Below are 72,089 nucleotides of genomic sequence, written 5' to 3' on the forward strand. Positions count from 1 at the left end.
AATTACTTACCAAAAAGCCCCCAGTCTTAAAACTAAAATCGCCCCAAGTAAACTCCAAATTAATCAGACCATCCCTAATTCCACCACTCTCATACCCCTGGTGGGTATGTACCAATGCAAAAAAGCTTGCTGTAAAACCTGTTCATTCGTCCAACACAGTAAAAAAATCCTTTTACTCTAAGGGCAGAACATACCCTATAGATCACTTTTACAATTGCTCATCTGATTTTGTTGTGTATGGCCTTACGTGCCCTTGTGGGTTGATTTATGTTGGGTGAACAATCTGCCCTTTAAGGCAACGCTTCGGCTAGCATCAACGACTTATCAAGGGTGGCAAGGACATGCATAGTGTCCCTCGGCACTTTGCTGAGCATCATAAAAAATCCACTAGTCTGGGTCATTGAGCAAATTCCCAAAATCGATGACAGAGGCTGAACACTTTAAGAAATTGTGCATCCGAGAGACATTCTGGATCTACCGTCTTGATGTTCTCTCGCCCTGTGGCCTTAACGAAGGGATAGATATAGCTACAGTATTATAGTGTTTTATGTTTAATAGTATATCTTACATTACTGCAAATATTTTATGATATCATTCATCTATTTATTTACATTTACATATATTTTTATGATTTTTTATTGCAGGACTCTTTTATATTTATCTGTCTCTTTTATATATGGGGGTGGTGGGTTCGTTTGTTTCCTCAGTAAGTATTTTTTAATTCTAGAGGTAGCATGATGTTATGCCTAATCCCTAGTATGATCCCACTGCTCCCCCCCCACACTAAAATACCCCCCTCCTGCTCTCCCCCTACCCCCCTTACCCCTCTCCACCATAATAGATAAAACCCCTCATTTCCCCGACCCCCCTCCCCTATAGATTTACTGAATCAATATTGATATTTACATATTTAGTATTAGTTGGATTTAACATGGTTCTGAATATTAATTCAACCTATTTTATAATGGTATTGAACCACATCCTATGATTTTCTTTTATATGTTTAGTGGTCTCCATCTATTAATGTATATTTATATTTATTATTATACATTTGATTGATTGATTTTTTACAGTTATATATATTTTAATGAATTTCTTTTATTTTTTTATGTATTTTTTTAATGTATTTGTTATGTTTTATGTATTATTTATTTGCGATTTATTATTATGTTTTGGATATTAATCTGACCTATCTTAATGAGATTGATATTTCATTATTTTCCTCTAATTGCATAGTGGCTTGTATTTTCCTAAATTTATTCCTAGTTTTATTATCTAGTTCTATTGCACTAAACCGATTGACTAATTATAGCATTTTGTATGAATTTCCTCTGTTTAACATTATTATTTATTAAACCAGAACAAAGCAGCGCTAAACCCACCAAGATTGAAATTGTACAGTAAAGACCAATATGGAAATAAAAATAGTGAAAAAAGTGATCTATAATTTGAATTTAAATTAAATTAAAACTAAAAAGTCCATCTTCTTAATTCCACAGTGCTAGTAGTAGAACCAAACTTGTGATGTAATTGAAAGCTCAATATTATCCTCCACCGCACCACCAGTGCTAAACACCCAGAATGCTCGCTTACCAGGCAGGCAAGCAATAGAAGCTTGCGACCTATACACGGCCAGGGCCTTTACCCGGTCAAGAGCCAAACAGATGGATACCAGGAAGAACCCTCAGGCTGATCTATATACCAGGCAGGGATCGCCAAACTCGTGGTTCACAGATACCAAATGTGGGTAGATGTGGATAACGTTCAGATGTATCCCAAAATGAAAGAAGGGTACCATAGCGTAATACTGACAGACATATTTATTAGAAAATGAGAAAGCCACTTACAAGATTGTAGCATTTAAAAGCAGATTAGCCGGCCGGCTCGTACAAACACCCGTCCCTCGAACGGCACACGCGAGACGTCAGCACGTCAGCTCCTCCCGATGCGCGTTTCGTCATATAATGACGTCGTCTGGGGCACGGGCGACGCACTGATGTGTCGCGTATAAATAGGTAAACAAGAAGAACCAAGCCTCGATGTGAGACCAGATCCGGAAATCATCCGCGTTCCACCTCAAGATCTGGCGGAAGTCCTTGTCGGCCATTTTGACTGCTGGAAAGATAATCCCATACAGCGGACCGGACAAAATGAATAAAACCAAAGAAAAAAACTGAATTTTAAATTAGCACTAAACCCACAGCCTACAGGTATCAGTCATGTGTATGTAAAATAGGAAGAACCGCGCTAACACAAAAACATATAAGCAGCAGCATATAGTGCGATCACACCAAAATCTAGAGTCCTGTAAAAAGCTGCGCTAAAATTATTAAAAGTTCATATAAATGACATCAAGGGGATTTCTCCAAGTCCTTATTTCAAAGTGAAAACACCACCACCGTGCACTTCTAAGCAGTAGTGACAATCCACCCTAGTAGTAGAGCCTGCTTACCAGATGGCAAGCATAAAAGGGCAAGTGGCTTTAGCCTAGCCAAGGCCTTTTAGCTTGCTGACGCTCCCGGTGTTCCTATGGGGGGTAAATCTCCAGGCTCCCTTAGGTTATCCTCATGTCGCCATTCAACACGAAAAACCCTGATGACTGGTGGGATGTCTGTGTTCCAGATCTGTGTTTCTTCTATACCAGGGAGTGGCAACTAAAGATGGTAATATTATGGCCTAAAAAAAGAACTTTGGTTATGATTATTCAAAAAACAGTATCCTAAAAATAAAACATGCAAATTAATAAAAATGAAATAAAAATAAAAATAAATAAATTTATGTAAAAAATATATATAATAAGAACCATCAGTTAAGATTAGGACAAATTAGAGGACCGGAGAGACAAATAGACCTACTAATTCAGTATGCAGCCATTAAAGGCCACAAAAGAGGCCTTTTAGAAAATAAAAGTCATCTTAGAAGTTTAATTAATTATAGGCCCATGTGAACCAACCCAACTTTAAATAAGGTGCCATCATCCCCAACTATTCCTACACATAATTCTTCCTGGCAAGAGATGTCACATCATCAGACTACGGATGAGGTCAGGGATGATTTCCTCTGGCTCACAAAGAGTCGGATTCTTAATTAGGAAAACTTAGACAACATTATATTGAAAAAATTACTCAAAAAGAACAAACAAACAGCAAATACAAATAGTAATTCCTCACATAACGTAAGGTAAACACATTCTCAAGAATTATCTATAAAGGCATTTGTAGTTTTAAATGACTTTTTTTCCTTTGAAATGTCATTTTGCTGTCAGACTGTTATAAACATGGGAAACATGCGCCCCTTTACAAGCATAATATAGACACCCCCCAGGTATGAAATTTAAAGGAATATTACACTTTTATTGTTTGACTTTAAGCATTATTAAAATCACTGCTCCCAAAAAAACGCACGTTTTTAAAACTTTTTTTTGCATTGATACATGTCCCCTGGGGCAGGACCCAGGTCCCCAAACACTTTTTATGACAATACCAAGCATATAAGCCTTTAAAATTAGTACTTTTGATTTCTCCCATAGACTTTTAAAGGGTGTTCTGTGGCTTTTGAATTTCCCGCGAACACCCCAAATTGTTCGCTGTTCGGCGAACTGGCGAACAGCCTATGTTCAAGTCGAACATGAGTTCGACTCGAACTCCAAGCTCATCCCTAGTCCAGAACGTACATAAAAAAAAAGTGGTCAGTGATACTACAAGGAAAAGAATTTTAAAAAGACACAATGCCAGAGAATCATGTGTACCATGAATAAATTAATAAATAATAATAAATAAAGTGGAATACCGCGCTGTGAAAAATAAATAAATTGAGCTACATACAAATACCCAGAAAAAAGCTGCTGCTAAAAGTGAGATACACACAACAATACATAAACCAGAACAAAGCAGCGCTAAACCCATCAAGATTGAAATTGTACAGTAAAGACCAATATGGAAATAAAAATAGTGAAAAAAGTGACCTATAATGTTAAAAATGACAAGAGACAGTTTTTGACAATTCCTTTATTTAAAGTCTCCTTTTTACATCTATCGTCTTTCTTCCTTCGGTTTCTTCCTCCATCTTCTTCTTCCTCCGATCCTCTGCTTCTTTCTCCGGTGTTCTCGTCCGGCATCTCCCTCCACGGCATCTTTTTCTCTTCATCTTCTTCTCTTCATCTTCTTTTCGGGCCGTTCCGCATCCATGATTGGATGGAAGGCTCCCACTGTATGACGCTTCTCTCTTCATCTTTTTCTCTTCAGAGAAGCGTCACACAGCGGGAGCCTTCCATCCACACAGCGGGAGCCTTCCATCCACACAGCGGGAGCCTTCCATAAGAAGATGAAGAGAAGAAGATGCCACGGAGGGAGATGACGGATGAGAACACCGGAGAAAGAAATTTAGGGGGACCCCCACGCCAGTTTTTTTTTTTAAATTTTGGTCCGGGGTTCCCCTGTGAGGAAATCCCATGCCGTTTTTATCAATGAACTTTTATGTGTATTGTTGGACCGGCAATTCATTAATAGCCGCAAGTAGTTTTAAATGACTTTTTTACCTTTGAAATGTAATTTTGCTGTCAGACTGTTCTAAACACGGGAAACATGCGCCCCTTTACAGGAATACTATAGACACCCCCCAGGTATGAAATTTAAAGGAATATTACACTTTTATTGTTCGACTTTAAGCATTAATAAAATCACTTGTCCCGAAAAAACGTCCGTTTTTAAAACTTTTTTTTGCATTGATACATGTGCCCTGGGGCAGGACCCGGGTCCCCAAAGCCTTTTTAGGACAATACCATGCAAATTAGACGTTAAAATGAGCACTTTTGATTTTGAACGTTCGAGTCCCATAGACTTCAATAGGGTTCTAACGTTCGTGAAAAGTTTTGGTCTGTTCGCAAGTTCTGGTGTGAACCGAACCGGGGGGTGTTCGGCTCATACCAATTCTGGACCTGCCCCCCCGTCAGACTATAAAAACTCCTCCTTGTGTCTATACACTTTATGCTTGATAAAGGAATGCGGCTATTCCTCCATCAATGGTTTGCCAGTTCTGAAATGCGTCACATTTTTGTGATGTCATTGCCGAGTGCCGGGCGGTGTTTGCTCCCCAAGCCTCGTTCTGATCTCAATCACACGGCTGTGTTTCTCTTCACACTACAGAGGAGAAACGAACATTGTGGAGACACGGCGTGGCCAGCCAGAGGCACTGGCATCTGTTTTTCCTCACTCATTATTCTTGGAACCCCTATCTTTGTCTGATAGACTCTGTTCTATCCCACCGGACTGTGATATGAATAAGCCTGTATAAGCCTGGACCGCTGAAGGAAACCCCGCTGTGCTCAGCCATCCCACCCTTTCCTGCCTGGATTTGATGTGGTGTCAGCCTTATAGGATCTGCAGTGACTTGCAGTCCTACTCCATCTCTTCAGCCCAGCAAACGGACCTGAATGCAACTTCTCTTTCCTCTGTGTGAGTTGATACTGTTGTTTAAATAAATTGTTTTATGATATATACTCAGAGGCGCCCCTCTCCTTGTTTTGATTATATCACAAGGAGGTTTATCTGGTGTTGGTTTTGGGCGAAGCACCCTGTGGATCCTGTCGCAGGTGAAGGCAGCCAGGGGTTTATCAGGCAGAAGGTTATGGAAGAATTTAGAGATAGCTGGTATGAGATCAGTAACAGACTCAGGGATACCACGTACCCTTATATTGTTACGATGATTCCTGTTGTCTAAATTTTCCACCTGGGCTTGCATGAATGAGAAGCTATATGAGAAGCTATTTCATAATCTTTCCTGGGATCATTGTGAGCCAGAAAAAGTTCATCATGTTTGGTCTCAAGAATATCAGTGCGGCCTCCGATATTTGCAATCTCCTGGGATAAAGCATTTGTGGATTTACGCAGTTCAAGATGTATTTTGTCTACCAGCTTTTCATATATTGCAAACAGGCTGGCGTCCAAATCAGCTTTGGATAGCAGGGGATTGTACTCACAGTCTCTCAGTGATGGAGTGTTCCAAAGTAGAGCTGCATGAGGCTGCAGGGGAGCTGGCGCCATTTTGGGTCATCTTTGCCTGGGATTTTCCAAGGTTGAGCATCTGAATGTCCGAATAAAAAAGTAACAAATCTCAACTAATACGAAAGAAATTATAGCGAATATAACGAATGAATTTGACATGATTCGGTAGTTCGTTAAAGATCTAATGAAACAAAAGGTCAACTCACAGTAAATCAAACAGTCCAATCAGCTGATTAATTTTGTGCTGGAGGTTGGATTACTGACAAAGTGCGTTCCTGAGAACTGAGTGAGAAGGGTGTTGTATTGTATTGAGCAGAGGAGAAGAGATATTGTCATTGTGTGTTAATAGATGCAATAAACAAACGACTTTCCAAACTACGTATCATTATCACAAATATATATATATATATATATATATATATATATATATATATATATATATATATATATATATATATATACAGTATATATATATATATATATATATATATACACACATACATAAATATCGAATTTCAACTAATACGAAAGAAATTATAGCGGATAGAACGAATTAATTCAACATGATTCGAGATTCAGTATAACGAATATCGATACTCTACAGAAATAATGAGTTATCCGAAAATGAATTAACATAACATAACGAATATAACAGAATGAAATGATGGATTTTACGAATGAGAACAAACCAAATGGACCCAGTCGATCATCCTCCGTAACACCGCTGCTTCATGGTACCTTTCAAAATCTGGGAGACATAGTCCCCCTTTGGACCGCAGCCTTGTCAAAGTCCCAGAAGAGATACAGGCTTTCCTATCTTTCCATATAAATTTCTCAACCAACATCCCGAGAGTCTTAAAATAGGCCCTCGGAATGTTTATCGGGAGAGTCTGAAACACGTACAGGGCCCTCGGCAGTGTCACCATCTTGATCATGTTTATCCTACCAAACCATGTCAATTTATTTACCGGATATCTCCTCAGATCTTGCTTAATTTTATTTAATAAAGGTAGGTAATTATCCTGGTAAAGATCTACTTCCAAAGTAGACATAGTAGACACCAAGGTACTTTAGCCCCCTGCGCTTCCAAGCAAATGGATACTGGGATTGAAGGTCTCTACATTCTGCTAAGGGGACAGAAACATGCAATATCTCTGTCTTCTCTTTATTGATCTTTAAATTTGAGATTTCTCCATACTTTTCGAATTTTGTCAATATAATTGGGAGTGTTTGTCCCCGGTTGGAGACATACAACATCACATTGTCCACAAATGCAGATACCTTGTGTTCTTGTCCGGCCAGCTCCACCCCCTGATTTCCCGGTTTGCCCGAATAGTCACTAAAAAAGGTTCCAGGGAAACGACAAAAAGTAACAGCGAAAGTGGGCATCCCTGTCATGTACCATTGCACAACGAGAAGGTACCCGAGAGGGTCCCATTAACTCGTACCTGAGCAGTTGGTCCGGAGTATAATGCCTCTATCCATCTATACATACATGGACCTATGCCTGCATGTTTCAATGTCTCAAGCATATACTCCAAGTCCAATCTGTCAAAGGCCTTTTCGGCATCCACTGATAAAAATAACAATGGTTTCTTTCCCCTTTTGGCTCCATGGATCAAGAGTAAAGCTTTTAATACATTATCGCTCACTTCCCTCCCATGGACAAAGCCTACCTGATCCTTTTCTATCCATTTTGGCATAAGGGGTTTCAGCCTCTTGGCCAATATCTTTGCATAAATCTTTATATCTTCATTTATCAAAGATATCGGCTGGCTACCTTCCCTTCTTTAGCTATGGGAGTTATATGAGCACCCAATGCTTCTCTGCGTATTTCCCCCATTAGAATTAATATATGACTGAAAATATGAAGCGATTCCTGAAAAATGTTTATAGTATAATGAGGTAAATTCATCTGGTCCTGGGCTTTTGCCTACTCTGATGTTTTTAATTACCTGTTCTATTTCATCTTTTGAGATCTCCATATCCAACTTATTAGATCCTTCTTCTATAATAGCCGGTAGCTTTGCCTTTTCTAAATATTGTTCTTTTTTATTTCTTCTAAGTTATATATCGTCAGGGTTTTGTATATTATTTACTTTATATAGCATTTGACAGTATTCTTGAAAAATCTTTGTAACATCTTTTGTGGAGTATTTTAGTTCCCCCCTCTTATCTTTCATTTTTGCTATATAGTTCAGATTACTTCTAGGTTTATAAATATATATATGCTGCACTAAAAGGTATGTATAAGACGTGCACAGTAAATAATTGCTCTCAAATTAAATAAAGAACCAGTGAATTATAAATGTTAATACACATATATCATACTATGGATATAGTTAAAGTGCCTAGTGCATAACTGTGTATTACAAGCCAAAAAATAAAAAAATATATATATTAAAAATTAGGTTTAATAGGTTTAATTACCCCAGCCAATAATTTGCCCGCTTGTTCCCCATTTCATAATATTTCTTGCTTATCCTATTAAATACCCATTTAATATCTTGTTCCATCAGGTCCCTCAGATTTTCTCATTTTCCTGTCAATATAGCCATAATTTGATCTTCATCTAATCTTTTATGTAACTGTTCCTAGGCCTGAATCTCTTCCAAAAGGGACTGTTTCTTACTTTGCCATATTTTTTTCCTCTTGGCCTTCTCTGCTATCAGCTTCCCCCTCATATAAGCTTTAAGCGTTTCCCAGAGTACAGGTGGAGCAATATTTTCTGTATCATTTTCTTTAAAAAATAAATTGATTCCCTTCTCTAGATCCCCAATTATCCTAGAATCGTGTAAAAGAGATTCATCTGTTCTCCAAGACCACTGTCCAGTTGGGATGTCCTTGAGCTCTAGGACTATCTCTACCGGAACGTGGTCTGAGAGAGTTATTGACTTTATTTCTGTCTTCCATAACCCCTCTAAGAGTTGATGATTTTCCTTCTGACCTCAAGGAGAGAGGCTGAGTATCCAAAGCTGGATCAAAGACAAAGTTGAAATCTCCTGCCACTATTAATCTTCCCTCTCTTCTCTCTCTAAAGCCCTCAAATGTATTCAAAACTTTTTTCAAGAAAACAGTAGGATGTATATTAGGCCAGTATACATTCACCAAGATATAGTAGATATTAAATAAGGACACCTTGATGAATAAATACCGCCCCTCTGGGTCTGCCTCCATTGCCTTCAATGTGAATCGTGTATGCTTAATCAAACCCTATTGCTGTCCTCCTAGATCTTTTATTGGGTGAATAGCTATGCATCCATGTGGGAAAATTTTTAGATTCCAAACTAATTTTTGATGTCCATTTTAGATGAGTTTCTTGCAAAAATACTATATTAGCCGAAAATCCTTTCAGCTCCTGTGATATCTGATACCTTTTATTAGGGCTATTTAATCCTCTCGTGTTATATGTAATTATTTTCAAAGGTGCCATACTACAACCAAGAGCTCCATAGATTTTGCAGTAAGAACAATATGAAAGACGAAGAGGAAAAAGGGGGGTTTCCCCTAACTCCAGGAATGTACCACTTAAACAATAAAGACCAAGACCCAAATGCAAACACATAACATTGAAACAACAAAAACCCTCCTTATCTGTCCCTCCCTCCTCCCTCCCTCTACATTGTAAACCAATGCCCAATAGGGCATCCAGCTGAGCAGGCCCTCCCTCGGAGGCTTTTATATGCCCACCTGATCCCCCGGACCTCATCCCTATTAGTTAAGAGTGGTTCCAGAGGTACTATAGGGCATAGCCACTGCATGTCAGTTCTTCCCAGGTGCTTCTCCTACATACTTGCCTCTTACTCCATAAACTTAAACAGTTCTTCTACTTCCTTATTTTCATATTTAATATATTTCAAAACTCTATACTTTATTCCATTCTTGATCTTTCAATTTCTTCCAGGTCAGTGGCCTCTTTTCCCAGTTTTCCAACTTTATAAATGGTAGACCAAGTTTTACTGCAAAATTTGCGAACAAACAAGCCGGAAGCCCCCACCTATAAATGATGTTGTTCTCTTATAGATAATTGTTAGGGGTTTCAGTGACCTTCTGCAGGCTAATGTTTCTGGTGAAAGATCTGTGAAAATTAGTAGCTTATTTCCCATATATTCCATGGGTGTGGAGTTTCTTGTACTCTGATGCCGCGTACAGACGATTGGAATTTCCGACAACAAATGTTCGATGTGTAAATATGCAAATATCCATTTAAGTAATTGTGCAGATAATTATGCAATTGAACAGAATTTTATTAAATTAACCTTCAAATAGGTATACAGTTGTTATACGGAAAGATATGCAGATAAAAATGCAAATAAAAATAGAAATAAAAAGTGCAGATTATAAGCGGGTATGTTATAAGACACACAGAGTCCCGTTCTTTGTGTCTTATAACCCAGAGTGAGGCAGGGGACCTGAGAAGAAGAGAATTGGGTCTGCTCTGTGCAAAGCCATTGCACAGACCAGGTAGGTATAACATGTTTGTTATTTTTAAATAAAAAAATGGTAGCCTTTAGTATTACTTTAATCAGTGGCGGCCCGTCCATTAGGGGCGTACGGGTGCCGCACCCCTATCCATGCATCCAGCCCCCTGATCTACATACAGGGTGCTGGATGCATGGATTCCTATGGTGGGGTGTTTTTTTTTAATCATATGATTAGAGGCTCTAATAGGCGCAGTGCTCTGTGTGACAATAGCGAATTAATAGATCATAAAATAATATGCAGCGCTCAAACATATAATCAAAAAAATGATACAAAACCGAGTGACCAGAACTGAAACATGAAAGAAAGGGTTGATTGATCCCTACAGTGATAATATCACCTACGTGAAAATATACAGTCCTGTAAATTGATACAGAACACAAAGTTATATAACCGTATAATAACTCATGTTAAAACAAATTCATGTGATAGAAAGAAAGTCCATAAAAAATTCTTCATATAAATGTGCACAACTTGACTGCACCAACCACCACCGACTGTGCAGAGGCTTACTGGAATGTATGAATTTAAAGGGGTATACACCACTTAAGTCATAAAGGCTTGTGGTGTTAAACATCATGTGGGCAGAGATATGGCATCTACGATGACTATCCTGGATCAAAACCGAACACTCCTCATCAACAGATTTCCAGTATGGTGTACAGAAGTATGTTCCATTGATGGAAAGAGGACCACAGCGAATCACAGCATTCATACGGTGTACCAAAAATTGAAAAGGAAGGTCCACACAGGGCCGTTTGAAGAAATTTTGGGGCCCCAAGCAAAATGGACATGGAGGCCCCCAACCCCCCCACATGCACGCATGCACGCAAAGCCTAGAGGAAATGGGATGGTAAAGAAGGAAGAAAATAGAAAGAAAGCTATGGTAATTGTTTTTATTATGGTCAGCAATCTACCATATTTTTATTACTAAATGGGTCTTGGTGACTGCCTCCCCCCCTTACTACTCCCCCCGTTTTCTTTTTAACCCCCCTCCCTACCGCATACCACATGGCAGGAGATTCAGTTTTCTGTTACCGGTCGGCCGGACTGAAAGGAAGTGAGCACTCAGTGTGTGCACTTCCTGTCAGTCTGGCCGGGAACAGGAAACTGAATCTCCTGAGTCCTGTACCATGCAGACTGCAGGAGGAAGGAAGAGGAGCTCGGCCACACTGCAGGCTGCAGCTTATAGCAAGAGGGAGGCCGGCGGCGCGGCTGGGGCCCAAGCCAGCTCAGAGCCCCAAGCAATTGCTTGTTACACCTGTCCTGTCACGACGGGCCTGGGTCCACAGTGTGATATCGTTGATAAAAGGTTTTATTTAAAAAAGAGTAAAAAAGTTAAAACATTCACACTTCATCGGTAGATAAATGCATATACAAGAACGATAGGAAATGGCACATTGATGTTGCCAGGATGCGTTTCGTCTACACAGACGCCATCTGGGGTATGAGTCTGCCCAAAACACTGCGAAATATAAAGAAAATGTGACCCCAAACTAAATTACGCACCTACCAGATGTTAACCCATATTAATTGCATCACTTCCGGTATGTAAATAATATTGACAAGTGCGATTCAAACCTCGTTCAGGAATTTGGAAAGAACTATTTCAAGATGGGTAAAAATAAACCTAGTTGGAACTGCTGACAGCCACTGATCAAACTGCCCCAATGGCTCACTTATCTATCAAACAAACGAGCCAGAAGCGATAGCCTGAACACCGCCTTGCTCTGAGGCAGCGGATGTCTCAGTGGAATGCACATGGTCACTAGATAGGCAGGGCCGACGTACATGGACCAGACCTCGCTGTGAACCAAAGAGCGTCTGAAGTCATTCCTCCATCTCTAACACAGGAAATCAAAGTGGGCCAAGTCTCGCTATGGATCCCTTGCCGGACACACACGCAACCAATGGACAGAAGCTGTGTGATCAACAGAAATCATCTCAGTGCACCATAATAATTAGAAGCGGATCACAATTGAAAATATACTTAGATTCAAACTAAATAAATATAAATTAGTAGTACCAATACCACATGTCAAAAGGTAGTATGCCAAATTGGGGCCACATACGTCATCTCAAAAATAATGACATATATGTTAAATAAAATTAATCATGAAAATTTACATAAGTAATCTCTAATGACATGTTTGTAGATAAAATGAATAATAAAAAAACTCTTAAAAATACCAAAGAAGAAGAACCACCAATAAAAGAGTTGATGTCCCACTCTACATTAATTCCCAACTGGGAGTGGGACTGCAACTCATAGATCCAGAAAGTTTTTAATCAAGAGACTCCTATAGTGATAGCCCCCCCCCATTGGGAGATGTATTTGTCAATGACCAAAAGCTGTGTACCACTAGGATTCCTATTGTGAAACTGACAATAATGCCTAGGCACAGTATGTTTGGTGCTCCCATTTATTATCTCAGTGATATGTTTATTAACTCTTGTGGAGAACAAACGTATTGTACGACCAACGTACTCTTTCCCACAGGGACAACGTTTTTCATAGCACATGTACAGAAATGCTTGATCTGGTATACACTTTTAGTAATAGTGGAGGTGAATTTTTTAGAAACACGTCTCCCGTGTGTATGAACTGACAAACCCTGCATTTCTTACATAGATAGTATCCTAATAGATTGTGAAAAAATTATGTTCAAACTGGTGGGTTGATGATATTAGGAGCAATCTTGCTCCGTAAAGAGGGAGCACCCCTATAAATCACCTTCGCCTGTTCAGGTAATAAAGTGCCCAAAATCCAAAAATTTCGCAAAACATTCCAGTGCCGATCAGTAATTGATTTCATTTGTTTATGTTGCACTGAGAATACTGTTAAGAATGACCACAAGGATTCTCCAGTTTCATGGTGAGGTTTATCAATCAGCAATGATGCTCGGTCTACTTGTGAGACATTATATAATTCAGAATCCACTTGCTTCTGGTCATAGCCCCTATTCAGAAACCTCTGTCGCAAGACAAGAGCTTGGTCAGAAAATGTATCAACATCTGCACAGTTTCTGCGTAAACGCAGAAACTGACTCCTAGGGACTGAACAAAGCCATGATCTCTGGTGACAGCTGTCAATGGGGACAAAACCATTGCGATCAGTAGGTTTTAATTAAGTACTAAACTTAAACGTGCACACAGTTCAATTTCTAAATCTAAGAAATTAATTTTGTTGTTACTAAATTCATAGGACAGAAGAATCCCACAATCCTGTTTATTAAGTGACGAAAAAAATTTAGCAAGCAATTCAGGAGTGCCATCCCATAGGAAGAGGATGTCATCAATGTACCTGGGCCACAAGATGAGCTGTGGTCTCTCAGGGGTATAGACGATGTTCTCCTCCCACTTGGCCATAAAAAGATTGGCGAGACTCGGGGCAAACTTGGCCCCCATTGCAACGCCCTTTTGCTGTAAATAAAAATGATTGTCAAACCAAAAGTAATTATGTTGAGTTTCAAACTCAAGAAGTTCAATGACATAATCACCTTGCACCTCGGTAAGAGTATGGTCCTTACGTAGAAAATGTTGGACTGCTTCCACTTCCATTTTAAGGGGTATACACGTGTATAGGGAGGCCACATCGGCTGTAGCCAAAGATTAGTCACCCTGCACACTGACTTCTTCCAATAGTCGTATAGTATCCCTCGTACCCTTAAGATACAAAGGGGTTTGACAAACTAGAGGTTGAAGAAAAAAGTCGATGTATCGACCAATTCGTGAGGTGATAGAGTCGATACCACTAATCTGGATAAATAGTACATTATAGGGAATCTGGGCGCCAAAGGTATCAAAAAAGATTCTTTTTTTATTTAAGATTTGTAAGTTGAAGCCTTTAGTGACAAGAATTGTCAGGTCTTTCTTAAATTGTAATGTAGGGTTGTTTGGTAATTCCTATAGGTGTCAGAGTCAAAATCCTAAGCATCTCGCTTACATAATCAATCTTATCAAGTACCACGATACCTCCGCCTTTGTCAGCTGGACAGATTACAAGATCCTTCCTCTCACAAAGAGATCTAAGTCCAACTTTCAACGAATTATCATGAATTTGCTTAGGTGGTAATATAGTAAGGTCTTGTAAAAAAAAAATCCTTAAACATATTAATGGCAGGGGCCAACTGAGTCGGGGAATTGAAAAGGGAAGGATTTGACATTCCAGAGTGGACTGTTCTGGATGTAGCCGCTCTAGACGAATCTCTATAGGGATTAAAGATAAGATAATGTTCAATATTTATCTTTCTAATATATTTGTGTATGTCGATAAAAGTATTGAATTTATCAAGCTTTCTTGGTGAAGCAAATTTAAGACCTTTATCCAAGATAAATTGTACCTCTCTACTCAATTCCTTGTTGCTAAGGTTGAACAAACCTAAACAGGTTATGTTCTCCTTCTTTTTCCTCCTCCCTCCTCTGGAACCTCTCTTAGGTCTGGACCCCTTTTTCGCTCTTGGGGGTCCTCGTGAAAAACCTGAGAGTTGGGATTCAGTTGGTTACAACCATAAGGGAACTGGTCATAGTCATCATTCATATAAGAATGCCTACCCTCATTGTATGGATCGTGGAGTGGGGAAAATCTATTGTAAGTAGTTACTGGGAGGTGATGGTAGGAATTAGAACGGGTAGCTGAGTAGTCATAATACCGTGCCGGAGAACCCCTCTGGTATTGTATCTCTTGTTCAGGATGGTAATTCCTAGAGTTTGAATGATTACCTCTATAATGACCTCTACCACCCCATCTATTAGAATTTTGACCTCTCCCCTTCTTTGTATAATTGGGAGTTAGGACGCTTTGTCCCTTCTAGTGAGAGGGGTTATCACCAAATTGCTGCCCTTTAACCCCACTTGCACTAGAGGGTCTAGTATAGCCATTGGCCTGTTGATCAGCAACAATCCTCCTATTAGTATGACCTGATGGATTAGCAACAACCTCAGGGGGTGGAACGGATCCAGAAGGTTTTTGCCAGCCAAAAACAGCTCCAGATTTATAGTCACCTATATCTCTGGAGTATTTTTTGTGTTTTTTAATTCTTTGATCCCTATCCTCTTTAATAAGATGGGCTTGGAGGTTAGATAAAAGGGAGTTATACTCTATAGAGTTTTTATACAACAAAGTACTGTCCTTCATTTCCTTTATTTCCCTATCTAGGACGGAAAGACGATTTCTCTTTCTAGTGATGAGAAAATTCTGAAACTTGGTACCAGCCTCATTAAAGTATTTGAACTAAGACTCAAGATCCGTATCACACTGTTGGGGATGGATATCCCATCTGAGGCTTCTAGGCACCATGTGTTCAGATACATACTGCTTAAGACACCAGATCCCATTCTAAATGGAGTTCTTACACCATTACATTTTTTGAGTCTTATAAAAAGGCCTCCAATTTCAGTGTCACTACCTCTAGCAACAAACACATCCTCAGTGTTAACTGTACAGAATGCCATGTAGTCAAACACATCCATATTAAATTACCCATGACTAGGGATGAGCCGAACACCCCCCTGTTCGGTTCGCACCAGAACATGCGAACAGGAAAAAAGTTCGTTCGAACATGCGAACACCGTTAAAGTCTATGGGACACGAACATGAATAATCAAAAGTGCTAATTTTAAAGGCTTATATGAAAGTTATTGTCATAAAAAGTGTTTGGGGACCTGGGTCCTGCCCCAGGGGACATGGATCAATGCAAAAAAAAGTTTTAAAAACGGACGTTTTTTCAGGAGCAGTGATTTTAATAATGCTTAAAGTCAAACAATAAAAGTGTAATATCCCTTTAAATTTCGTAGCTGGGGGGTGTCTATAGTATGCCTGTAAAGGGGCGCATGTTTCCTGTGTTTAGAACAGTCTGACAGCAAAATGACATTTTGAAGGAAAAAACTCATTTAAAACTACTCGCGGCTATTGCATTGCCGACAATACACATAGAAGTTCATTGATAAAAACGGCATGGGAATTCCCCAAAGGGGAACCCCGAACCAAAATTTAAAAAAAAAAATGACGTGGGAGTCCTCCTAAATTCCATACCAGGCCCTTCAGGTCTGGTATGGATATTAAGGGGAACCCCGGCCAAAATTTAAAAAAAAAAATGACGTGGGGTTCCCCCTAAATTCCATACCAGACCCTTCAGGTCTGGTATGGATTTTAAGGGGAACCCCGCGCCAAAAAAAAACAGCGTGGGGTCCCCCCAAAAATCCATACCAGACCCTTACCCGAGCACACAACCTGGCAGGCCGCAGGAAAAGAGGGGGGGACGAGAGTGCGGCCCCCCCTCCCTCCTGAACCGTACCAGGCCACATGCCCTCAACATTGGGAGGGTGCTTTGGGGTAGCCCCCCAAAACACCTTGTCCCCATGTTGATGAGGACAAGGGCCTCATCCCCACAACCCTGGCCGGTGGTTGTGGGGGTCTGCGGGTGGGGGGCTTATCGGAATCTGGAAGCCCCCTTTAACAAGGTGACCCCCAGATCCCGGCCCCCCCCTGTGTGAAATGGTAAGGGGGTACATAAGTACCCCTACCATTTCACGAAAAAAGTGTCAAAAATGTTAAAAATGACAAGAGACAGTTTTTGACAATTCCTTTATTTAAATGCTTCTTCTTTCTTCTATCTTCCTTCATCTTCTGGTTCTTCTGGTTCTTCTGGCTCTTCTGGTTCTTCCTCCGGCGTTCTCGTCCAGCATCTCCTCCAGCATGGATTGCAGAGCGGCCCGGAGAAGAAAAGAAGAAAAGAAGAAGAAAAGAAGAGAAGAAAAGAAGAAGAGAAGAGCGGGAGCCTCCCCCCCATGCCATGGGTGCGGAGTGGCCCGAGGAGAAGAAGACAGAAGACGCCGCGGAGGAGATGCTGGACGAGAACGCCGGAGGAAGAACCAGAAGAGCCAGAAGAACCAGAAGAACCAGAAGATGAAGGAAGATAGAAGAAAGAAGAAGCATTTAAATAAAGGAATTGTCAAAAACTGTCTCTTGTCATTTTTAACATTTTTGACACTTTTTTCGTGAAATGGTAGGGGTACTTATGTACCCCCTTACCATTTCACACAGGGGGGGGCCGGGATCTGGGGGTCACCTTGTTAAAGGGGGCTTCCAGATTCCGATAAGCCCTCCGCCCGCAGACCCCCACAACCACCGGCCAGGGTTGTGGGGATGAGGCCCTTGTCCTCATCAACATGGGGACAAGGTGTTTTGGGGGGCTACCCCAAAGCACCCTCCCAATGTTGAGGGCATGTGGCCTGGTACGGTTCAGGAGGGAGGGGGGGCCGCACTCTCATCCCCCCCTCTTTTCCTGCGGCCTGCCAGGTTGCGTGCTCGGATAAGGGTCTGGTATGGATTTTTGGGGGGACCCCACGCCGTTTTTTTTTTTTTTTTTGGCGTGGGGTTCCCCTTAAAATCCATACCAGACCTGAAGGGTCTGGTATGGAATTTAGGGGGAACCCCACGTCATTTTTTTTTTTAAATTTTGGCCGGGGTTCCCCTTAATATCCATACCAGACCTGAAGGGCCTGGTATGGAATTTAGGGGGACTCCCACGTCATTTTTTTTTTTTAATTTTGGTTCGGGGTTCCCCTTTGGGGAATTCCCATGCCGTTTTTATCAATGAACTTCTATGTGTATTGTCGGCAATGCAATAGCCGCGAGTAGTTTTAAATGAGTTTTTTCCTTCAAAATGTCATTTTGCTGTCAGACTGTTCTAAACACAGGAAACATGCGCCCCTTTACAGGCACACTATAGACACCCCCCAGGTACGAAATTTAAAGGGATATTACACTTTTATTGATTGACTTTAAGCATTATTAAAATCACTGCTCCTGAAAAAACGGCCGTTTTTAAAACTTTTTTTTGCATTGATCCATGTCCCCTGGGGCAGGACCCAGGTCCCCAAACACTTTTTATGACAATAACTTGCATATTAGCCTTTAAAATTAGCACTTTTGATTTCTCCCATAGACTTTTAAAGGGTGTTCCGCGGCATTCGAATTTGCCGCGAACACCCCAAATTGTTCGCTGTTCGGTGAACTTGCGAACAGCCAATGTTCGAGTCGAACATGAGTTCGACTCGAACTCGAAGCTCATCCCTACCCATGACACACAAAGTGTTAAGGGAGCACTGCAGCAGTATAAAGTCTAAAGGAACTACTAGATAAAAAGTTTAAAATACCGCGCTGATGCTCAGATGTAATGTAAAGAGCAGCCAGCACAATAAAAGACAATTTGTATAAATGGATCATAAAATAATATGCAGCGCTCAAACATATAATCAAAAAAATGATGCAAAACTGAGTGACCAGAACTGAAACATAAAAGGAAGGGTTGATTGATCCCTACAGTGATAATATCACCTACGTGAAAATATACAGTGCTGTAAATTGATACAGTACAGAAGGTTATATAACCATATAATAACTCATGTGAAAACAATTTCATGTGACAGAACGAAATTCCATAAAGAATTATTCATATAAATGTACACAACTTGACTGAATGGCTTCACTGTGAGGGCCTTGTAGCCACTTAAGGCCCTGAAGACACATGGCCAAAATATGAGGCTGGGAGAAAGCAGGTTTAGCCTTAGACAGAAGGGGTTCTTTTGAGACTGTTGTTAAAAAACAAAAACAAACTTTAGGGCTTTGTTCACATCTAGGTGTCCCAGATTGCGGGCAGAATCGCTGCAATTCTGCCTGCGATCCCAAATCACGGTAAATCGCAGGACGCCCTTGTAATCCCCATCAATTCCGATGGCACCCCAATCGGGCGACAATCACGGTAAAATCACGCAAACAGAATTGTGGGATGCCTGCCGGGTGACAATTGGAATTGACAGGGATTTGAACGGTGTCCTGCGATTTGCCATGATTCGAGATCACAGGCAGAATCACTGAGATTCTGCATGCTATCCGGGGATGCCTAGATGTGAATGGAGCCTTAGATGTCGAATTTCACACTGACATTAAAAGCAGGTGTTTGAGGGGTGTTAAAATGCATATGCCTGTGCAAATTATACAATGGACAGCACACAGTGCTATTCGCATAATCAGAACATGAAGCGTTAGTATCGCTTCACTTTAAAATTGAAGCCTCATGTTGAGTCAGGAGGTGTTTCAAGCCTTTCAACACCTCCCATTCAAGTCTATGGTAACACATTGCAAATGCTCTGGCAGGCATTTGTGGCGTGGTTGTGAGGCATTAAGATTAGTTTATTTCCTGTAATTGAATAGGTGTTCATGGAGCGGTTTTAGCATGCTTAATGCTAATCAAATGCTTCAAACCTGCGAATAGGATGTTTGAGGAGCGTTTTCAAATTGCCATTAACGTTTGTAAAATGCCAGTCTAACACCCATACTAAAGCTCATTGACGCCAGTCTAACGCCCATACTAACTCTATAGGAGCAAGTGTCAAGTGTGACCAAGCCCTTAGAGAGTGAACATCCCACACACACTGATGTTGAACTGGATGGATCTGTCTTTTTTAAACCTTATCAACTATATAACTGTGAAAGAGCAGACAGGCTTCTATAATATAAGGGTATGACAGGGGTGTGTGATGTCCCTAAAACTTTTCAACCTTATAAATAATGGTTTTATTACAACTAATGATGAGATATTTGTTAATCTTACTACATTAGAGGATGTGGTCTTTGAAGACAATATTGTTTTTACTGTCCTATGCTTACTGCCATGTGCAGGAAAAAAAAGAAATGTGCACTGCTGGACAGGTGGGATTGAACATCAAAAAAAAAAAAAATTTAAAGTTGATCTTTGGTCAAATAGCTAAATACACAAGTCATATACAGTACATACACTACATATTATGGGAGCTGTTTACCTTCCAAAGTATTTATTTTTCTGTAAATACAGGACTGAAGCTCTTTCATAGCTCTTTCACAAAGTATAGCCTTGTCTCATAGGGCAGGAAACCTGCTTTTTTTTCTCTGTTGTAGTTGCTGCAAATTTCGTGAGTGATGTATGTTGGGATCCCCTGGTTGCTTTTTTACAATCAGAAGAAGGCTTGACCTCAGAATTGTCATTTAGCAGCATTTTTTTTTAAAGTGGTTCCAAATGCTGAAGGTTTGTTTTTTACCTTCATGAATTCTATGTGTATCGCCCACCTACTTAGGTGTGTGCTAAAGTGGTCAGTTAGGATTAGTGTCAGGTAAAATTGCCAGTGTTTTACCCTGTTGGTGTAAGCTGGTTGGTTAATGTGGTTGGGAGGTTTGTTAGAGTAGAGGAAGGTGTGGCCACCTACACTCTACACTGTAAGATTTCCATCACTTTCCCTGAAATGTTCTGGAAAGTGGGTGGGCTGAAGGAGAAGAGTGGCAGGTAGTTTTGGAGACCTCTCTGAATTAATCATTGTTTTTGCTTGGGCAGAGGCGGCACTGCTATAAAAGTGAAGGTCACACGCTTCTAGGGGGTTCCAGATTTGGAAGAGAAGAAGACAGTATGTAGGGGCTGGTGCAGCTTGGGCGCTCTCCCCTCTGGGGAGGGGAACGTGCCATGTGAGGAGGAGAGATGGAGGAGCTAACAGGAGGAAGTTGCTATTACTAACAGGAGGAAGACTGGGTGATCGACCCTCTATGGCAAACATGGACGATTGATCAGGAGTACAAGTGAGTGGAAATCCAGGGAAACAGTGCTTTCAAGAGACTTAAAGGTGTTAAATTGCGGGTCATGGAGGAGGAGGTACAGATCTTCAGCCTTAGAGAATCAATAACCCAAAAGAGTATTGGAGTGCGGGTCAGTAAAGAAGTCTGTGCAGGGAGATGGGCCTTAGAGAATTAATACCCCGGAAAAATCCAATCAGTCAGCCAAAAGAACTTTATTCAGAGTATCGTCCTTTGGGTACACTTGGAAGTGCTATACAGTTGGGAAGTAGCAACAAACAGGAGGAAGGAAAGCTGCAAAGTGTAACTGGAAGCAAGTGCAGGTTAAGAGTTATTCAGAGTGGCTCTATTTGATCTGGACTATGTATTCTCAGGACTTGCTTCACTTAATGCCGAATCTGTAATGCTGCGTACATACGATCGGACTTTCTGGTATACTTGGTCCGGCACACTTTCCGACGGACTTTGTCCGCCAGGTGCGCCGGACTTTAAAACGGACGGACTTGCCCACACACGACCGGACTTTCCGGCGGGCTAAATCCACCCGTCTTTCCGACGGACTTTCGCTGGAGTTACGGCGGACTTTCAGAATGAACGGACTTGCCCACACATGGATAAGTCCGTTCATTTTGAACGTGACTCAGGTACGACGGGACTAGAAAAGGAAGTCAATTTTGCCGCTTTTATCGGCGAGATTGACACCTTGCGAGCCCCGTTGTGGGTCATACCAGGCCCTTAGGTCTGGTATGGGTTATAAAGGGAAGCCCCTACGCCGAAAAAACGGCATGGGGTCCCCCCTAAAATCCATGGTTGTCGGGGTCTGAGGGCGGGGGGCTTATCGGAAACCGGGAGCCCCCTATAATAAGAGGGCCCCCAGATCCCGGCCCCCCACCCTATGTGAATGAGTATGGGGTACATGGTACCCCTACCCATTCACCTAGGGAAATAGCATCAATAATAAAACACACTACACAAGTTTTTAAAATAATTTATTAAACAGCTCCGTGGGGGTCTTCCTCCGGCTTCAGGGGTCTTCTTCTGGCTTTGGGGGTCTTCTTCCGGCTTCGGGGGTCCCTCCGGTTCCTCTTCCCCCGGCGTCCGGTTGGTTCTCCTCCGCTCCCTCCAGCCTCTTCTCCCGGTGTTCCAGTTCTTCGGCTGGCTCCTCCGCTGTCTTCAGGCCGCTCTTTTGCCAGTGGAGGTCCGGACTTCTGGGCTTCTTCTTGTCTTCATTCCCTCTTCTCTTCTCCAGATGTTGACACAACGCTCTCTTCGGCTGGACTGCTCTCTGAGCGCTCTGTTGTGACTTATATAGGCGGAGACCCCGCCCCTTATGATGTCACAGTCCCTGGGCATGCTGGGACTGTGACGTTTTAGGGGGCGTGGTCACCGGGTGATGTTGACCACGCCCCCTAAAACGTCACAGTCCCAGCATGCCCAGGGACTGTGACATCATAAGGGGGCGGGGTCTCCACCTATATAAGTCACAACGGAGCGCTCAGAGAGCAGTCCAGCCGGAGAGATCGTCGTGTCAACATCTGGAGAAGAGAAGAGGGAAGAAGACAAGAAGCCTAGAAGCCCAGAAGTCAAAAGAGCGGCCTGAAGACAGCGGAGGAGCCGGCCGAAGAACTGGAACACCGGGAGAAGAGGCCGGAGGGAGCGGAGAAGAACCAACTGGACTCCGGGAGAAGAGGAACCGGAGGGACCCCCGAAGCCAGAAGAAGACCCCCGAAGCCGGAGGAAGACCCCCACGGAGCTGTTTAATAAATTATTTTAAAAACTTGTGTAGTGTGTTTTATTATTGACGCTTTTTCCCTAGGTGAATGGGTAGGGGTACCATGTACCCCATACTCATTCACATAGGGTGGGGGGCCGGGATCTGGGGGCCCTCTTATTATAGGGGGCTCCCGCATTCCGATAAGCCAGGGTTGTCGGGAAGAGGCCCTTGTCCTCATCAACATGGGGACAAGGTGCTTTGTGGTGGGGGGGCCCGCAGGGTGCCCCCCCTCCCCCAAAGCACCCCCCATGTTGAGGGCATGCGGCCTGGTATGGTTCAGGAGGGGGGGCACTCGCTCGTCCCCACCCCCTTTCCTGACCGGCCGGGCTGCGTGCTCGGATCGGGGTCTGGTATGGATTTTAGGGGGGACCCCACGCCATTTTTTCGGTGTAGGGGCTTCCCTTTATAACCCATACCAGACCTAAGGGCCTGGTATGCCCCGCGCTTGCCGCAATAGGAAAATTTGTTTTTCCTATTGCAGCGAGCGCGAAATGCAATACCCTGCCTTTGCATCGTATCTGGTCCGTCTGACCAGCATACAGACGAGTGGGCTTTCCGTCGAACCAGCACACAGACGAGCGGACTTTCCGCCAGAAACTGAGGCCGATGGAAAGATTGAAAACACGTTTCAAATCTAGGTCCGGCGGGCTTTTGGGAAAAAGTCCGCCGGAAAAGTCCGCCGGAGCCTACACACGGTTGGATTGTCCGGCGGACTCTGGTCCGCCGGATCAAGTATGCCGGAAAGTCCGCTTGTGTGTACGCGGCATAAGAGTTATTCAGAGTGACTCTGTATCACAGTACTGCAATAAGTGCCAGAAAAGAATAAAGTTCAATGTTTAATTGTTCTGGACTGTCTGCTGTGTCAATCTGTGCAGGGAAGGGGGTAACGGAACCACACTAACAAAAAGGAATGAACTACCAGCAGCTCCCAAGGAAGTAGTGCACTACATATGCATGAAAATAAAAAACTTCAATATTCAGCTCCCCCTCAGCCCCCCTAAATACATACCTGAGCTGATCTCGATCCAGTGATGTGCAAGGGAGCTGCTGCTTTCCATGCTCTCTGCCTCCTCAGACAGTTGTCAATCACAGCCAGTGAGGAGGGACTGGTAGGCAGGGCAGAGCCCCGTTCTGTGTGTCTTATAACCCAGAGTGGGGCAGGGAACCTGAGAAGAAGAGGATTGGGTCTGCAAACTTTTGCACAGACCAGGTAAGTATAATATGTTTGTTATTTTTAAATATAAAAATGGTAGCCTTTAGTATTACTTTAATCAGTGGTGGCCCGTCCATTAGGGGCACACAGGCACCGCTCCCCCTACCCATGCGTCCAGCCCCCTGATCTACATACAGGGTGCAGAATGCATGGATTCCTATGGCGGGGTGTGTTTTTTTGAAGCACACGATTAGAGCCAGAGGCTCTAATAGGCTTTAAAAAAGGGTGGGCTCGGGGCGCAGTGCTCTGTGTGACAATAGGGAATTAATATTCGCTATCGCCATAATGTTCCTCCTCCCGGTCAATTGGGAAGAGACCCGTCACCCAATTGGCTGAAAGGACAGGCGATCCTATTGGACGTCTTGGAGAAGGACACAGGAGCCGCTGCCCACAACCCGCTTACTGCCCGCCACCCGTAGGAGCCCGCCACCCAGATTGGGTCAGTGCTGGAGGGAGGTGCCACGGACTGACCAACAAACTATGGGGGTTGTTGTTTGCTCCCTCCCCAAAAAAAACACCAGCTGCCACTGACTTTTAACAGCTTCCGGACCAGCCGCCGCAGTTGTACTGCCTCAGGTTGGCTCCCCTGCGTGAGTCGTCGTAGCTGTACATCAGCTCTTTAAGATGCTTTAGCAGGCCTCCAGAGCCGATGCTTGTGCCTGGCGGGTGCGATGACTGTTGGGCACTGTGATCGCTCGTGACAGAGCGAGAACCAGGATCTGTGTGAGTAAACAGGAGGGGTAGAGACAGATTGTGTGCTCCTACTAAGTAGAAACACTGATCGATCTCCTAACCTACTTAGTCCCATCCCCCTACAGTTAGAACAGACCTAGGGAACACAGTTAACCCCTTGATTGCCCCCTAGTGTTAACCCCTTCCCTGCCAATGACATTTATACAGTAATCAGTGGCTATTTTTAGCTCTGATCGCTGCAAAAATGTCACTGGTCCCAAAAAATGTCAAAAGTGTCATATCTGTCTGCCGCAATGTTGCAGTCAAGATAAAAATCACTGATCACCTCCATTACTAGTAAAAAAATAATAAAAATGCCATAAATCTATTCCCTATTTTGAAGATGTTATAATTTTTTAGCTATAAACTTACTTGAGGTTTACGTGCTATGTTCTAGGTTTGTGAATTTTGGTGACCATCCAACAAATCTAAATATTGCTTGGTTCAGTCATCACCAGTGGCGGCTGGTGTTTTTTTTAGGGGGGCGGCAAACAACCACCCATCCCCCCTGAGCGGCACCCACCCCCGGCTGTTTTCTGGTCAGTACGGGACATACCGCATCATGATTGGTGGCAGGCAGCGTGGTGCAACGGCTGGGCTCTGAGTCCTCTCCTCCATGGCGGCTGCCAGCATCTCTCCTCCTAGGCGCCCAATAGGATATTCTGTCCTTTCAGCCAAACAGGTGACCAGTGTCAAAACTCGCTTCCTGATTGGCGAATATTGATTCGCTGTTGCAACACACCTGGGTGGGCTTGGAGCGCACTTGCTGTGACCCGAGCCCATCCTATATTGAAGCCCCGATTAGAGCCTCTGGCTCTAATCGGGGCTTCAAAAAAACAGCCCCTCCGCATTCAAATCCATGCGTCGGTGTCCGGCAAGGGTCCGGACCCATGAATGGGGGAGGCGGTGGACAGGGGGGGTGGTGCCCGTGCACCCTTAATGGATGGGCCACCCCTGCTCATCACTAGTAACCAGTAGGTCTCCAATGAAATAGATGATGGCCCAATGAACTCATTAGCCAGAGAGGTTAGATGCACAAGAGCCTAACTTTTCATTCTTGCACCATCTCCTGGGGCAGAGATTGTGCTGAAGAGCTAAATAACCAACAATCCGTATATATCACATTAAGAAACCTCATAAGGAACAAAGTACCACCCACTAGAAAATAAAGCATAGCTGAAGCTCTCTAGCCCTAGAAACCTGTCTGCAGTATCATTTAGGGTTAGGGGCACCCTTTACTTTGTATTTCAATTCCAATAAAGGATGATTTAAAACTGAAAACAATCTATAAATTATACACTGATGGATGAGCAACAGTGTATAGTTTACAGCTATAATTCTGGTCAAATGTACAGCATTAAATCTCAAACCCAGTAAATCAATTTAGAAATATTTTAAAACTCTGAGACATAATAAAGAATCATATCAGGCAATGTTTTTTTTTTTGTTTGTTTTTTTTGTGAAGTTTAAAACAATTGTCCGTTTAGCTGCTAAATTGAAAATTGCTTTTTGTTTCCCCAGTTATAAAAAAAGTGAAAAAAGAAACTTGAGAAAAAATGCATATATGGCATAGTTATATTTACAGTTTGGTGGAAGCATTCATACTGTGAAAAAAAAAAAATCATGTTTGCTCTGTTTTGTATCTCTGATGATTAGGATAATCAGAAACTTTATTTTATTTAAATTACCCATCGGTGTTCGACATCACATAAGTGATTTTTTATAGTCATGTTTGAAAACTAAAGAAAATGTTGACTGTACAGACTATGCCAGTTAACTGTGACTGGCAGCGCAGGTTATTAACCCCCTGCCTCTATGCAGCCTGCTAGAAAGCTGAGATTTTTGATTACCAGTCACCTGAGGTCACATCATTTTTTATGGATGGATGGAAAAGTGGAACAGACAGCACAGCCTTTCAAAGTCACACATTAACTTTATTTTGGCTTTCCTTTGCTATAGTGGTGCCAAGAATACACAGGTGTCTTTGACAGCTGCATTGGGTTGCTGATTTTATTTCTCCACCCACAGATGCTGACATTTGAACATCACTCTTGAGGATTTGCGTTTGGCCTTAGAACTAGCTATCATAAGGTCTAATTGGATAGAATAGGGTCATATATAATATACCATTGACATAACTAGTAAATAATATTTTAAAGATTGAAATGTGCAGCATCCTTTTTTTTCACAAATATATACACAAAATGTAATATAGGAATGATATATAGTAAGAGCAGTTGAAACTATGTTATAAACAGGCTTTATTCTGATCTGCATGTTGTGCTGTTAGCACCCCTACATAAAAAGAACTTGACATTTTTTTTTTTATATTTTATTCTAATTAATTCATTTCTGTAATATATAAATTGTTTGTCAAAAATGACTATTTGCAGAAACTCCCCCAGAAAAAGTCATGTTGAGTGTCAAACTTTTGGTGCCCCTTTTAAAACAATTCTACATAGTGTGCATCTGCTCTAAATCAGTCTTCCTTCCAGCTCTCGCTTCCCCTAACAAGGTCACCTCCCTATTATAAGACAGGGGAGGAGAGGGGTCTGAAGAGCATAGTTTATATTACTTAACCCATCAAACAGTTAAAATTCAAGGCATTCTGTGAATGATAACTGTCACAGGTACTTGTGCTCTCAACCAAACTTCCAAGCCATTAAATGGCTGGTGTGATAATAGATCACATATGCAGCACCATGGCAACTGCAGATCAAACAGAGGCTAAGATGGCAGCTTCCATACTGTAAAGGATGGGAGGGTTTAGGTTTGATTTAAACGCATATTTATAAGATAGTGAATGTGACGATCTCTAAATATTGACTGCAGATGAATGTTCTTGGTGCATGGGTTATATATTATAGTGATTTGTTCACTTGTGGTGAATGTTTTTTTTATATCAGCTGCAGCTGGGTGCAAGTATGGACTTACTCCAAAAAATAGGGTTTGCAGACTCTTTTTTACAAGAAAGTTTCCCCATAGAATTACCTATGGTACGATACAATTCCTTCTCTGAGCCAGCCGCTCATCTGTAGGCTAGTTTCCAGCTCCTATCAGTTACTCGGCTGTTAATGATATCCTGCTCGTCAGTCCTGCCTAGGGATGAGCTTCGTGTTCGAGTCGAACCAATGTTCGACTCGAACATCGTCTGTTCGCCCGTTCGCCGAATTGCGAACGATATGGGCCGTTCGCGCTAAATTCGTGTGGCGCGTCACGGCCCATAATTCACTGCGGCATCGCAGTGCATTGCTGGCTGATGATTGGCCAAGCATGCACTATGACCCGCATGCTTGGCCAATCACAGCGCCGTCAGTAGAGAGAGCTTTGGCCAATTATGGCTCAGGGGATTTAGTACACACCCCACACTATATAAGGCCGCCTGCACGGCGGCCCTGTGTAGTGTGTGTTCCGGTGTGCTGAGAGATAGAGAGAGAGAGAGACAGTGTCATTTGATTTGAGTTAGATAGATTAGGCAGAACAGTCAGTCAGTTAGCTGCACTTACAGTGTATTGTGTATATATATGCATCCCAGGTGTTGCATATATATATATATATACACTGTATTCAGTTTAGCTAGATCCGTTCCTGTTATCTTCTATCTAGACTATTTACATTTAATGCAGTGCGTCCTGCTCACAGTGTTCAGCTAGATCCGTTCCTGCTATTTACATTTAGTGTAGTGCGTCCTGCTCACAGTGTTCAGCTAGATCCGTTCCTGTTATCTTCTAGACTATTTACATTTAGTGCAGTGCGTCCTGCTCACAGTGTTCAGCTAGATCCGTTCCTGCAATTTACATTTAGTGCAGTGCGTCCTGCTCACAGTGTTCAGCTAGATCCGTTCCTGCTATTTACATTTAGTGCAGTGCGTCCTGCTCACAGTGTTCAGCTAGATCCGTTCCTGCTATTTACATTTAGTGCAGTGCGTCCTGCTCACAGTGTTCAGCTAGATCCGTTCCTGTTATTTACATTTAGTGCAGTGCGTCCTGCTCACAGTGTTCAGCTAGATCCGTTCCTGCTATTTACATTTAGTGCAGTGCGTCCTGCTCACAGTGTTCAGCTAGATCCGTTCCTGCTATTTACATTTAGTGCAGTGCGTCCTGCTCACAGTGTTCAGCTAGATCCGTTCCTGCTATTTACATTTAGTGCAGTGCGTCCTGCTCACAGTGTTCAGCTAGATCCGTTCCTGTTATCTTCTAGACTATTTACATTTAGTGCAGTGCGTCCTGCTCACAGTGTTCAGCTAGATCCGTTCCTGTTATTTACATTTAGTGCAGTGCGTCCTGCTCACAGTGTTCAGCTAGATCCGTTCCTGCTATTTACATTTAGTGCAGTGCGTCCTGCTCACAGTGTTCAGCTAGAGCCGTTCCTGCTATTTACATTTAGTGCAGTGCGTCCTGCTCACAGTGTTCAGCTAGATCCGTTCCTGTTATCTTCTAGACTATTTACATTTAGTGCAGTGCGTCCTGCTCACAGTGTTCAGCTAGATCCGTTCCTGTTATTTACATTTAGTGCAGTGCGTCCTGCTCACAGTGTTCAGCTAGATCCGTTCCTGCTATTTACATTTAGTGCAGTGCGTCCTGCTCACAGTGTTCAGCTAGAGCCGTTCCTGCTATTTACATTTAGTGCAGTGCGTCCTGCTCACAGTGTTCAGCTAGATCCGTTCCTGTTATCTTCTAGACTATTTACATTTAGTGCAGTGCGTCCTGCTCACAGTGTTCAGCTAGATCCGTTCCTGTTATCTTCTAGACTATTTACATTTAGTGCAGTGCGTCCTGCTCACAGTGTTCAGCTAGATCCGTTCCTGTTATCTTCTAGACTATTTACATTTAGTGCAGTGCGTCCTGCTCACAGTGTTCAGCTAGATCCGTTCCTGTTATCTTCCTACTGACAGGCAGGCTTGTCTGGTTACAGTATATAAAGCTACCTGAAGAAAATTACAGGTGTTCTATTTGATCCTATTAGTACCACGGTCAGGCAGCTAGACTATTTACATTTAGTACAGTGCGTCCTGCTCACATTGTTCAGCTAGATCCGTTCCTGTTATCTTCCTACTGACAGGCAGGCTTGTCTGGTTACAGTATATAAAGCTACCTGAAGAAAATTACAGGTGTTCTATTTGATCCTATTAGTACCACGGTCAGGCAGCTAGACTATTTACATTTAGTACAGTGCGTCCTGCTCACAGTGTACAGCTAGATCCGTTCCTGTTATCTTCCTACTGACAGGCAGGCTTGTCTGGTTACAGTATATAAAGCTACCTGAAGAAAATTACAGGTGTTCTATTTGATCCTATTAGTACCACGGTCAGGCAGCTAGACTATTTACATTTAGTACAGTGCGTCCTGCTCACAGTGTACAGCTAGATCCGTTCCTGTTATCTTCCTACTGACAGGCAGGCTTGTCTGGTTACAGTATATAAAGCTACCTGAAGAAAATTACTGGTGTTCTATTTGATCCTATTAGTACCACGGTCAGGCAGCTAGACTATTTACATTTAGTACAGTGCATCCTGCTCACAGTGTTCAGCTAGATCCGTTCCTGTTATCTTCCTACTGACAGGCAGGCTTGTCTGGTTACAGTATATAAAGCTACCTGAAGAAAATTACAGGTGTTCTATCCCAGCTTAGTGCAGCTACAGGCCATTAGTATGTCTGGAAGGCCAAGAAGGAGAGGCAGACAGTCACAAGCCAATAAGAGAGGGCAAGCAGGCTCTGTGTCTAGTGCTGGTCGTGGAGACGGTGCATCCTCATCAGCACGTGGCCATGGGACACGCTTGGCCTTTTTTTCGGCAGCTGGCCGTGTTGAGCCGCAACATGCGGAAGACTTGGTCGAGTGGATGACCAAGCCGTCCTCATCCTCCTCATCCTCTCTCACCCATGCCCAGGGTGCTTTGTCTGGCAAAGCAGCGGGATCTTCCCTCAGCTCAATGTCATCAGTGACTCCTTCCCTAGCTCCACCATGTCCTCATGAGGATTCCCTCGAACTGTTTGACCACAGTGTTGGGTACATGCTCCAGGAGGATGCCCAGCGTTTGGAAGGCTCTGATGACGATACTGAGCTCAATGAAGGCAGTAACATGAGCACGGACAGAGGGGGTGCCCAAGAAGGACAGCAATCTGGCAGTCATGCTCCCCCTGCTGCAGCATACTGCCAGGTTTGCTCCAGTGATGAGGAGGGAGGGGATGATGAGGTCACTGACTCAACGTGGGTGCCTGATAGGAGAGAGGAGGAGGAGGAGGAGGAGGCGGCGGCACATCACCAACGAGGCAGGATGCCCTCCAGGGGCCAGCCTAAGGGCAGCACATTGACTGCATCACACCCCAAAGCTCCACATGTGCAGGGCGCTGCAGTCTCTGCGCGTTATTCAAAAAGTTCTTTGGTGTGGGCCTTTTTTGAGATGAGTGCATCAGATCGCACCGCTGCTATTTGCAACATATGTCTCAAGCGTATCTCGCGTGGCCAAAACATCTCCCGCTTGGGTACCACATGCTTGACCAGACATATGTTGACCTGCCATGCAGTTCGTTGGCAAGCGTATCTAAAAGACCCACACCAAAGAACAAAGAGGATCTCTCCTTGCTCCTCATCAGCTGAGATTTCCAACCCCACTAGACCTTCAGTCCTCTCTGAGACCTGCAGTGAGAGGAATGAAGGTGTAGAATTAGGTGTGTCACAGCCAAGTACTTGTGGGCAATCTGCTTTTGGTACACCGACGTCAGATTGTACCAGGCAAATTTCCCTGCCCCAGCTGCTGCACCGCCGAAAGAAGTTTGCTCCCAGCCATCCACATGCCCAGCGGTTGAATGCTAGCTTGGCAAAATTGCTAGCACTTCAACTGCTGCCTTTTCAGTTGGTAGACTCTGCCCCCTTCCGTGAGTTTGTGGAATGTGCGGTTCCTCAGTGGCAGGTACCCAAACGCCACTTTTTCTCACGGAAGGCGATTCCGGCTCTCTACCGGCATGTGGAAGGCAATGTCCATGCCTCGCTGGACAGGGCGGTCAGCGGTAAGGTGCATATTACCGCTGACTCATGGTCCAGCAGGCATGGACAGGGACGTTACCTAAGTTTCACGGCGCATTGGGTGACTCTGCTGGCAGCTGGGAAGGATGCAGGACAAGGTGCAGTAGTGTTGGAGGTTGTTCCGCCACCACGCCTCCAAAATGCTGATTGTGACACACCTCTCTCCTCCACCCCCTCCTCTTCTTCTTCCTCCATGGCCTCTTCCTCGGAACCAGCGGTGCTCCGTAGGCGTTCAAGGGGCTACGTAAGTACGCAGGCCAAAAGATGCCATGCGGTGCTTGAGCTGGCGTGCTTGGGGGACAGGAGCCACACTGGGGCAGAGGTTCTGTCAGCTCTGCAGGGGCAGGTTCAGAGGTGGTTGACGCCACGCCAACTTAAGGCAGGAATGGTGGTTTGCGACAATGGCACCAACCTCCTCTCTGCCCTCCGACAGGGACAAATGACCCATGTGCCCTGTGTGGCTCACGTCCTTAACTTGGTGGTGCAGCGGTTCTTGGGCAGGTACCCGGGCTTACAGGATGTCCTGAGGCAGGCCAGGAAAGTCTGTGTGCATTTCCGCCGGTCATATAATGCCAGTGCTCGGCTGACGGACCTTCAAAAGGAGTTTAACCTGCCCAAGAACCGCCTAATCTGTGACATGCCCACCAGGTGGAACTCAACGTTGGCCATGCTGCAGCGGCTGCACACGCAGCAGAGGGCCATCAATGAGTACCTGTGCGACTATGGCACCAGGACAGGGTCAGGGGAGCTTGGTTTTTTTTCCCCACGCCAGTGGGCCATGATCAGGGATGCATGCACTGTCCTGTCACCATTCGAGGAGGCCACGAGGATGGTGAGCAGTGACAGTGCATGCATCAGTGACACTGTCCCCCTTGTCCACCTGTTGGAGCACACGCTGCGTGGAATAATGGACAGGGCACTTGAGGCAGAACAGAGGCAGGAAGAGGAGGACTTCCTTAGCTCTCAAGGCCCCCTTTATCCAGACAGTGTTCCTGCGTGCCCGCCGATCACACAGGAAGAGGACGAGGAGGAAGAGGAGGAGGAGGAGGAGGAAGATTGTGTCAGTATGGAGGTGGAGCCTGGCACTCAGCATCAGCAGCAGTCTTTAAGGGATCAGTCCCAAGAAACACATGGACTTGTACGTGGCTGGGAGGAGGTGGCTGCGGACCATGTCGTTCTTAGTGACCCAGAGGACTCCGGACCGAATGCCTCAACAAACCTACGCTGCATGGCCTCCCTGATCCTGCAAAGCCTGCGTAAGGATCCTCGTATTCGTGGTATCAAGGAGAAGGACCAATACTGGCTGGCAACCCTCCTTGATCCACGTTACAAGGGTAAGGTTGCGGACCTTATCTTGCCATCGCAGAGGGAGCAGAGGATGAAACATCTTCGGGAGGCCTTGCAGAAAGGTCTGTGCAACGCGTTCCCAGAGACTGGGAGGTTACAAACTCCTGTTTCTGGACAACGTGTTGCTGAGGCTTCGGTCAGTCAAAGAAGGAGCGGTGGAGAAGGTGGCCGTCTGACCGATGCGTTCAGACAATTTTTTGGTCCGCAGCCCCAAGGTATGATCGGTTCCAGCAACCATCGCCAGCGTCTGTTTTACATGGTGCAGGAATACCTAGGGGCAAGATCAGACTTGGACACCTTTCCCACCGAAAATCCTCTGGGTTACTGGGTCTTGAGGATGGATCACTGGCCAGAGCTTGCACAGTATGCAATTGAGCTACTGGCCTGTCCTGCATCCAGCGTTCTTTCGGAACGCACATTCAGTGCTGCTGGAGGCGTGGTAACCGATCACAGGGTGCGTCTGTCCACCGACTCGGTCGATCGGCTGACCTTCATAAAAATGAATGAGTCTTGGATCACCACCAGCTACCAAGCACCTGATGCTGATGTAACCGAATAATTTTTTTTGAAATCTCAGATCCCTTCAAAGACTGCCTATGCTGATGCTGAGTGACTATCCCTGAGTAATTATCCTCTTCCTCCTCAATCATCACGCTGATAGCTTGTAAGAACATTTTTGGTTCTGGGCGCCACCACCAGTGCCTAAGGCACAATTTTTCAGCCCCTGTTTAACAGGGGCGTGTAATTACAATTTTTGATGTAATACTTTGCAGCAGGGCTCGTTCCTGCATTCCAACTAGAGTGTCTGTGAGGGGTTGCAGTGTTGTGGCACCAGCACCAGTGCCTAAGGCCCAATTTTTCTGCCCCTGTCTAACAGGGGCGTGTAATTACAATTTTTGATGCAATACTTTGCAGCAGGGCTCGTTCCTGCGTTCCAACTAGAGTGTCTGTGAGGGGTTGCAGTGTTGTGGCACCAGAACCAGTGCCTAAGGCCCAATTTTTCTGCCCCTGTCTAACAGGGGCGTGTAATTACAATTTTTGAAGCAATACTTTGCAGCAGGGCTCGTTCCTGCGTTCCAACTAGAGTGTCTGTGAGGGGTTGCAGTGTTGTGGCACCAGCACCAGTGCCTAAGGCCTAATTTTTCAGCTCCTGTTCAACAGGGGCATGTAATTACAATTCTTGATCTAATATTTCACAGCAGGGCCCTGTGAGGGCTTACAGTGTTGTGGCCACAGCAACACCTAAGGCCCAAATTTCTGCTGAGTATATAGGGCAGGACCCTACTTTCAAACATCTAACTTACAAACGACTCCTACTTGCAAACGGAAGGAGACAACAGGAAGTGAGATGAAATCTACCCCTAGGAAGGGAAATTCTCTCCTGTAAGAGTTAATATGGGAAAACAATTTCTCCTTTCCACTGATGCTTTCCAATCCTTGTTCCACAAAAAAACCCAAATTTTCAAAAAACATTTTTCATTGGGACAAAAAAGTGAGGTGAAATCTTCTGAAGAGGGGGAAAGACAGCAAAACAAATGTCACAGGGGTGATAACCCTTCCCTATGTTTTCCAAAAAGCTTAGAAAAGATTTTTTGGCTGGAGCTAAACACGTTAAAAATGTTCAAAATTACAAACAGATTCTACTTAACAACAAACCTACAGTCCCTGTCTTGTTTGCACCGCCTGTATACTGCTGTTCAGAGTATATAGGGCCTGGTGGCCCCACACCTTTCCTTATTTTAATTTGGGTGCGGGGTTCCCCTTAATATCCATACAAGACCCAAAGGGCCTGGTAATGGACTGGGGGGTACCCATGCCGTTTGTCTCACTGATTTTCATCCATATTGCCATGACCCGACATGACATTAAACCCGCAAGCAGTTTTAAATGAGATTTTTTCCTTTAAAAATGACATTTGGTGCAGGGACTGTTCTAAACATGGGAAACACGCGTCACTTTACAGGCATACTATAGACACCCCCCAGGTACGATATTTAAAGGAATATTTCACTTTTTTTTTTTTTACTTTAAGCATCATTAAAATCACTGCTCCCGAAAAAACGGCCGTTTTTAAAAGTTTTTTTTGCATTGATACATGTCCCCTGGGGTAGGACCCGGGTCCCCAAACCCTTTTTAGGACAATACCATGCAAATTAGCCTTTAAAATGAGCACTTTTGATTTCGAACGTTCGAGTCCCATAGACGTCAATGGGGTTCTAACGTTCGTGCGAACTTTCGGTCCGTTCGCGGGTTCTGGTGCGAACCGAACCGGGGGGTGTTCGGCTCATCCCTAGTCCTGCCTACTTAAGCCATCCAGTCCAGAGGATCTCTGCCTTCACCTTGGTCAACATCACAGAAAGTCCGGTGATCCTGTTTAAGACTTGCTTTGCTGATATCCCTTCTGGCTCTAGATCCTCCTTGCTGTTCATCTACATTGATCCCTGACTTCTGGCTTGGCTGACTGTCCCTTACTGAACTTTGGCTATGTTTTGACTATGTTTGTTCTTTTTACTTTTATTATTAAACAAGTGTGATTTAACTGTACTTCTGTCTAGGCCTGATTTCATGGTTTCTGACAGTAGGCGAAGGCCATGAATTCAGAAGATGTAGTCAATCCACTTGTTGGTAATATTTTCTCCAGATTGGATGAACTGTATCACTGCATGGATCAGTTTGCAATGGCGTTACAAACGCTTCTGAGTTGCATGACTCCCCTGTCAGAAACCATGAAATCAGGCTGAGACAGAAGTACAGTTAAATCACACTTGTTTAATAATAAAAGTAAAAAGAACATATGTAGTCAAAACATAGCCAAAGTTCAGTAACGGATAGTCAGCCAAGCCAGAAGTCAGGGAAAAGATGGCTTGCACCCGAGAGTACTTAGAACTCAGTGAAGTAATTGCCAGACCACTGACTGGAATGGTACCAGCTGATTGGAGAAAAGCCAATGTAGCACCAATATTTAAAAAGGGCCCAAAATACATCCCTGGGAATTACAGACCAGTTAGCCTAACATCAATAGCATGTAAACTCTTGGAGGGGATGATAAGGGACTATATACAAGATATCAGTAATCAGCATGGATTCATGAAGAATCGTTCTTGCCAAACCAATCTATTAACCTTCTGTGAGGAGGTGAGTTGCAATCTAGATAAAGGAAGGCCCGTAGACGTGGTGTATCTGGATTTTGCAAAAGCATTTAACACAGTTCTCCATAAACGTTTACTGTACAAAGTAAGGTCCATTGGCATGGACCATAGGGCGAGCACATGGATTGAAAACTGGCTACAAGGGTGAGTTCAAAGGGTGGTGATAAATGGGGAGTACTTGGAATGGTCGGGTGTGGAAAGTGGGGTCCCCCAGGGTTCTGTGTTGGGACCAATCCTATTTAATTTGTTCATAAACACCCTGGAGGATGTGGTAAACAGTTCAATCTCTGTATTTGCAGACGATACTAAGCTAAGCAGGGCAATAACTTCTCCACAAGATGTGGAAATCTTGCAAGAAGATCTCAACAAATGAATGTGGGCAACTACATGGCAAATGAGGTTCAATGTAGAAAAATGTAAAATAATGCATTTGGGTGGCAAAAATATGAATGCAATCTATACACTGGAGGGAGAACCTCTGGGGGAATCAAAGATGGAAAAGGACTTGGGGGTCCTAGTAGATGCTAGGCTCAGCAATGGCATGCAATGCCAAGCTGCTGCTGACAAAGCAAACAGAATATTGGCATGCATTAAAAAGGGGATTAGTTCCAGAGATAAAACGATAATTCTCCCGCTCTACAAGTATCAGGAACCATGAATCAGACCGAGACAGAAGTATAGTTAAATCACACTTGTTTAATAGTAATAATAAAAAGGTAAAGAGAGTAAGCGTGGTCAAAACAAGCCAGAGTTCAGTAACCGGATTGTGTAGTCAACCAAGCCAATGTCAGAGAGCCAGAGATGAATGTAGTAGTACAGCAAGCAGGATCAGGAGCCAGAAGGGACGTCAGCTGACCAAGTCTTCAACAGAAACGCAGGAGAAAGTCTCTGTGATGTTGAAAAAGGCAAAGGCAGAGATCAAGTGAGCTGGATGGCTTTAAGTAGGAAGGACTGACGAGCAGAATCAACAACAGCTGGGTAACTGTGGAGAGAGATGGGAGCTGGCAATTAGCTGACAGTGGCCAGCTCAGAGAAGGAAAGGCTGAGCCCAGCTCTGACAGTACCCTCTCCTCAACGACCCCTCCCCCTCAGAGGACCACCAGGCTTGAGGGGAAAACGTCTATGGAAATCATGGAGGAGGACAGGGGTATGTACATCTGAGGATGAGACCCAAGAGTGTTCCTCCGGACCGCACCCTTTCCAATGCACCAGGTACTGTATGCACTCACGGAACCTACGGGAGTCAACAATGGATTGTACTTCATACTCCTCATGGTTCTCAACCTGTACAGGGTGAGTACGTGGCACCGAGGTGGTAAAACGGTTGAAGACCAAAGGTTTTAATAAGGAGACATGAAATGTATTCGAAATACGCATATTGAAAGGAAGGTCTGATGCGTAAGCCACTGGTTTAATCCTGCAAAGAATACGGAAGGGCCCAATAAACCGAGATGCGAACTTCAGTGAGGGAACACGAAGTCCGATGTTGCGAGATGACAGCCAGACCCTGTCCCCAACCTGGTAAGAAGGTGCAGGCAGGCATCTGCGGTAAGCATGGATTCTGTACATATCATTAGCATGCCGCAAAGCCTCCTGGACCTGTTCCCAAGTGGAATGAAGACCACGGAGATGCTCCTCTAATGCAGGAATACTCTGTGGAACAAACAAGTCAGGCAACATGGAAGGTTGAAAACCATAATTCGCCATAAACGGGGACAATCGGGAAGCAGAATTCAAGGCACTGTTGTGAGCAAACTCTGCCCACGGTAATAGGTCTGACCAGTTGTTATGATGGTCAGAAATATAGCAACGTAGGAATTGCTTCAAGGACTGATTGGCTCGTTCTGTGGCCCCATTAGATTGTGGGTGATACGCAGAGGAGAAAGCAAGCTGAATTCCAAACTGTGCACTAGGGATGAGCCGAACACCCCCCGGTTCGATTCGCACCAGAACCTGCGAACGGACCGAAAATTCGCACGAACGTTAGAACCCCATGGAGCTCTATGGGATTCGAACGTTCAAAATCAAAAGTGCTAATTTTAAAGGCTAATTTGCATGGTATTCTCCTAAAAAGGGTTTGGGGACCCGGGTCCTGCCCCAGGGGACATGTATCAATGCAAAAAAAAGTTTTAAAAACGGCCGTTTTTTCGGGAGCAGTGATTTTAATGATGCTTAAAGTGAAAAAAAAAGTGAAATATTCCTTTAAATATCGTACCTGGGGGTGTCTATAGTATGCCTGTAAAGTGGCGCGTGTTTCCCGTGCTTAGAACAGTCCCTGCACAAAATTACATTTTTAAAGTAATAAAAGTAATTTAAAACTGCTTATGGCTTTAATGTAATGTCCGGTCCTGGTTATATGGATGAAAATCAGTGAGACAAACGGCATGGGTACCCCCCCAGTCCATTACCAGGCCCTTTGGGTCTTGTATGGATATTAAGGGGAACCCCTCACCCAAATTAAAAAAAGGAAAGGCATGGGGCCCCAGGCCCTCTGAACAGCAGTATACAGGTGGTGAAAACAAGACAGAGACTGTAGGTTTGTTGTTAAGTAGAATCTGTTTGTAATTTTGAAGTGGTACATTTTAAAAGTGTAGCTCCAGCCAAAAAATCTATTTTTAAGCTTTTTGGAAAACATAGGGAAGGGTTATCACCCCTGTGACATTTGTTTTGCTGTCTGTGCACCTATTCAGAAGATTTTACCTCACTTTCTGTCACAATGACAAATAATTTTTTGACAATTTGGGGTTTTTAGTGAATCAAGGATTGGTGATAAAGCATCAGTGGAGAGGAGACACATTTTTCCCATATTAACTCTTACAGGAGAGAATTTCCCTTCCTAGGGGTAGATTTCATCTCACTTCCTGTTGTCTCCTTCCATTTGCAAGTAGGAGTCGTTTGTAAGTTGGATGTTTGAAAGTAGGGGCCTGCCCTATTTACTCTGCAGAAATTGCGGCCATAGGTGTTGGTGATGCCACAACACTGTAAGCCCTCACAGTTACTCTTGGTGGGCGCAGGAACGGGCTCTGCTGTGAAATATTAGATGAAGATTTGTAATTACATGCCCCTGTTGAACAGGGTCAGAAAAATTGGGCCTTTGGTGGTGGTGGTGCTGGTGCCACAACACTGTTATGCCCTGTACACACGATTGGACATTCCGACAACAAAATCCTAGGATTTTTTCCGACAGATGTTGGCTCAAACTTGTCTTGCATACACACGATCAAACAAAGTTGTCGGAAAATCCGATCATTCTGAACGCGGTGACGTAAAAAACACATACGTCGGGACTATAAACGGGGCAGTAGCCAATAGCTTTCATCTCTTTATTTATTCTGGGCATGCATGGCACTTTGTGCGTCGGATTTGTGTACACACGATCGGAAATTCTGACAACGGATTTTGTTGTCGGAAAATTTTATAGCCTGCTCTCAAACTTTGTGTGTCGGAAAATCCGATGGAAAATGTGTGATGGAGCCTACACAAGGTCGGAATTTCCGCCAACAAGGTCCTATCACACATTTTCCGTCGGAAAATCCGACCGTGTGAACGGGACATAAGTCCTCACAGTTACTCTTGGTGGGCGCAGAAACGGCCCTGCTGTGAAATATTAGATCAAGAATTGTAATTACATGCACCTGTTGAACAGGGGCAGAAAAATTGGGCCTTTGGTGGTGGTGGTGTTGCCACAACACTGTAAGTCCTCACAGTTACTCTTGGTGGGAGCTGGAACGGGCTCTCCTGTGAAATATTAGATCAAGAATTGTAATTACATGCACCTGTTTAACAGAGGCAGAAAAATTGGACCTTTGGTGGTGGTGGTGCTGGTGCCACAACACTGTAAGTCCTCACCGTTACTCTTGGTGGGCGCAGAAACGGGCCCTGCTGTAAAATATTAGATCAAGAATTTTAATTACATGTCCCTGTTGAACAGGGGCAGAAAAATTGGGCCTTAGGCACTGGTGCCACAACACTGCAACCCCTCATAGATACTCTAGGAATGAGCCCTCCTGTAAAATATTGCATCAAAAATTGTAATTACACGCCCCTGTTAAACAGGGGCTGAAAAATTGGGCCTTAGCCATTGGTGGCGGCGCCCAGAACCAAAAATATTCTTACAAGCTATCAGCATGATCATTGAGGAGGAAGAGGCACTGGTGCTGGAGCCACAACACTACAATCCCTCACAGATACTCTAGTTGGAGCGCAGGAACGAGACCTGCTGCAAAGTATTGCATCAAAAATTGTAATTACACGCCCCTGTTAAACAGGGGCTGAAAAATTGGGCCTTAGCCACTGGTGGCAGTGCCCAGAATCAAAAATATTCTTACAAGCTATCAGCATGATCATTGAGGAGGAAGAGGCATTGGTGCTGGTGCCACAACACTGCAACCCCTCACAGATACTCTAGTCGAAGAGCAGGAACGAGCCCTGCTGCAAAGTATTGCATCAAAAATTGTAATTACATGCCCCTGTTAAACAGGGGCTGAAAAATTGGGCCTTAGCCACTGGTAGCGGCGCCCAGAACCAAAAATATTCTTACAAGCTATCAGCATGATCATTGAGGAGGAAGAGGATAGTCACTCAGCATAACAGGATAGTCACTCAGCATCAGCATAGGCAGTCTTGAAGGGATCTGACTTTTCAAAAAAAATTATTCGGTTACATCAGCATCAGGTGCTTGGTAGCTGGTGGTGATCCAAGACTGATTCATTTCTATGAAGGTCAGTCGATCGACCGAGTCGGTGGACAGGTGCACCCTGTGATCGGTTACAAAACCTCCAGCAGCACTGAATGTGCGTTCCAAAAGAACGCTGGATGCAGGACTGGCCAGTAGCCCAATTGCATACTGTGTAAGCTCTAGCCAGTGATCCATCCTCAAGACCCAGTAACCCAGAGGATTTTCGGTGGGAAAGGTGTCCAAGTCAGATCTTGCCCCTAAGTATTCCTGCACCATGTAAAACAGACGCTGGCGATGGTTGCTGGAACCGATCATATCTTGAGGCTGCGGACTAAAAAATTGTCTGAACGCATCGGTCAGATGGCCACCTTCTCCACCGCTCCTTCTTTGACTGACCGAAGCCTCAGCAGCACGTTGTCCAGGAACAGGAGTTTGTAACCTCCCAGTCTCTGGGAACGCGTTGCACAGACCTTTCTGCAAGGCCTCCCGAAGATGTTTCATCCTCTGTTCCCTCTGCGATGGCAAGATAAGGTGAGCAACCTTACCATTGTAACGTGGATCAAGGAGTGTTGCCAGCCAGTATTGATCCCTCTCCTTGATACCACGAATATGAGGATTCTTCCGCAGGTTTTGCAGGATCAGGGAGGCCATGCAGCGTAGGTTTGCCGAGGCATTCAGTCCGTAGTCCTCTGGGTCACTAAGGACGACATGATCCGCAGCCACCTCCTCCCAGCCACGTACAAATCCATGGGTTTCTTGGGACTGTAAATGATCCCTTAAAGACTGCTGCTGATGCTGAGTGCCAGGCTCCACCTCCATGCTGACACAATCCTCCTCTTCCTCCTCCTCTTCGTCCTCTTCCTGTGTGATCGGCAGGCATGCAGGAACACTGTCTGGATAAAGGGGGCCTCGAGAGCTAAGGAAGTCCTCCTCTTCCTGCCTTTGTTCTGTCTCAAGTGCCCTGTCCATTATTCCACGCAGCGTGTGCTCCAACAGGTGGATAAGGGGGACAGTGTCACTGATGCATGCACTGTCACTGCTCACCATCCTCGTGGCCTCTTCAAATGGTGACAGGACAGTGCATGCATCCCTGATCATGGCCCACTGGCATGGGGAAAAAAACAAGCTCCCCTGACCCTGTCCTGGTGCCATAGTCACACAGGTACTCATTGATGGCCCTCTGCTGCGTGTGCAGCCCCTGCAGCATGGGCAACGTTGAGTTCCACCTGGTGGGCATGTCACAGATTAGGCGGTTCTTGGGCAGGTTAAATTCCTTTTGGAGGTCAGCCAGCAGAGCACTGGCATTATATGACCTGCGGAAATGCACACAGACTTTCCGGGCCTGCCTCAGGACATCCTGTAAGCCCGGGTACCTGCCCAAAAACCGCTGCACCACCAAGTTAAGGACGTGAGCCAAACAGGGCACATGGGTCAGTTGTCCCTATCGGAGGGCGGAGAGGAGGTTGGTGCCATTGTTGCAAACCACCATACCTGCCTTAAGCTGGCGTGGTGTCAACCACCTCTGAACCTGACCCTGCAGAGCTCACAGAATCTCTGCCCCAGTGTGGCTCCTGTCCCCCAAGCACGCCAGCTCAAGCACCACATGGCATCTTTTGGCCTGCATGCTTGCGTAGCCCCTTGAACGCCTATGGTGCACCGCTGGTTCCAAAGTCAAATCACAGGAAGAGGCCATGGAGGAAGAAGAAGAGGAGGTTGTGGAGAAGAGAGGTGTGGCAGAATCACTACTAGTAGTATTTTGGAGGCATGGTGGCAGAACAACCTCCAACACTACTGCACCTTGTCCTGCATCCTTCCCAGCTGCCAGAAGAGTCACCCAGAACACGGTGAAAGATAGGTAATGTCCCTGTCCATGCCTGCTGGACCATGAGTTAGTGGTAATATGCACCTTACCGCTGACCGCCCTGTCCAGCGAGGCCAAGACGTTGCCTTCCACATGCCGGTAGAGAGCCGGAATCGCCTTCCATGAGAAAAAGTGGCGTTTGGGAACCTGCCACTGAGGAACCGCACATTCCACAAACTCACGGAAGGGGGCAGAGTCTACCAACTGAAAAGGCAGCAGTTGAAGTGCTAGCAATTTAGCCATGCTAGCATTCAACCGCTGGGCATGTGGATGGCTGGGAGCGAACTTCTTTCGGCGGTGCAGCAGCTGGGGCAGGGAAATTTGCCTGGTACAATCTGACGTTGGTGTACCGATAGCAGATTGCCCCCAAGTACTTGGCTGTGACACACCTAATTCTACACCTTCATTCCTCTCAGTGCAGGTCTCAGAGAGGACTGAAGGTATATTGGGGTTGGAGATCCCAGCTGATGAGGAGCAAGGAGAGGTCCTCTTTGTTCTTTGGTGTTGGTGTTTTAGGTACGCTTGCCAACGAACTGCATGGCAGGTCAACGTATGTCTGGTCAACCATGTGGTGCACAAGCGGCAGATGTTTTGGCTACGAGAGATACGCTTGAGACATATGTTGCAAATAGCAGCGATGGGATCTGATGCACTCGTTGAAAAAAAGGCCCACTCCAAAGAACTTTTGGAATAACGGGCAGAGACAGCAGCGCCCTGCACATGCGGAGCTCTGCTGTGTGATGCAGTCAGTGTGCTGCCCTTACGCTGGCCCCTGGAGGGCATCCTGCCTCATTGGTGATGTGCCTCCTCCTCCTCCTCCTCTCTCCTATCAGGCACCAACGTGGAGTCAGTGACCTCATCATCCCCTCCCTCCTCATCACTGGAGCAAAGCTGGCAGTATACTGCAGCTGGGGGAACATGACTGTCAGATTGTTGTCCTTCTTGGGCACCCCCTCTCTCTGGGCTGACGTTACTGCCTTCCTCTAGCTGGGTACCATCATCGGAGCCTTCAAAATGATGGGCATCCTCCTGGAGCATGTACCCAACACTGTGGTCAAACAGTTCGGGGGACTCCTCAGGAGGACATGGTGGGGCTAGGGAAGGAGAGACTGATGTCATTGAGCCGAGGGAAGAGGCCGCGTTGGCAGCTGCTTTGCCAGACAAAGTACCCTGAGCCTGGGTGAGAGAGGATGAGGAGGATGAGGACGGCTTGGTCATCCACTCTACCAAGTCTTCCGCATGTTGCGGCTCAACATGGCCAGCTGCCGAAAAAAAGGACAAGCATGTCCCACTGCCACGTGCTGATGAGGATGCACCGTCTCCACATCCAGCACTGTTGCCTCTAGACACAGAGCCTGCTTGCCCAATTTTTTGGCTTGTGACTGTCTGCCTCTCCTTGTTGGCCTTCCAGATATACTAATGGCCTGCACTGAGATGTAGCTGCACAAAGCTGGGATGTATATATATATATATATATATATATATATATATATACACTGATACTGCAGCTAGCAGAATCAACTGCCTGCCTGTAGCATTATTAGTATGAGAACACCAGCAATTGTCTTCAGGTAGCTTTAGGTGCACACTGTGCAGAGGGCGCAGTACACTAATGCCCCGTACACACGGTCGGACTTTGTTCGGACATTCCGACAACAAAATCCTAGGATTTTTTCCAACGGATGTTGACTCAAACTTGTCTTGCATACACACGGTCACACAAAGTTGTCGGAAAATCCGATTGTTAAGCCGCCCCTATTTCTCCTTTGAACCCGGGTTGGACCTATGGGTGTATGGATAGAACTCTCTGATCGATCAGGTAATCAAGACACACACATGGGATGGTGAATCGAAATTACAATGGTTTACTGGGTTTGCATATATCTTATACACTTACAGAGAGAGAGAAAAACCTCCCTCTTATTATCAGCCAATGAGATTGAAGCATAGACTTTATGAAAAAATAAGCATAAAACGTCATAAATTGCATATTCTGCCTATAGATATCCCTCAGGCTATATCTAAATATAAGTTTATATATATATATGTGACCACGTATGCTAGGCAATCTGCCAATGTTCCAGACACCCAACTTCTAACATGTTATAACTTTGTTATTCATTGTCTATATTAAAATGTCAGGCTAACCACACGTACATCCTGTTCAAGTACATAGCTCGCAAATAATCTTTGCACTTCTAATTTTCTGCATAAGAAAGCAAAATACATTTCTTCTTGTATAACATATCTTTTTTTTTTTATCCAAGAAAAAGTTTTTATTGAAAAACATGTACATACAGTCCAAGAAATCCACAGTTAAATTATACATAGTGGCCTAAACAGGCGTAGTTCCATAATAGAATCAAGCTCATACAATAATATAAAGTACTTCCCACTGTTAGAGAATAAAATAGGAAATAAGATCACTGCCTCCTCCTCTTTCCAAATTCCAACCCTCTATCTGTAACCAGCAGGAGCACTGAGCTCCATTCAGGACTAATGCAGGGTGCACTATGCCTTCAGCCATTATTAAGGCACAGTAATCTATCCATGACCAGGTCCTCAGGGGCTAGCCCAGGAGTGCCTAGCCATGGTTCCCATAGTTTGTCAAATTTCCTTGAGCATCCCCTGTGTTGGTATATAATTTTCTCCATTCTTAATATATTTCCTAGTGCAGTAATCCATTCCTTGACTGAGGGAGGCGTTTCAGATTTCCAATGTACCAAGATTAGCTTGCGGGCCACAAAAAGGGCTCTAGATAAAGCTTCCCTGACATGGGGTTCCCACTCTAGTTCATCTAACACATTCAAAATACAGTGTCTAGGGTCCAGTGGAATTGAGACCCCAAACACTGCGTTCAGCGTGTCCACCACCTCCTTCCAGTACATATGCAATCTGGGACATCTCCATAGCATATGTATTAAATCTCCATGATCTCTCTCACATCTAGTACAGGTTGGGGTGGAAAGAAGTCCCATATTATGTAGCCTATGGGGTGTATAATACGCTCTCAAAAGTGTATATAGTTGCGTTAGTCTTTGCGTTACATTCAGTGAGCATATGGAAATTGACTGCAAGACCTCCTCCCATTGATCCTCATCCAAGGGTCCAACATCCAACTCCCATTTCCCTTTCACTGTCAAAGGATGTTTTAGAAGGTATTTGTGGAGTAAGGTGCTATAGCTCTGGGAAATGAATCCTTTAGAGGTCTCCGCCCCTTTAAGCAAATCGACCAGAGGGTTCAAGCTAGTATGCCAATCAGAGGTTTTTGACTGTGCTTCAAATGCGTGTCTAAGTTGCATATAATAAAAAAGCATGGAGGTCGGAAGATTATATAGGTCCCTTAAATTGTCAAATGAACGCAATTTACCCTCACTTATGATTTGCTTTAGGTAGAGAATGCCAAACCTCTTCCACCTCTCCGCATGTTGTAGTTTGGCGAGTTCTGGGTAGGACTCATTTCCCCATATAGGACTATACTCATTGATACCTGTCGCCTCCTGAATATACTTAGTTTTGTTCCATATTTTTTGTATGAGGGCATAAGTGGGGAAACATTTCTGAGGCTTGCTAAAAGCCGCGGCCTCTAAAGCCGTGGGAACGGATTTACCCCCTATCGTATGTAACATTATATATTCTGAAGCGCTAGGGATCCTGGCAGTAGACTCCCCTTCCATGGCCATGGTGCCTATTAAATGTTGTATTTGCGATGACAAGTAATAAAGCCATGGATTTGGTAATGCAAGGCCACCTTCATCTTTAGGGCGTTGTAAATTTTCTAGTTTTATCCTTGGTGGGCGGTTCTTCCATATCAGTTCACGAAAAATGGCATTAACTATCCTGAATATCTTAAGTGAGATGACTACCGGTGAATTATGTAGTACGTATAGCAGTTGAGGCATTAGAATCATTTTAATTAGATTCACTTTGCCTGCAACCGACATACACAGAGCATTCCAGGTTTTAACTCGTAGACGAAATCGAGCCAGCAGTGGGGAAATATTCAGCTGACTATATTCCCTAATCTTAGGAGAGACCTGTATCCCCAGGTATCTGAAGGAAGCGGACACAGGGATTCCCCCAACTTTCTCTTCATTTAATAATCTTGTATCGTCTATTGGCATTAGGGCTGATTTGGTCCAGTTTAATTTGAGGCCCGAAAATTCCCCAAAGCGAACCACTGTATCCATTGTATTTTTTAGGGAGTGGTCAGTATCACCCAAAAGACAAAAGAATCATGGTGTCATCCGCATAGAGCATCACCTTCTCCTGTCTATCACCATAGCAGAAGCCGGTGATATCCCCGCAGTCTCTAATCCGTATTGCCAACGGCTCTATGGCCAGGGCAAACAACAGGGGGGACAAAGGGCACCCCTGCCGTGTACCCCGCCCCAGATCAAAGAGCAGCGACATTCTACCCGCCTCTCTAATTATCACCTGAGGGCAATGATATAGCAAACGCACCCAAGAATTATATATCTCTCCAAAGCCAAATCTCCTCATTACCTCCCATAGGTATGGCCATTCCACGCTGTCAAATGCTTTCATCGCATCTAGAGACAGCAATGCCCTCTTACCTTTATTATCCGGTGGGGACTGCATGTTAAGATATAGTCTCCTAAGGTTTATTGCTGTAGATTTGTTGGGCATAAATCCCGCCTGATCAGGGTGTATAATTGAGGCAACTGCCTTATTCAACCTGATAGCCAAAACCTTTGCTAATATTTTGATGTCTGACTGCAATAGGGATATCGGTCTATATGAGGCCGGGTCTACGGGGTCCTTGCCTCGTTTTAAAATTAATACAATGTGGGCTCTAGACATGGAGGGTGGTAGGGTATTATGCTCCCTAGCAGTTAGGAATACATTTAAGAGCTTGGGGAGTAATATCTCAGAATAGGTTTTATAGATTTCCATAGGGATACCGTCCCCCCGGGGGCCTTACAGTTAGGGAATTCAGCCACCGCCTCCTGCAACTCATCAAGAGTTAAAGGGGCGTCTAATTCTTTTCTCTGGGAGTCCGTAAGCTGTGGAAATACAATGCCATCCAAGTAATTGGACAACTCCTCGGAACTATATCTGGAAGAGGAACAGTATAGCTGCTCATAGAACTCCACCAACGTCTGGAGTACCTGATCTGGGGAGTGTACCAGTCGCCCGTCAGCCTTTTTTATGGACCCGATTGCCGGAGATCTCCTATCAGAATTAGCTATTCTAGTTAAAAGGCGTCCGGTCGTCTCCCCTTCCTCAAAAAAGGCAGTCTTAGAAAAAAAACTCTTTTTGTCAGCCGAGGAGGTCAGCAGGTGCTCATGAGCTGATTGAGCCGACTGCCAAGCCTCCCTTGCGGAGTCAGTTGGGTCTTGGACATACTTTGCCTCAAGGGAGCAGGCATGGGATTCCAATGTGTCCCGTAGCGCTTCAGAATGTTTCTTAATCTTGGTAACCTCATTACTAAGTATTTTCTTAAGGTGTGTTTTGAAGCCCTCCCATTCTGCAAGGGTAGACAATGAGCCCGGTTGACATGAAAAAAACGTTTTTATGTTGCCTTCTAAGTTCTCAGGGGAGGTAAAAAGCTGAAGCCAAAAGGCATTAAATTTCCACGGTACCTTAGGGAGTGTGGATTGGTGGGATACAATAAGATTTATCACCATATAGGAGTGATCAGATACACACCGAGGTTTGTACGAAATGTCTAGCACCGAGGAGAGCATAGCCGGGTTTCCCACTGCCAAATCTATTCTTGATAATGAACCGTGTGATTTCGAGAAACAGGAGAACTGTTTAGCAGTGGGATTCCGGTGTCTCCATAAATCCAGCCATCCCACTTCCTGTAGCAATCTAGCCAACGGAGTTAGCCTATAAGGAGCTAGGGTGCTCGGGCCCGGGTGTTTATCCAGGGCCGGAGCCAGCCAGCTGTTGAAATCGCCCACTAGCAGTAACGGGAGATCAGGCTTCCCCTCCAGAAATTCCAGGAGGAGCCGGAGTACCCGAGCATTAAACGGGGGAGGGATGTACACACAAGCCAGGACACACTTCAGAATACCAATGCGACAATGCAAAAATACAAATCTACCCTCCTGATCTATTTTTGACTCAAATTCCTGATAGTCCAGGGAGCTGTGTATCACTACACTCACCCGCCGAGAAAAGGAGGTGTGGGTGGAGTGGTACAACCACCCGATCCATCTATATCTAATACAGCTTTTAGAATCAGACGTTAAATGTGTTTCCTGCAAACAGATAACTGCAGGATAAAACTTTTTCAGACATGAGAAAATCATAGTGCGTTTCAGGGGAGAGTTCATGCCCCTGACATTCCAGGAGATCACCGGTGAACCTGCCATGGCAAAAACACAGTTAGCTGTGAGGGAAGGTCAGAAGGTGGCTTGCTTGCATAGAGACCACCGAGATCCTGTTGGGAGAAATTGCAGCAGGCTTGAGTGGGATCAAAATAGCAGAAGGTGATTTGACGCTCTCACTCCTGTGAGAGCCCGAGCGAAAATAAACAAAATGGGCATCCTTATGAGCCAAGCCAACGAGGTAGGCCCGTAGGGCCCAACACGGCCTAAAAACAGACCAACTAATACTTCACACATCGCAAGTCAAGTAAAGGGGGTTTCACAGTTCAGTTCCTTTCACTGAAGAGATATGGGATGATTCCCGGCAATTGGGTAACTTGGAAGAGGTCAGGTGAGTTGGTAGATTATGGTAAAAAGTGTAAAAACAAAAAATATATAAACGGTATGGTAATGACTTTGTGGAGCAGAAAAGACAGCAAGAAAGAGAGAGTGTGGCATCTCAATGTGTGGACAGCACTCTTAACTTCTGGAAGTATGTCCCGTTCAGTCACCCTCCAGCACGGTGACGACGTAGTGCTTGTTCATTCTGGTCCAACCAGGCGGCAGCCTCTCTGGCAGAGTCAAAGAATTGTGCATGTCCTTCCGCAGTTACTCGAAGCTTCGCCGGATATAGCATAGCATATGGCAGTTGCAAAGCTCTTAGGCGCCTTTTCACATCGCTGAATTTAGCTCTATTTCTTTGCACCTCGGCCGAAAAGTCTGGATAGAATGACACGCTTACGCCATTAACCACTTCAGCCCCGGAAGGTTTTACCCCCTTCCTGACCAGAGAACTTTTTACAATTCGGCACTGCGTCGCTTTAACTGCTAATTGCGCGGTCATGCAATGCTGTACCCAAACGAAATTTGCGTCCTTTTCTTCCCACAAATAGAGCTTTCTTTTGATGGTATTTGATCACCTCTGCCGTTTTTATTTTTTGCGCTATACACGGAAAAAGACCGAAAATTTTGAAAAAAAATGATATTTTCTACTTTTTGTTCTAAAAAAATCCAATAAACTCAATTTTAGTCATACATTTAGGCCAAAATGTATTCGGCCACATGTCTTTGGTAAAAAAAATGTCAATAAGTGTATATTTATTGGTTTGCGCAAAAGTTATAGCGCCTACAAACTAGGGTACATTTTCTGGAATTTACACAGCCTTTAATTTATGACTGCCTATGTCATTTCTTGAGGTGCTAAAATGGCAGGGCAGTACAAAACCCCCACAAATGACCCCATTTTGGAAAGTAGACACCCCAAGGAAATTGCTGAGAGGCATGTTGAGCCCATTGAATATTCATTTTTTTTGTCCCAAGTGATTGAATAATGACAAAAAAAAAAAAAAAAATTACAAAAAGTTGTCACTAAATGATATATTGCTCACACAGGCCATGGGCATATGTGGAATTGCACCCCAAAATACATTTAGCTGCTTCTCCTGAGTATGGGGATACCACATGTGTGGGACTTTTTGGGAGCCTAGCCGCGTACGGGGCCCCGAAAACCAATCACTGCCTTCAGGATTTCTAAGGGCGTACATTTTTGATTCTACTCCTCACTACCTATCACAGTTTTGAAGGCCATAAAATGCCCAGATGGCATAAACCCCCCCCAAATGACCCCATTTTGGAAAGTAGACACCCCAAGCTATTTGCTTTGAGGCATGTTGAGTCCATGGAATGTTTTATATTTTGACACAAGTTGCGGGAATGTGACAATTTTTTTTTTTTTTTTTTTTGCACAAAGTTGTCACTAAATGATATATTGCTCACACAGGCCATGGGCATATGTGGAATTGCACCCCAAAATACATTTAGCTACTTCTCCTGAGTACGGGGATACCACATGTGTAGGACTTTTTGGGAGCCTAGCCGCGTACGGGGCCCCGAAAACCAATCACCGCCTTCAGGATTTCTAAGGGTGTAAATGTTTGATTTCACTCTTCACTGCCTATCACAGTTTCGGAGGCCATGGAATGCCCAGGTGGCACAAACCCCCCCCAAATGACCCCATTTTGGAAAGTAGACACCCCAAGCTATTTGCTGAGAGGCATGGTGAGTATTTTGCAGCTCTCATTTGTTTTTGAAAATAAAGAAAGACGAGAAAAAACATTTTTTTTTTCTTTTTTCAATTTTCAAAACTTTGTGACAAAAAGTGAGGTCTGCAAAATACTCACTATACCTCTCATCAAATAGCTTGGGGTGTCTACTTTCCAAAATGGGGTCATTTGGGGGGGGTTTTTGCCACCTGGGCATTCCATGGCCTCCGAAACTGTGATAGGCAGTGAAGAGTGAAATCAAAAATTTACGGCCTTAGAAAGCCTGAAGGCGGTGCTTGGTTTTTGGGGTCCCGTACGCGGCTAGGCTCCCAAAAAGTCTCACACATGTGGTATCCCCGTACTCAGGAGAAGCAACAGAATGCATTTTGGGGTGTAATTTCACATATTCCCATGGCATGTTTGAGCAATATATCATTTAGTGACAACTTTGCGCAAAAAAAAAATAAAAAAAATAAAAAATTGTCTCTTTCCCGCAACTTGTGTCACAATATAAAACATTCCATGGACTCGACATGCCTCTCAGCAAATAGCTTGGGGTGTCTACTTTCCAAAATGGGGTCATTTGGGGGGGTTTTGAACTGTCCTGGCATTTTATGCACAACATTTAGAAGCTTATGTCACACATCACCCACTCTTCTAACCACTTGAAGACAAAGCCCTTTCTGACACTTTTTGATTACATAAAAAAATAATTTTTTTTTTGCAAGAAAATTACTTTGAACCCCCAAACATTATATATTTTTTTAAAGCAAATGCCCTACAGATTAAAATGGTGGGTGTTTCATTTTTTTTTTTCACACAGTATTTGCGCAGCGATTTTTCAAACGCATTTTTTGGGGAAAAAACACACTTTTTTAAATTTTAATGCACGAAAACACACTATATTGCCCAAATGTTTGATGAAATAAAAAATATGATCTTAGGCCGAGTACATGGATACCAAACATGACATGCTTTAAAATTGCGCACAAACGTGCAGTGGCAACAAAATAAATACATTTTTAAAAGCCTTTAAAAGCCTTTACAGGTTACCACTTTAGATTTACAGAGGAGGTCTACTGCTAAAATTACTGCCCTCGATCTGACGTTCGCGGTGATACCTCACATGCATGGTGCAATTGCTGTTTACATTTGACGCCAGACCGACGCTTGCGTTCGCCTTAGCGCGAGAGCAGGGGGGACAGGGGTGCTTTTTTTTTTTTTTTTTTTTCTTTATTATTATTATTTTTTTTATCTTATTTTAAAACTGTTCCTTTCATTTTTTTTTTTTTTAATCATTTTTATTGTTATCTCAGGGAATGTAAATATCCCCTATCATAGCAATAGGTAGTGACAGGTACTCTTTTTTGAAAAAATTGGGGTCTATTAGACCCTAGATTTCTCCTCTGCCCTCAAAGCATCTGACCACACCAAGATCGGTGTGATAAAATGCTTTCCCAATTTCCCAATGGCGCTGTTTACATGCGGCGAAATCTAAGTCATAAAATGCTTGTAGCTTCCGGTTTCTTAGGCCATAGAGATGATTGGAGCCACTCTGGTCTCTGATCAGCTCTATGGTCAGCTGGCTGAATCACCGGCTGCATTCTCAGGTTCCCTGTTGAGACAGGAGAGCCAGAGAAAAACACGGAAGACGTTGGGGGGGGCATTCCCTCCCACTGCTTGTAAAAGCAGTCTAGAGGCTAATTAGCCGCTAGGATTACTTTTACATGAAAGCCGACCGCTGGCTGAAAAGAATGATACCAAGATGATACCTAAACCTGCAGGCATCATTCTGGTATAACCACTCAAAGTCGTGAATGGCGTACCTGAAGACAAAAAAATGGTTAACAATAAAGCACAGTAAACGATAAAGTGTAAAAAATTGCATACCTGAAAAGCAAACATGATAAAACATAATAACAATAAAACATTGCAGAATAGAATACAGTAAAAAAGAGCAGAACAATAGAGAGAATAGAGAGAGAAAGAACAATAAAACGACAACTATTATTTTTTATTTTATATTTTTGTTTGTGTTTTTTTTTTTTTTTTACACTTTTTTTTGTAACTAACTTTTATAACTGTAATCGGTTCCAGGTTCGGGTCTCTCAAAATGCGATGGCATCTTGGGAGACCCTGTGAAAGTGTGCCTAGTCTGTGCAATGCTGTACCCTACGCTAATACTCAACTAGTTGATGGTAGCGTTCAAAACATTCACCAATGCAAAGACCAGGATTGTCAGGACAGGAGAGACAATAATAGCGGGTGTCACACCTATATCCGCGCTTGCTGCAGACACAACATCTTTTTTGGGGGGGTTCGTTGGGTAGGGGTACTCGGGAGCAGGGGCGGATCCAGGGGGGGGCAACGGGGCAATTGCCCCCTCCGAGAAATGCGGGTGAGTGACTGTGAGAGAGAGCCGCTGTGCGGCTCCGGGAGTGAGAAAGCCGCTGGGCGGCTCCGGGAGTGACAGAGCCGCTGGGCGGCTCCGGGAGTGACAGAGCCGCTGGGCGGCTCCGGGAGTGACAGAGCCGCTGGGCGGCTCCGGGAGTGACAGAGCCGCTATGCGGCTCCGGAAGTGAGAGAGCCGCTGTGCGGCTCCGGGAGTGACAGAGCCGCTGTGCGGCTCCGGGAGTGACAGAGCCGCTATGCGGCTCCGGAAGTGAGAAAGCCGCTGGGCGGCTCCGGGAGTGGGAGAGCCGCTGGGCGGCTCCGGGAGTGGGAGAGCCGCTGGGCGGCTCCGGGAGTGAGATAGCCGCCGCTGACATGTGCCGCTCCTCATAGTGTTGAATCCAAAAGAGGTCGCGTAGCGGTTACTTCCATACAAAGCAGCGCGATTTTCAAACACTCAGGTCTGATTCTCAATGGTTTGTACAGTCCATGTGTTTGTGGGCGGGCTGCTGGGCCAATCAGGGAGCCGGCGGGCGGGGGAGCAGAGAGATGACATCATCTCTCACCGCCCGGCGCCCGCCCTGCATCCCTGCAGTTCCCCCCTCATCATGCAGGCAGCTGCGGCAGCAGAGAGATTACATCATCTCTCTGCTGCCTGTCTCTGGGACACAAGAGACCACCTTAGCAGGTGGCAAGTGACAATCTTCATCTGGTGACAGGTGACGTGGCAAGTGACAATCCGCAACGTGGCAGGCGACGTGGCAAGTGACAATCTGCATCTGGTGACAGGCGACGTGGCAAGTGACAATCCGCAACATGTGGCAGGCGACAATCTGCATCTGGTGACAGGTGACGTGGCAAGTGACAATCCGCAACGTGGCAGGCGACGTGGCAAGTGACAATCTGCATCTGGTGACAGGCGACGTGGCAAGTGACAATCCGCAACATGTGGCAGGCGACGTGGCAAGTGACAATCTGCATCTGGTGACAGGTGACACACTCGGGGCTCCCACTGATTCTGCATTATGGTGAGTTAAACTATTTAATTTTTTATAACAATGTAATAATAGTAATAATGCGCTTCAATCATCCTGACACCATAACAACCATGGTGCCGTGATGATTGAAGCGCCAACACCAGCCATTTCCCCGATAGATGTACCCCAAAAAAATATATTTTCTGGCAGTGCCCCTCCCGAGACTAGACTCTGGATCCGCCCCTGCTCTGGAGGACATAAAGAAAATGCCTCTCATGCAGCCGACTGCATTTGGTTGGGAATGTGAATGGGGGAAGTACGGGCGCTGCAGAAGTGGTGAGTTCCCAATTAGGATTGGCGAATGCAGCAGGAAGGGCATTATGGGCACGACGGGCCTGTGTTTGTCTTTTTGGTGGCAGCGGGACACTACTTGTGCTTGCCACCTCACCAGCTTGAACTGCACTTATGGGACTCGCCACGTCACCAAGTGTTACTGCAGTGCGGGTTTGACTACGACCGGGGTGTACTAGGCCGCTGGTGCTTGCCAGTTCACCAAAACACTACAAAAAAAACTGTTAGCGATCGCAGGGATCAGGCCTGACTCTGCGAACGCTGCAGTTATGCGTTTAGTGTTTTGTAAGTGTCAGTGATCGAACGATACTGCACTTGGGTGGGCTGGGCTGGGCCGGGCGGAGGGGCAAAACGCAGGTGCTAGCAGGTATCTGGGCTGATCCCGCTAACACTGCGTTTGTGGGAACCCTAAACTGCTGGGGACGTTAGTATAGATCTGATCAGATCAGTTATTGATCCGATCAGATACTATACCACCAAGGGAGGTGTACGGTGCGTGCGTGGGTGTTAGCGGTACTGGCGCTAACCTGATGCTGCCTGGGGCTGGTGCTTGCCAGTTCACCAAAACGCTACCAAAAAAACTGTTAGCGATCGCAGGGATCAGGCCTGACTCTGCGAACGCTGCAGTTATGCGTTTAGTGTTTTGTAAGTGACAGTGATCGATTGATACTGCACTGGGGTGGGCTGGGCTGGGCCGGGCGGAGGGGCAAAACGCAGGTGCTAACAGGTATCTGGGCTGATCCCGCTAACACTGCATGTTTGGGAACCCTAAACTGCTGGGGACGCTAGTATAGATCTGATCGGATCAGATATTGATCCGTTCAGATACTATACCACTAAGGGAGGTGTACGGTGCGTGCTTGGGTGTTAGCGGTACTGGCGCTAACCTGACGCTGCCTGGGGCTGGTGCTTGCCAGTTCACCAAAACGCTACCAAGAAAACTGTTAGCGATCGCAGGGATCAGGCCTGACTCTGCGAACGCTGCAGTTATTTGTTTAGTGTTTTGTAAGTGACAGTGATCGATCGATACTGCACTTGGGTGGGCTGGGCTGGGCCGGGCGGAGGGGAAAAATGTAGGTGCTAGCGGGTATCTGGGCTGATCCCGCTAACACTGCGTTTTTGGGGACCCTAAACTGCTGGGGACGCTAGTATAGATCTGATCGGATCAGATATTGATCCGTACAGATACTATACCACTAAGGGAGGCGTATGCTGCGTGCGTGGGTGTTAGCGGTACTGGCGCTAATCTGACGCTGCCTGGGGCGACGCATATCACCGCCGGGCGATCAGGGGGCTAAACCTTTATTCGGTAATAAACGGCGGGTGCCCTGACACTATAAAAAATAAACGAACTAACCAGCGTCACCCGTAACACTTATACGGTGATCAGTGGTGAAAGGCTTAACTAGGGGGCAATCAAGGGGTTAAAACATTTATTAGATAGTATATGGGGGTCCCTGTCGCTATAAGAGACTGATGGGGAACCTAAATATTTACGTCCCTAACTAGCGTCACCAGTGACACTAATACAGCGATCAGAAAAATGATCGCTTAGTGACACTGGCGACAGGGGGTGATCAAGGGGTTAAAACTTTATTAGGGAGGGTTAGGGGGGTACCCTAGACCTAAAGGGGGCTACCACTCACTGCCCTAACACTGTAACTGTCACAAACTGACACCAATCAGTAATCAGAAAACAAAAAAAAAAAAATACTGCTTGGTGGCAGTTTGTGATGGGGGGGTGGTTGGGGGGGGATCGGGGGGCGATCGGGGGGGGGGTCGGGGGTGTTTTATGTGCCTGGCATGTTCTACTGTGTGTGTTTGTGTTTTGTGCACTTACATGTCTTCTCTCCTCTGCGCTGGAACGGAAACTGCCAAGCCGAGGAGAGATGACATCACATCCTCTGCCTGTGTGAAACTACACACAGGCAGGGGAGGATTCCGATTGGCTGGGAGCGATCGCGAGGGGGGGGCCACGATCGGATGGTCTCCCCCTCGCCTCCCAACGCTCCCAGTGAAATGCCGACCGCCGCTGGCACCGGGGGGGTCCGATCGGACCCCCCGCCCGCGGGAGGCAGATCACGTACAGGTACGTGATTCTGCCTGCCCGTGCCATTCTGCCGACGTATATCTACGTTAGGCGGTCGGCAAGTGGTTAAACTTTACATTGGCCTGTTCTCTTGCGCATCTTAGTACTGCCTCTCTGTCGCGGTAGTGTAGCAATTTGGCCAACATTGATCTGGGGGGAGCACCCTGTGGGGGAGGTCGCCCCGGTACTCTATGGGCCCTCTCCACTGTGAAAAATGGGGAAAAAACTTCTCGGCCAAATAGTTCAACCAGCCAGCTTTCCACAAACGATGTGGGATCTCTACCCTCAGATTTCTCAGGGAAGCCGACAATACGGACATTGTTTCTGCGTAAACGATTTTCCATGTCTTCTGCTCTGTTGTATGTATCTTAGGCCATGCGGTAAGCTGCCTTTGCTTCTCGCGCCAACGGGGTAACTGCTCCTCCATATCGCTCACTCTGCTCTCAACTGCAGTTGCTCTTTCTCTAACCTTTTGCAGGTCTTGTCTGAGTAGTGAGACCTCTTCCCTCAGGCCCCCAAACTGCTCCTTCATATCAGTGACTGTGGCCATGCACACATTAACAGCCTTCAAAATATCATCCAGGGTGGGCTGCTCCAGGGTCTCTATTATCTCATCTGATGGTGGGGGGGAGGGAGGATGACTAATGTCCTCATGGAGCTGCTCAGGCATGTTGTCTGTATTAAGGCCCCAATCAGCTTGTGAAAAAAGATCTGCAGCTTCCCCATTACTTGCCGCCCCCCCCGCTTCCTCCGGGTTTTGTATTTTCTGTGTATAATATGTCATGTCTCTGTACTGCTCCTTACCCGGTCCTTTCAGCTGCTTCTTGCTGATATTATCCCTGGGCTTGTCCATCGTTCGTGGCGTGCGCTGTGCTTTGGCGCCATCTTGAGAGTCCGGTCCCGCCATCTCTAACGGGCCTCGGCGGGTCTTTGCTCTCGTGCAGAGGGCCGGTGGTGGGTCCGGATGGTAGGGGGTCTCGGTAGCCTTGTATAACATATCTTAAAGCAGCACTCTAACATCCTTACACCGATCGTTCTAAACGCGTGGCATAAAACATGTATGTCGGGACTATAAACGGGGCAGTGGCCAATAGCTTTCATCTCTTTATTTATTCTGAGCATGCGTGACACTTTGTCCATCGGATTTGTGTACACACGATCGGAATTTCCGACAACGGATTTTGTTGTCGGAAAATTTTATATCCTGCTCTCAAACTTTGTGTATCGGAAAATCCGATGGAAATTGTGTGATGGAGCCTACACACGGTCGGAATTTCCGACCGTGTGTACGGGGCATAACTGTAAATACTGTAACTGCCTGTCTGTGGTATTATTAGGAGCAGAACAACAGCAATTGTCTTCAGGTAGCTTTAGGTGCACACTGTGCAGAGGACGCACCACACTAATTGTAAATTCTGTAGCTGCCTGCCTGTGGTATTAATAGGATCAGAAGAACACCACTAATTTTCTTCAGGTAGCCTTAGGTGCACACTGTGCAGAAGACACAGTGCACTAACTGTAAATACTGTAGCTGCCTGCCTGTGGTATTAATAGGAGCAGAACAACAGCAATTGTCTCCAGGTAGCTTTAGGTGCACACTGTGCAGAGGACGCACTACACTAACTGTAAATACTGTAGATGCCTGCTTGGGGTATTAATAGGATAAGAAGAACACCACTAATTTTCTTCAGGTAGCTTTAGGTGCACACTGTGCAGAGGACATGGTGCACTAACTGTAAATACTGTAGCTGCCAGCCTGAGGTATTAATAGGATCAGAAGAACACCACTAATTTTCTTCAGGTAGCTTTAGTTGCACACTGTGCAGAGGACACAGTACACTAACTGTAAATACTGCAGCTGCCTGCCTGTGGTATTAATAGGAGCAAAACAACAGCAATTGTCTCCAGGTAGCTTTAGGTGCACACTGTGCAGAGGACGTACTACACTAACTGTAAATGCTGTAGCTGCCTGCCTGTGGTATTAATAGGATCAGAAGAACACCACTAATTTTCTTCAGGTAGCTTTAGGTGCACACTGTGCAGAGGACGCACTACACTAACTTGTAAATACTGCAGCTGCCTGCGGTACTGTACTATAGGATCAGAAGAACACCACTAATTTTCTTCAGGTAGCTTTAGGTGCACACTGTGCAGAGGACGCACTACACAAACTTGTAAATACTACAGCTGTCTGTGGTACTGTACTAATAGGATCAGAAGAACACCACTAATTTTCTTCAGGTAGCTTTAGGTGCACACTGTGCAGATGACGCACTAAACTAACTTGTAAATACTGCAGCTGCCTGTGCTACTGTACTAATAGGATCAGAAGAACACCACTCATTTTCTTCAGGTAGCTTTAGGTGCACACTGTCCAGAGGACGCACTACACTAACTTGTAAATACTGCAGCTGCCTGCGGTACTGTACTAATAGGATCAGAAAAACACCACTAATTTTCTTCAGGTAGCTTTAGGTGCACACTGTGCAGAGGACGCACTACACTAACTTGTAAATACTGCAGCTGCCTGTGGTACTGTACTAATAGGATCAGAAGAACACAAATTTTCTTCAGGTAGCTTTAGGTGCACACTGTGCAGAGGACGCACTACACTAACTGTAAATACTGTAGCTAATAGGACTAATAGGATCAGAAGAACACCAGCAATTTTCTTCAGGTAGCTGTAAATACTGTAAAAACACCCGCCTGCCTGTCAGTAGTAGGAAGAGAATAACAGGAACGGATCTAGCTAAACTGAATACAATATATATACAACACCTAGGATGTATATATATATATATATATATATATATATATATATATATATATATATATATATATATACACAATACACTGTAAGTGCAGCTAACTGACTCGCCTGCCTACTCTAACCCAAATCAAATGACACTGTCTCTCTATCGCTCTCTCAACGCCGGAACACAGTACACAGAGCCGCCATGCAGGCGGCCTTATATAGTGTGGGGCATGTACTAAACCCCCTGAGCCATAATTGGCCAAAGCCACCCTGGCTTTGGCCAATTATGGCTCTCTGTACAGACAACGCTGTGATTGGCCAAGCATGCAGGTCATAGTGCATGCTTGGCCAATCATCAGCCAGCAATGCACTGCGATGCCACAGTGAATTATGGGCTGTGACGCGCCACTCGAATTTGGCGCGAACGGCCCATATTGTTCGGAATTCGGGAATGACCGAACAGGCAAAATTCGAGTCGAACATACGTTCGATTCGAATACGAAGCTCATCCCTACTGTGCACAAAAGGCTCGCCAGAACCTGGAGACAAACTGACTACCCCTGTTTGAGACAATCACTTTGGCTAGCCCATGTAAGCGAAACATCTCCTGAGCAAAAATGGAAGCCAGTTCCTTAGAAGTGGGCAACTTCTTAAATGTATAACAATGACACATCTTTGAGAACAGGTCAACCACCATAAGTATAACTGTGTTGCCCTGGGAGTTAGGTAACTCCACAATGAAATCCATAGACAGGTGGGTTCAGGGCCCCTCTCCATTGGGTATGGGTTGTAGGAGGCCCACTGGAAGGTGTCGTGGAGTCTTACTCTGAGCACACACGGAACAGGCAGCTACGAAGGCAGTTACATTGGCCCATAGACTAGGCCACAAGAATTGTTGGGAAATGGCCCAAACGAGTTGATTCTTCCCAGTGTGGCCAACTGCCCTGGAAGAATGTTAAGTCTGGAGCACGGCAGTACGGAGACTCTCCGGGACAAAGCAGCGGTCACAAGGTTTCTCAGGAGGAGCATTGACCTGATCAGCAAGAATTTTGTCACCCAAAGGAGAAGTAAGAATGGTGTGAACCATAGCCAGAATACGATCAGGAGGAATCATAGGTATTGGAACCGACTCCAACTTGGAAGTGGAGGAAAATTGTCGTGACAAGGCGTCAGCCCTTACATTCTTAGTACCAGGTAAGAATGAGATAATGTAATTGAAACTTGAGAAGAAAAGAGCCCATCGCGTCCTTCTGGGAGAGAGGTGTTTAGCCTCAGACAAGAATGTGAGATTCTTATGGTCAGTAAGAATGAGAACCGGTACAGTGGAACCTTCGAGGAGATGTCTCCATTCTTTCAGGGCTAAAATGATCGACAACAGCTCTCTGTCACCAATCTCGTAATTGCACTCCGCAGGTGACAATTTATTGGAAAAGTAGCCACAAGGATGCATAGCGCTCTCAGAGGTAGGACATTGAGACAGAAGGGCGCCAACACCAGTCTCAGAAGTATCAACCTCAAGGATAAAAGGCAACGTAGGATCAGTATATGCCAACACAGGGCAGAAACAAGGGCAGCCTTGAGACACTCAGAGGCCTTAATGGACTCCGGAGACCAACTCTGTGGGCTACCATACTTTCTGGTCATATCAGTCAGGGGCTTGACCAGAGACAAGAAGTTACAAATAAACTTCCGATAATAGTTGGCAAAGCCCAAGAAACGCTGCAAAGGACGTAAACCCACTGGTCGGGTACACTGTAGGACTGCCGAAGGTTTCTCTGGGTCGATCGAAAAACTAGCAGTGGAAATGACATAGCCCAGGAATTTAACCTGTTCATAATGGAACTCGCATTTCTCCAGTTTACAATAGAGATTGTTCTCTCTTAGTTTCTGAAGCACACGACAGACATCTGTGTGGTGGCTCACCAGGGACTTGGAAAATATGAGGATATCATCGAGATAAACCACCACACATAACTGCAACAACTCTCGGAGGACATTGTTAATAAATTACTGGAAAACTGCCGGGGGGGTTACAAAGGCCAAAAGGCATTACGAGGTACTCATAATGGCCTGTTCTGGTATTAAATGCAGTTTTCCACTCGTGGCCCTCCTTAATCCGCACAAGATTGTATGCCCCTCTCAAATCAAGCTTCGTGAAAACCGTTACTCCCTTGAGGTGGTCAAATAACTCTGTAATCGTTCCCTGGACAAGTAGGACAAGACTTCAAAAAGTGACCTGCCTGGCCACAATAAAGGCATAATCTCTCCCTCCTCCTAAAGGTTCTCTAATCCACAGAGAGACACGAGAAGCCCAAGTGCATGGATTCATCTTCACTGACCGACTCAGTACCAGGAGGCATGGGAGGTAAGGGAGGCATGGGTGGGACTGCAAAGCTCGGAGACAAACGTACAGGAGGCTTCCGCAAGCGCTCCTTAAAAGAGAGTCTTTCTCTGAGTCTGGAGTTAATGGCAAACATGATCAACTTCTCCACCTCAGTGGGTATATCTTGGGCTGCTATCTCATCCTTGATGGAATCCAAGAGACCATGAGAAAAGGCAGCCATGAGGGCCTCATTGTTCCAAGCAACTTCTGCTGCCAGAGTACGGAATTCAATTGTACTCTGTTTGATGGACATGAGGCACTTGGCAGCAGAAGCGGAGCATGCGGGAATGTCAAATACCCTTTTAAAGGAGGCCACAAACTCAGGGTAACTCAAGACAACAGGTTTTTGTGTCTCCCATAGAGGGTTTGCCCAGGCCAAGGCTCTCTCAGAAAGCAAAGATATCATGAAACCTACTTTGCTTCTGTCTGTGGGAAACGCCTGGGGCAGCATCTCAAAGTATATCTCAACCTGGTTGAGAAACCCTCTGCATTGAACTGGATCAAACCCAAATCGCTGGGGAAGCGGAGCGGAACCAGATATATCTCTTATAGGGGTAATACTCGAGGTGGGTGCCTGCATAGAAACTGGCGCAGCAGCAGGGACAGCCTGCAACTCAAGCAGCTACAGTGGGAGATTACAGGTGAGCTGCGCAACTTCTGTCTCAGCCTGATTTCATGGTTTCTGACAGGGGAGTCATGCGACTCAGGAGCGTTTGTAACGCCATGGCAAACTGATCCATGCGGTGATCTTGCTCATCCAATCTGGAAAAAATATTACCAACAAGTGGATTGACTGTATGAAAATAATGAAAAATAAAAAATAAAAAAGTAGCGGAACTTTATATAAACACACGGGAGCAGGAATAAAATTGATAGCTTTTAATGGATTCAAATTGTCATAGAGTTTTTGTATTCAAATAATTCAATGCATGATGCTATATAAAACTATTCGTACAACTACTACAATTCATTGGAGCCAGAAAAAATATACATACATACATATTCCAACAAGGAATCAATATATATTATAAAAACATTTAAAGCATGAATGCATGATTGAATGGAGAAAATAATCATATATGAAAAACAAAAAAAGGGGGGTTATTGAGGAAGGAGAAAACCAATTAATATGGAACGGCCTGACCAGATGTATCATTGTATATACTAGGTTGATGTTGGCTCTACGCGTTTCAAGGTTTTTAACCTATCATCAGGAGCAAGGAACCATAGTGATAATCTAAAAAATAAAATTAAAAAATAAATAAATAAAGGGAAAATATTATTTTATTAAAGGAAAAAAAAAAAAGGGGGAAAGGAGAAAAAGGAGAAAAAAAAAGGGGGGAAAAAGAAAAAACACAAACAGGCAAGAAGGGTCCTCCCTGATGGACCCGAACTGCCCGTACACTTACATGTGTGGTCCACACAGTGGTGGTGCGGCCATGAAATCCCCAGACTGAACCAAATATGCCCTGCACGGGAGCTGAGGGGACATGCCGCGGTGGGCCAAACACAAAAATGAACAACGCCCCGCAGGAATAACAGTGTAGAAAGGTGGTGGAACAATGGAACCGAATCTAGAAGGGAAAAAGGGAGGAAAAAAGTGTTGCTGTGGGGTGGATGAAGACAAAAAGTGAAAAAACAAAATTAAAATAGAGATGAAAGATGTTAAAACAAGAGAGGGGAATAAGAAGGGTGAAAAAAATTAGTGTGAATGGAAAAAAGGAGTGAAGATATAGAAAGAGGTGAAGGGAAAAAGGGAGACTAAAAGGAAGGAGAGAGGAAAATATGTAGCTGGGTAATTCGAGAGAAACAGGTAGTGGGGAACAAGAGGGGAGAGAAAAGGAGAAAAAGGAGAGCAGGTGTGAGAAAAGGAAGAGGGAAGAAATAAAACCAAGAAGGTGGTGAAGGGGAAATGAAACTAAATGTGAAAACACAAATGTGGTGGGAGGGAGATGAGTACCTGATGTCGAATAAGTCCAAACAGGAGTGCATGGATGCATGGATGGTGGGTGAATGCAGGTGTGTACCTAGCGGGATGTGAAATTCATGCGGGGATGAGGTCCATAGCTGCCAGGCCCCCGCAATCATATCCCCAACGTCAGACGCTAGCCCACAATTAGGGAGAGAAGGGGAGGGCGTCGACAGCCCAGGAACCAGCCCATTCATGGTGCCACAGGCGGCGGCGTCAACCATGTCAATCCTCCACTGGGCCAGCAGATAGTGATCACTCGGTCGGCAAGCGTCGCACTAATAAGGCGCCAGCGTGTCCGGCTGGGATGTGTGACGTCGACGCACAGTGAGGACAAGCCCCGCCCACCCTCCGTCACAACAGGGCGGAAGGGGGGTCCGCAGTGAGCGTCGCAGCTCCCGAACGGGACAGAAAGGCAGGCCCGGCCAAACCACAGACGCATTCACCACTGCGTGCATGCAAGGAAGAAACCAAAAATTAGAAAGTAAATAGCTAAAAAATGAAACCAAAAAATAAAAATAAAATAAAAATCGAGAAAAAAAGGGGAAAAAAAGTGGAGATGTCACAACAGACAAAAATTAAGTATTGGGTAAAGAAATATGATATTAAATGAAACAACATTTAAACCTCTGACAAGCAAAAATGGGAATCAAGAAAAAATGTTTTCATATGGTTAATGCAGCCGTGTGCTTATCATCCCTAATTGGTTGATAATATATAAGGGAGGAATTAGTGGGACTTTATATGAGGTATAGGGTGCCGCTCAGGTCCCCCCCTCCATCCCGATTAGATGAAAATAATGAAAAATAAAAAATAAAAAAGTAGCGGGACTTTATATAAACACACGGGAGCAGGAATAAAATTGATAGCTTTTAATGGATTCAAATTGTCATAGAGTTTTTGTATTCAAATAATTCAATGCATGATGCTATATAAAACTATTCGTACAACTACTACAATTCATTGGAGCCAGAAAAAATATACATACATACATATTCCAACAAGGAATCAATATATATTATAAAAACATTTAAAGCATGAATGCATGATTGAATGGAGAAAATAATCATATATGAAAAACAAAAAAAGGGGGGTTATTGAGGAAGGAGAAAACCAATTAATATGGAACGGCCTGACCAGATGCATCATTGTATACACTAGGTTGATGTTGGCTCTACGCATTTCAAGGTTTTTAACCTATCATCAGGAGCAAGGAACCATAGTGATAATCAAAAAAATAAAATTAAAAAATAAATAAATAAAGGGAAAATATTATTTTATTTTTTTCTCCTTTTTTTTCTCCTTTTTCTCCTTTCCCCTTTTTTTTTTTTTTTTTCCTTTAATAAAATAATATTTTCCCTTTATTTATTTATTTTTTAATTTTATTTTTTAGATTATCACTATGGTTCCTTGCTCCTGATGATAGGTTAAAAACCTTGAAACGCGTAGAGCCAACATCAACCTAGTGTATACAATGATGCATCTGGTCAGGCCGTTCCATATTAATTGGTTTTCTCCTTCCTCAATAACCCCCCTTTTTTTGTTTTTCATATATGATTATTTTCTCCATTCAATCATGCATTCATGCTTTAAATGTTTTTATAATATATATTGATTCCTTGTTGGAATATGTATGTATGTATATTTTTTCTGGCTCCAATGAATTGTAGTAGTTGTACGAATAGTTTTATATAGCATCATGCATTGAATTATTTGAATACAAAAACTCTATGACAATTTGAATCCATTAAAAGCTATCAATTTTATTCCTGCTCCCGTGTGTTTATATAAAGTCCCGCTACTTTTTTATTTTTTATTTTTCATTATTTTCATCTAATCGGGATGGAGGGGGGGACCTGAGCGGCACCCTATACCTCATATAAAGTCCCACTAATTCCTCCCTTATATATTATCAACCAATTAGGGATGATAAGCACACGGCTGCATTAACCATATGAAAAAATTTTTCTTGATTCCCATTTTTGCTTGTCAGAGGTTTAAATGTTTTTTCATCTAATATAATATTTCTTTACCCAATACTTAATTTTTGTCTGTTGTGACATCTCCAGTTTTTTTCCCCTTTTTTTCTCGATTTTTATTTTATTTTTATTTTTTGGTTTCATTTTTTAGCTATTTACTTTCTAATTTTTGGTTTCTTCCTTGCATGCACGCAGTGGTGAATGCGTCTGTGGTTTGGCCGGGCCTGCCTTTCTGTCCCGTTCGGGAGCTGCGACGCTCACTGCGGACCCCCCTTCCGCCCTGTTGTGACGGAGGGTGGGCGGGGCTTGTCCTCACTGCGTGTCGACGTCACACATCCCGGCCGGACACGCTGGCGCCTTATTAATGCGACGCTTGCCGACCGAGTGATCACTATCTGCTGGCCCAGTGGAGGGTTGACATGGTTGACGCCGCCGCCTGTGGGACCATGAATGGGCTGGTTCCTGGGCTGTCGACGCCCTCCCCTTCTCTCCCTAATTGTGGGCTAGCATCTGACGTTGGGGATATGATTGCGGGGCCTGGCAGCTATGGACCTCATCCCCGCATGGATTTCACATCCCGCTAGGTACACACCTGCATTCACCCACCATCCATGCATCCATGCACTCCTGTTTGGACTTATTCGACATCAGGTACTCATCTCCCTCCCACCACATTTGTGTTTTCACATTTAGTTTCATTTCCCCTTCACCACCTTCTTGGTTTTATTTCTTCCCTCTTCCTTTTCTCACACCTGCTCTCCTTTTTCTCCTTTTCTCTCCCCTCTTGTTCCCCACTACCTGTTTCTCTCGAATTACCCAGCTACATATTTTCCTCTCTCCTTCCTTTTAGTCTCCCTTTTTCCCTTCACCTCTTTCTATATCTTCACTCCTTTTTTCCATTTACACTAATTTTTTTCACCCTTCTTATTCCCCTCTCTTGTTTTAACATCTTTCATCTCTATTTTAATTTTGTTTTTTCACTTTTTGTCTTCATCCACCCCACAGCAACACTTTTTCCCTCCCTTTTTTCCTTCTAGATTCGGTTCCATTGTTCCACCACCTTTCTACACTGTTATTCCTGCGGGGCGTTGTTCATTTTTGTGTTTGGCCCGCCGCGGCATGTCCCCTCAGCTCCCGTGCAGGGCATATTTGGTTCAGTCTGGGGATTTCATGGCCGCACCACCACTGTGTGGACCACACATGTAAGTGTACGGGCAGTTCGGGTCCATCAGGGAGGACCCTTCTTGCCTGTTTGTGTTTTTTCTTTTTTCCCCCTTTTTTTTCTCCTTTTTCTCCTTTCCCCTTTTTTTTTTTCTTTAATAAAATAATATTTTCCCTTTATTTATTTATTTTTTAATTTTATTTTTTAGATTATCACTATGGTTCCTTGCTCCTGATGATAGGTTAAAAACCTTGAAACGCGTAGAGCCAACATCAACCTAGTGTATACAATGATGCATCTGGTCAGGCCGTTCCATATTAATTGGTTTTCTCCTTCCTCAATAACCCCCCTTTTTTTTTTTTTTTTTTGTTTTTCAAATATGATTATTTTCTCCATTCAATCATGCATTCATGCTTTAAATGTTTTTATAATATATATTGATTCCTTGTTGGAATATGTATGTATGTATATTTTTTCTGGCTCCAATGAATTGTAGTAGTTGTACGAATAGTTTTATATAGCATCATGCATTGAATTATTTGAATACAAAAACTCTATGACAATTTGAATCCATTAAAAGCTATCAATTTTATTCCTGCTCCCGTGTGTTTATATAAAGTCTTGCTACTTTTTTATTTTTCATTATTTTCATCTAATCGGGATGGAGGGGGGGACCTGAGCGGCACCCTATACCTCATATAAAGTCCCACTAATTTCTCCCTTATGGATTGACTGTATCTTCTGAATTCATGGCCTTCGTCTACTATCAGAAACCATGCATCAGACCGAGGCAGAAGTATAGTTAAATCACACTTGTTTAATAGGCATAATAAAAAGGTAAACAGAGTAAGCGTGGTCAAAACAAGCCAGAGTTTATTAACTGGATCGGGTAGTCAGCCAAGCCAATGTCAGAGAGCCAGAGATGAACGTAGTAGTACAGCAAGCAGGATCAGGAGCCAGAAGGGACATCAGCCGATCAAGTCTTCAACAGGAACGCAGGAGAAAGTCTCTGTGATGTTGACAAAGGTGAAGGCAGAGATCAAGTGAGCTGGACGGCTTTAAGTAGGCAGGACTGATGAGCAGAATCAACAACAGCTGGGTAACTGTGGCGAGAGATGGGAGCTGGCAATTAGCCGACAGCTGAGGGCAGCTCAGAGAAGGAAGGGCTGAGCCCAGCCCTGACAACAAGACTCTGGTCCGGCCGCACCTAGAGTATGCAGTCCAGTTCTGGGCACCAGTCCTCAGGAAGGATTACTGGAAATGGAGCGAGTACAAAGAAGGGCAACACAGCTAATAAAGGGTCTGGAGGACATTAGTTATAAGGAAGGGTTGCGAGCACTGAACTTATTCTCTCTGGAGAAGAGACACTTGAGAGGGGATATGAATTTACAAATACCATACTGGTGACCTAAGGATGTAGAATTCCCTTCCACAGGCAGTGGTTTCAGCGGGGAGCATCAATAGTAAAAAAAAACTATTAGATAAGCACCTGAACAACCACAACATATAGGGATGTACAATGTAATACTGACAAAAAAGATTGCAAATAGGACTTGTTACTATACTTACCTCGGGTTTATATGCTTTAGTCAAACTACCACTAATGCCCCCGATACTACCCTCTGGAATATGCTCCACACTGACTATCTCCACCTCTGGACCCTCCCCCGTCACCTAGTTTAAAAGCCCCATTAACTTTTTGGCCATCTTCATTTCTAGCAGATCTGCACCCTCCTCATTTAGGTGCAGTGCTTCCCTTCTATAGAATTGGTGACGGACTGAGAAGTTGGCCCAGTTCTCCAGGAACCCAAACCCCTCTTTACTACACCAGTTCCTCAGCCACTTGTTTACTTCCCTAATCTCCCTCTACCTTCCTGCTGTGGCTCGAGGTACCAATAGTATTTCTGAGAATACTACCTTGGAGGTCCTTTTCCGCAATTTAGCTCCCAAGTCCCTAAAATCGTTCTTTAGGACACTCCATTTGCCTCTGACTTTGTCATTGGTGCCAACATGCACCATGACAGCCGGGTCTTCCCCAGCCCCTCCCAATAATCTGTCCACCAGATCCATGATGTGCCGAACCTGAGCGCCCGGTAGACAGCATACAGTTTGGTGCTTTAGGTCTTTGTCACAGATTGCAGATTCTCTGTCCTTCTAAGAATTAAGTCCCCTTCCCTTCCCCCCTACTCTCACTGGAGGAGTTCTTCCCCTGACAGCTCAATGGAGCGTACTTATTGGGATGTTCCAGCCCAGGATCGGACTCCCTGGCAGATCCGATTCAGGTATTTAAAAGGTGGGCTCTGGGGGGTTGCTGCATCACAGGAGGTTTTTCACCTTAATGGATAGAATCCATTAAGGTGAGAAACCTAGAGGGTTTACAACCCCTTTAACAACTTCCCGCCCAGCCTATAGCAAAATGATGGCTGGGAAGTGGTTTAGTTATTCTGACTGGGTGTCATATGATGTCCAGCAGGATAAGCTGGCGATCGCTGTTTTGGTGTGTCAGTCTGACACACCTCAACCCCAATCTCAGTAAAGAGCCTCTGAAGGAGGCTCTTTACCACGTGATCAGCCGTGTCCAATCATGGTTGATCACAGTGTAAACAGGAAGAGCTGTTTATCGGCTTTTCCTCACTCGCGTCTGACAGACTCGAGTAGAGGAGAGCTGATCGGCTGCTCTCCTGACAGCTCTGAAAGCTGAAAATTGGCTTGGGCAGGAAGGGGAGAAAGTGCCTGGTATTGAAGTGGTTAATAGCTCTTGGAAAGAAACTTTCCTTGAATCGATTTGTCCTCACCTTTATATTTTCAAACCTCCTGCCAGATGCCAGTAGTTCAAAAAGATAATATCCTGTGTGGGACGGGTCAGTTACTATTTTGCTGCCCTGTTGACACAACGTGACTCGTAAATTTTATTCAAAGTATCTAAACTACAGCCCACATCCTTCTGTGCAGCATTTATTATTTTATGAACAGCAGCCTTTTCTGCCAATGTGCAGTTGGGATCCCAGGCTAGAATACAATATATCAGCACACTGTCAATGAAGGAGCGCTTCACGTTCAGCGACCAGGATACATTTTCTGAGATATTAGTACCTAAAAACGTAAAAGCAGGAACCCACTCCACCAATTCACCTCTAATGTAGAGTGGAGCCTTTTCAGTCTAAAGCCTCGTACACACGATCGGATTGTTGGCCAACAAAACTTTTGTCCGAAGGGCGTTGGCCCAAACTTGTCTTGCATACACACGGCCACACAATTGTTGGCCAACAATTACGAACATAGTGACGTACTAGACGTATGACGAGCCGATAAAAAGGAAGTTCAATAGTCATGCGCCACCCTTTGGGCTCCTTTTGCTAATCTCATGTTAGTAGAAGTTTGGTGAGTGTCGATTTGCACTTTTCAGCTCGTGCTTGTCAGTTCATTTCTGTTTTTCAGGTCGTGCTTGTCAGTTTGTTTCTGTTTTTCAGTGCATGCTTGTCAGGTCGTTTCTGATTTTCAGTGCGTTCTTTTCAGTTCGCTTCTGATTTTCAGTGCGTGCTTGTCAGTTCGTTTCTGATTTTCAGGTCTTGCTTCTCAATTCCTTTCTGATTTTCAGTGTGTGCTTGTCAGTACGTTTCTGAATGGCCGTTCGTCTACTAGCCATGTGGCGTTCTCATCGGATAGATCATGCTATCATTGGGCTTGGAGATTTTGCTTTGACCCAAGTCCAGTCCAGGAACAGGAAGAGGAGCAGTCCTTGGACCAAGAATTGGTTGCTTAATCATGACCAATTCTGTCATATGCCTTTGCTGAGGGAGCTCCAGGAGAATAATCCTGATGATTTTAGGTTTAACCTTAAACTACGTAGAGGGTTCTTTACTGTAAGAGCAGCAAGGATGTGGAAGTCCCTTCCACAGGCGGTGTTCTCAGCGGGGGGCGTTGATAGTTTCAAAAAACTATTAGATAAGCACCTGAATGACCGCAACATATAGGGATATACAATGTAATACTGACATACAGTATAATCACACACATAGGTTGGACTTGATGGACTTGTGTCTTTTTTTCAACCTCACCTACTATGTAATTATGTATCTCCGGATGATGGACCCCTTCTTTCACCGTCTATTGGCATTGCTTACCCCCTATATTAGTAAGCAGGACACATGCATGCGGCTTGCCATTACACCCGAGCAAAGGCTCATCGCTACCTTGCGGTACTTGGCAATAGGCAGAAGTCTCCAAGATCTGAAGTTCACAACTGGGATCTCCCCTCAGGCTCTGAGACGCATTATTCCAGAGACCTGTTTTGCCATTATCCAAGTCCTGCAGAATTACTATATTCAGGTAAGTTTTAGCCTTTAGCATCACATTCTATGTATTTAATGTTTGCTAATGTATTGTATTACTTTCTACATTCCATAAATACTATTATTGTAATATGCTGTGAATGTCATCTTTGTCCTCATGCATGTTGTAAGCTTTTAATGCTTTTTTGTCCTTCATACATATTTTCCGTCACTAACCTCCCCAGCATGCTATCCTGGGCCCATACACACCTAGCTTAGCAACTTAACAATGTATTTTGTTAGCTTCATGTCTGTGCTTACCCTAAACACCCCCTAAAATGTGTACAAATGTTATTGTTGTCCTCAAATTCAGGCAGAGTGCAAGAGGCCATTTTTTTGGGGCACACACTCATTTTGAACCCTCCCCCCCACCATAACATTTTTAGAATGGGCCACCAGAGTAGGTGAGGAATCGGATAAGTTGACCTTATACTTTTGTCTTTAAATACTCATTTAAA

The sequence above is a fragment of the Aquarana catesbeiana genome, linkage group LG03 (genome assembly GCF_042186555.1).
Source record: "Aquarana catesbeiana isolate 2022-GZ linkage group LG03, ASM4218655v1, whole genome shotgun sequence".
Classification (NCBI taxonomy): Eukaryota; Metazoa; Chordata; class Amphibia; order Anura; family Ranidae; genus Aquarana; species Aquarana catesbeiana.